Here is a 61,712-nt window from a genome sequence, read left to right as displayed (position 1 = left end):
TCCAGACCTTGCCAGGCTGCCGGGCAGCCTGAGCCCTGGGCTGGGTTTGCGGGCCTGGGAGCCGGTCCCTTGGCTCCGGGCTGGAGAAAGACACACTTAGTCACAGAAAGGAAAATATCTTCTCGCGTTGCCCCTCCCTGGGAAAACAAGTGCTGGTTTATCTGCACTTCTGGCCGGGACGTTTGCCAGGCAGGGGCTGGGCCGTCGCGGGAGGCAGGGAAGGGCCGGCTCAGAGCCAAGGCCGAGCCGCCGACCCCTCCGCACGCGGGGACCCCGTGTGCCGCCGCCCTCTGGCACCCACGGGGGCCGGGGCAGGGCTGCGGCAGCCCCCAAAGACCTGAGCACCCCCAGACCCAAGCAGGCCCAGGTCACGGGCCCTGCAGGACGCTGCGGCCTTCTGCTTCAAGAGGACACTCGGAGCAGGGGGCGGTCAGCGCCCGGCCTGGGGAAGGTGCCGGAACACAGGGAGGGAGGAGGGCGAGAGAGGAGGGTCCCAGGCTCCCCGCTGCGTGGTGAGGCCACACGGATGCTCCCTGTTTGCACTCAGGGCTGGCCCGGCTGCCGTATTTATCCATGAGATTTCCGGGGTTTTGATTAACCCTGATGACGCAGTCCTGGGCGGCACCGCGTGGGTGTGGGGGGTCCCGTGGATCGCAGGGGGCCGACCCGGGTCACCGTGGCCTGGGACGGGGCGGCCACCCGACGCTCAGGAGCGGCAGCTCTGGGTTTGAAAAGGGCCAGAAGCTCAGGGCAGGGTCTTCCTCGAGGGCCCCCCGGACCCCCCGCCGGGGACCTCCAGGTGCTCTGCCCACTCAGGCAGGGCCCCTCGTCCCTCCTCGCAGCCCCTGGGAGGCCCTTCCGGAAACACAGCCTTCCTCTGGCCCCCAGCCCCCGCCCCGCAGCTGGGCGGTCTAGGCTGGGCCCAGGAGGCTGGGCCAGGGTCCCCACCTGCTGACCCCTCCTGGCACAATGCACCCCGACAGGGGGTGTGCCCCAAAGTGTCCCTGAGGGATGGGCCCAAGGAAACTGCTCTGCCCACCGGCCCTGACAACCACCAAGGACGCTGACCCTGTTTCCCAGACATTTATCCGGGTGGGGGTGCCTGGGCCTGGCCACGCAGGCAGGTGGCCCTGGCTTTTGCCACTGACCAGGCTGGATAAATAAGGCCCCGTGACAGCCAAGAGGCTGAGGCCTTTGCCCTCCACGTCCAAGCAGCAGGTGGGCAGCTACGGGAGCCACAGGGGAGAATGGCCCTGTCCCCCGAGGGCGTCACAACACATGCCAGAAATCAGATCTCTCGGGGCCAAAGGAGGGCCCCCCCTGTGGGCAGGGGTGGGGGCGCCTGCCTGGGCCAGGTCTTCCGCTCAGCCACCCACAGGCCCAGCCATGGGGACCCCGCGCCAGGGAGCCGGGCCGAGCACGTTCCAGGACGAGAGCCCTGAAGGGCCCCAAGGCCGGCACCTCGGGCCCTGGGGGACAAGGAGCCCCCAGACCTGCTGGACCGTGGCGCCTGGGAGCGGGGGCTGTGCCCGTGTCTGGCGGGGGCCTCCGCGGTGCCTGTCCTGGCCCTGGGCCCCCACCAAGTGCCAGCGATGGCGAGCCGCTGGCGGTGGGGACAGGGCTGGGGTGCCCACAGCCACTTCGGAAAACTTTGGGGCTACAGGATCCAGCGGTTCCACCCCAGGCTCTCACCGAGCGAGGAGGTTACGTCCAGCAAAAGTGTGAGCACAGGTGTGGGGGACTTCACGCGTAACAGCCGGAACCGGAATTCCGGACGTTGTCATGGCAGCAGGAGGGGCAGCTCGGGACGTGTGCAAAGGGAAGGGGGCGGATCTGGGGCCCTCGGACCCCCTCGGGCTGCTGTTTCCTGCGCTGCGTCCAGCCTTGGGTGTCGGGGTCAGGGGGTCATCCGTCCTCCCCCACTTCCCAACGAGTGAGACGGCCTGGCTGCCCGTCCGCAGGGCAGTGGGGGGCCGGAGACGCCAGGCACCCCGTGGCACCTTAACCATGTGACCCTTGACCTCTGACCTCAGGGGCCAACAGGGAGGGACAGGGAGGGAGCCGCCCTTTCCTAGGCCCGTTGCACCCGCACCTGGTTCCGGCCTTTGTGGCAGCCCCCTGTGAGGGCGGCGGGGGACCAGCAGCCGTGCACACGCCGACCCCACTGCTCCGGCCTCGGCTGCAGGTCCGGGGACGGGCACAGTCGGCCCCACCTGTCCAGCTGCCCCCGCCAGGCGCCCCACACGGGCATGGTTAGGACAGGCCTGGTGCGGCCATATCGCGGAGACGCCCGAGGGCCGGCTGTGCCGTCTGGGTGCTGGGGATGGGCCCTCCACTCCGGCCGTCCAGCTGGCCACGGGGACATGGCTCTGCCTCAACTGTGCTCTGCCCACTGTCAGTGGCCCTGGTGGGCCCGCTGCCCCTCAGCCCCGGAGCCACGGAGGGGCTTTCTCCTCCCGGAGTGCTCCTGCCGCCGCACCCTCCAGAGAGGCTGGGCTGGCTGCCCGGTCAGCTCCCCTGCCCTGGCGCTGCGCCCGCCAGACTGAGGGCCTGGGGAGCCCGGCCTGCGCTGCGGCTCCACCCACCCTGCCCGGTGCCTCCAGGACCCTCCCGAGAAGGGGCGGGATGGGGTCTCTGGGCCGGGGCAGGCGGCCCCCTGTCCAGGAAACCAGGGCTCAGGCAAGACCCAGACCCAACGCAGCTGAACTCAGCCAAACCGCAGATGCCTCGGAGCCTGGTCGGCGGGAGATGGGCCATGCTCCAGGCCACGGAAGTTTACCCGGTGACAGAGAGGACTTTCTGCCTCCTTTCCTGTGGCCAAGCGTTTGCGGAGTTCACTGGTAAGCTGGTGCGAGCCCACGGGGAGGAGCGAGGGAAGTCTGCAGCGTGTGCAGGGCTGCCGAGGGCAGCGAGGTGGGCAGCTGTGGGCCCCCCGGGCGCTGGCCCATCCCAGCCCGTCCTGCTGTCTGTTAAACACAGGCGACACTCAGCCACCCCCAGGCTGTCCTGGACGGCAGCGCCTGGCTGTCACCGGTGTGCACAGGTGCTGTGGCTTTCCGGTCTCCCGCCTGGCAGCAGCTCTGTCTCTGGGCCCTCGCCGGCTCAGCGGGGAGCCCCGTCCTCTCTTGGCTCCTCCCCGGCCTTGATGGTCGTGTTGTCGTTAAGTTGGGATGGGTTTCTCTCTTCCGACCCTTTCCCTTTCTCGGAGCCGTGGCGGAGCCTCCCGAGCCCTGTGGCTGGACAGCGGCGACCGGGGCACCCTCCATGCCCCAACCCCGCGGGGACAGTCCCGGCCGCCAGGGAGCCCACGAGAGCCTCAGGCTGTGGGCAGCCCCTCCTTACCACGCTGGGAATGTTCCCCTCTAGTCGGCGTTCACTTTTTTTAAAAAGTCAAGACAACTGTTTACTTTATCCAGTGTCTGTTCTGCATCTGGGCGCATCCTGCCTTTTTCCTCCTCAAATCTGTCCTTGCGGACACCGAGTGTCACTGCCACCCGCCCTCTGCTCAATGGCAGCTTTGCAGAGCCAGGACCCTCAGGGACTGGGACGCCGGGCAAGACCCTCGGGCTCGCACCAGCCCCGCGACAAATGGTGATCGTGGGTGAACGCGGCGGCCAGGCTGGACGGCCACAGCGCACTGGCGCGGGGACGGCGGCAGCGGCTCTGCAGCACAGGGGCCGCCTCACGGAAGGGCCGACTGGAGCAGCCGGGACCCTCTGGCCGTGCCCGAGGCAGACGCCCCCCCCCACCCGTCTCCCGGCATCCGCTCTAGGAGGGACCACCCAGGGGGTCCCCAGGCCTGGACAGTGTGGGCTCCAGAGGGGACGGGGTGGGTGCTTCTGGGGGCTCTCCCAGGCCCGGGGTGGCACTGATGTGCTGGGGTGTCCCCACAGGCCTGCAGAGCCCACGGCCGCCGCCACTCAACTGCGGCCCCCCGGGGTGGGCCGGGAGCAGGCGGGGGTCTCGGCCCAGTTCCCCCGGGGGCAGCCAGTGGAGAGCAGGGCGTGGGGGCCTGGTGTGAACCCCGCTGTCCCCTCAGGGGCTGCGGAGCCTGGCAGGTGCCCGTCCTCCCGGGCAGTGTCCCCCTGTCGGGTGTAGGCGGCCGCCCCGTGCTGGGGCGTGGCCTCGCGGGCACCACCCCTCCGGCCTCAGAGACGCCCAGGGCCCCGCCCAGGGACGGCCCCGCATCACCCGCTCCGCCCTGGACAGCGGGAGGTCCTGCTCGGGGCCGGCGGCCTCCACAGCCTCTCGCGGAGGCCAGGGCTCAGCTCTCCAAACACGCGTGGGCGCGGACACGCCACGTGCACAGGTGAGCACAGCGCCGACTTCTGCAAGTCGGCTCGAAGGTGCCGGCGGCTCAGCCCAGCAGGCCCAGCAGCTCGTGGACACTTTTGTCACCCTGTCCCCCATCGTGCCGTGTGGAGACCCGGGGTGAGGTGCGCTTCACACAGCACAGCACATGCAAACACGTGTGTACCCACAACCCCTGCGCGTGTGCACACTCTCCCCAGAGCCATCTGGGCCCCTTGGCGGGATGAGGCCTCAGCAACCGTGGAAGGCCCTGGGGACGGCTGAGGCCTGAGGGGCTCCGGGGGCTCCGGGGGCTCCGACTGCATCTGACGCCCGGCGGGAACTTCGCACAGGCTGCGGGAGCCCGAGGGCAGGGGGCCGGGGGGCCGCGTTTCGGACACAGGGTCTGCCAAAGGCGCGAGCGGTGCCCCCGTGTCCTGTGTGCGGCGCCCACGGGGGGCCGAGGGGCCCTCTCCCAGCCTGCCAGGCCTCGACCGTGCACAGCGGCCAGCCCGGACCCCTGCGGCGTCAACGCAAACCACCAGCACAGCGTGTCTGCCGGGTTTATTGCGGGAAGCAAAGGGTTGAGAAAGACTCAGAAATAAATATCCACAGAGAGAAGCCGGTGCAGGAGGTGAGGAAGCTCAGCGTGTCAGCGGGGACGGGGCCGCCCGGCCGCGCTCACTTCCGCCCCGCACGCCGCAGGGAGCGCCGGGCCCGGCTGAGGGTGGTCTGCCGGGCCTCCGGGAGCCCACAGACGGTGTCCTGGCACAGGCAGCTCTCGATGTGCGTGTAGGTGTGCTCCAGCGAGCTGCCGTCGGGGCAGCTCAGGACCACCTCGCGCTGGCTGGTTCTCTCCTCTTTGCAGCAGGTGCACCTGTGGTCCAGGGACTGGGCCTCCTCAGAGTACCTGGGGGGAGGGCCGCAGTGAGGGGCCACCTCCGGGGGACAGCGCCAGCCTCGGCCCCGCCCAGGGCACACTCACAGCCCGGGACTCACATGACGAATGTTCCACAGGACCCAGAGCAATCGTTCATGGTGACCAGCTTGGTGCAGCCGGCGTACGAGATTTCCCTGGTGACAAGGACGGTGGAGCAGAAGGTCCTGGTCTCGTTGCGAGGGATGCCTGGGGGAAGGAGGCGCAGGCTCAGGGGTGGGGCCGCCACACCCTCGAGGGTCCACACTGGCTCTGCTCTCCTGCCCGCCGGCGTCCTCCCTCCCCAGGCAGGGCCAGTCCTCCCCCTCGGCCCTCCCTGCCCTCCCCTGGGCGAGCGCCGTGGGCTCCACCCACGCAGGGACTCGGGCTTCCTGGGCACCCCGGGTGACGCCCTCAAACTCAGCATCCAGACTAGAGCGGGAGGCGCAGAGGAGACTGGGGACCCGCCCGCGCCTCCCTCCCCGCACCCACCCCCAGGCCTGGCCGGGCGAGTGCCCGCCTGCCGCCCTGTACTCACAGGTCCTGCAGCAGCCGTTGGGCATGAGGGTGATGGAGCCCTGAGGGAGAGGAGAGTGAGCCCAGACCCGGGGACACTGCCAGCGGTGACAGCCCCCTTCCTAGCACGGGGCGGGCATTCCTGCCGAAGGGCTCGGGGCAAAGCCTCGGGGCAGCTCAGGCCAGGCTCGAGCCCCCGGGGACTTTGAGGACCCCCCCACTCCCAGCAGAGCACACAGCAGCGCCCCAGACAGCCACACACCGGGACGCAAGTGCTGGGGTCGAAGTCCGGGCAGGTGATGTTGGAGATGGACGAGATGAGCTGGTTGTGGATCTTCATGCAGCTGAAGAAGGTGCAGTTGTTGCTGGGGTCGCTCTGTATGTCGCTGGGCTGTGGGCAGAGGGCGGTGAGGGGCGGGCCGGCCCGGCCCGGGGGTGACCAGGGCACACACTGCAAACACCTGGCGGTGCAGCTGCTCGGACAGGCCCGGCCTGGGGGCCGCGTGACCCCCTGAACCTATGGCTGTGACCTCACTCGGAAGCAGGGTCTTTGAGGGCATCATTCCATGAGGGATCTTAAGATGAGACCACCCTGGATTAGGGTGGGCCCCAAATCCTTACAAGCGTCGGAAGAGGAGAGACACAGACACAAGGGTGCAGTCCCCTGATCACGGAGGCAGAGACTGGAGTGGTGCGGCCACAAGCCAAGGGACGCCCGCAGCCCCCAGGAGCCGGGAGAGGCAGGAGGGACCCTCCCCAGGAGCCCCCGAGGGAGCGTGGCCTGAGCCACTGGCGCTTGGACTCCTGGGCTCCAGAACTGGGAGAGCCCATTTGTGTTGTTTCAAGCCCAGTGGTGGCCGTTGGCACGGCAGCCCCGGGACACCCACACGCAGCTGTGTCGGGGACTGGGCAGGCCCTGCCGCGCCGGGGGCCGGGCGACCCTGTGCGCACCTTCAGGATGTGCTGGCCTTGGGGCAGGTCCATGACGCAGTGCGTCTGCTCGCACTTCTTGCAGCACTGCCCAGGGGCCTCCACGAGGTCGAAGCCCTGGGGACAGACACCGAGGCTGAGCTCCAGGCCCGGCCCCCCGCCCAGGGCCCCCGGGGCTGCAAGACCACCCCCCACTTGCGGGAGGCCCCGGCCTGGGCAGGTGCAGGGCCGGCATGGAACACAGAAGAGAAAGCGTCACAGCAAAGCCCCGTGGAAGTGGACGGGTCTGGGTGCTTTTCTGGGAGGGGGAAGAGGGTAGACCGAGGCAGAGGACGGGGTGGGGCTCGTGTCCACTCACAGGGCCGCAGGAGACGTTGCAGGGCACGTGGGTGCAGGCGATGACGTTGAGGGACGTGCTGTTGTCCACGTCCTCGGTGCAGACGCAGTTCTGGCACTGGGAGGAGTACACTGGAGAACCCGGCTGCAGGTGCAGGGACGGCCAGTGAGCGGGACCCCCGGCCGCCCCAGCCAGCGCAGGAGCCCACCCGGGACCCCCAGCGCAGCCCCGCCCCCCAGCCAGGGCTCACCTGATACTCAGCATTCTCGTGAACACACACACCCTTGGGCTCTGGGAGGAGGGGGAGGAGAAAGGCGTTAGAGGCCGTCCTGCAGCGGCCACTCGGCCCGTCCCTGCGGCTCCTGGTGTGCACCCGGTGGACAGACGGGCGCTGGGGACCGGGGACCGGGGGCCGGGGACCGGGGGTATGTCAGCCGAGCGCGCAGCTGTCTGTGTGGCCCCCCCAGAGGGAGCGGTCCCACCCGCCCCCCTGCCCTGCTCACCACACGAGTACACGGGGCAGCACCTCCCGGACACGGTCTTGCTCTTCACTTCGAACCCCAGCGAGCACACGGGGGGCTTCTCCTGGCACAGGCTGCTATTGCACTCTGGGGGGCGGGCGCACGCAGTGAGGGTGGCGCCTCACAGGCACGGCCCCCTTGCCCGAGCGCAGGGCGGGTGGGGCCCCTGCAGGTCCCCTCCCTGCCCGGCCGGCCCTGCACAGGGACGCCAGGCCTGAGCCCAAAGCCAGCGGCTCCCAGCTCCCCACGCGGGACGGCCCAGCATGCGGGATGTGCCCCCGGCCAGGGGGGACCTTACTGCAGAAGGTGATGTTGCAGCAGGTGTCGGCGGGGTTGACCTCTGTGACGAGGGAGGTGCCGTCCTCCTCGCAGTGGCTGGGGGCGCTCTGGCTGCACTGCTTGGACTGGCAGACGATGCCACTCCCACCCTCCAGGCAGACGCAGCTCTTGCAGTCGAACTCGAAGCTCTCCCCAAACTGCAGGGGGAGGCGAGGGGGAGAAGGGTGGCCTCTCGGTCAGCCCCTCCCCACCGCCAGACACGCAGGGCGGGGCCGGGGCAGGGCCCAGGCCACTACTGGCACAAAACTGTGACTGTGCACCAGCGTCTGCCACCACGGGCCTGGCACGTGGCAGATGCGCCTCTCAGATGTGTCAGCTCTGTACAGAATTGCACTAAGACTCGCACCACGTGGCTGTGACCACACGTAGGAGACCCAGACTGCACTGAGGTGGCCAAGGTGTCACCTTAGGTTTGGACTGAACATCACATGGCCAGTGCGGGGTGGGGGGATGGGGTGGGGATGGGGGTGGAGAGACAGGGTGGGGGGATGGGGCAACTGGGGTAGGGGTGGAAAGATGGGGGGGTGGAGAGACTGGGGTGGGGGATGGGATGGGGATGGGGGTGGAGAGATGGGGTGGGGATGGGGGTGGAGAGACAGGGTGGGGGGATGGGGCAACTGGGGTAGGGGTGGAAAGATGGGGGGGTGGACAGACAGGGTGGGGGGATGGGGTGAGTGGGGTAGGGGTGGAAAGATGGGGGGGTGGAGAGACGGAGTGGGGGGTGGAGAGACAGGGTGCGGGGATGGGGCGAGTGGGGTAGGAGTGGAAAGATGGGGTGGGGGTGGAGAGACTGGGGTGGGGGATGGGGTGGGGATGGGATGGAGAGATGGGTGGGGGATGGGGTGACTGGGCTAGGGGTGGAGAGACTGGGCTGGGGGGTGGAGAGACAGCGTGGGGGATGCAGAGGTGGGGGATGGAGGGTGACTGTCCCTGCTAACTCAGCCCTTCTGGATTTCAATGACTCATATTTGATTTTTGAGGCTCCTGGGTTTTCACTGCCATCCCCCACCCCCAAAACCCAGCATTTGTGGGGACCCCCCGCCAGCACCACAGGGGGGCCTACCTCTCTGGGCACATTGTCAGGCCCCACGCAGCCTAGGAGGAGGGAAAACACAAGTCCTGTTAGTGGGGTCCTCGTGCGGCAGGGCGCTGGGGTCAGCCCCGTGGCCCCAGCCTCCGGGACCCACAGGAGAGGCCCGTACCGCAGGTCTCCACGCAGACGTCGTAGCCGGCGGCGTAGCTGGTGGTGCCCTGGGGACAGAAGCAGCCTTCCACCGTGCTGTTGCTGCTCTCCGAGGACGAGGACGAGGACGAGGACGAGCTGGAGGGCGGGAGGCTCGTCAGACGGGCTGGGAGGGGAGGGGCTGGGAGTGGGCGCCCAGACGCGCTGCCGGAGGTGGGTGCTCCCGCAACATACCTGGACTTGCAGGTGGGCTCTTCCGCGGGGCCGCAGGCCCGGTACTCCCTGTGAGACGGGCACTCCACCGCTGCAGGACACACACGTGGCACCAGGAGGGCCGGTCAGGGAGGAGCCCGTGCCCCCGAGGGCCAGCGTGGCCCAGCGCCCCACGGCACCCCACCCTCCACCCTGGCGCAGCCTTCTCAGCTGGGCTTGGGTGCGGGGCTGTGCTCAGCAGGGCTGGGGGAACTCCCCGCACCCCGGTCCTGTCCCCCCACGTGCCTGGCCCCGGCCCACCAACTTCAGGCTGGGCACAGGGCCCTGCGGGACACAGGGGCGAGGTGGGCACTTACAGCAGGTGCCCTGGGTGTGGTTCCGCCAGTCGATGCAGGCGCCCTGCTGGGCACAGAGGGCCGCGTAGGCCTGCAGACTGGCGCACTCCATGCCCTCGTCGGGCACGAAGCAGCTGTCGAACACGCAGGCCTCGTAGTAGTACTGGGGGTCCACGAGGGTGTGGCAGGGCGCAAACACACTGTGTGGGGAGGGCGGGTCACATTCCGGCTGCCGGGGGAGCGGCACCGCCCCCCACGCTCCCCAGCAAGCACCCCGCCAGGCTGCCCTCCCGGCCGGCTCAGCACCCAGAGGGACAGGTGGCCTTGCAGGGAGGCGGCACTGGGGCCTGGTTCCTGGAGACAGACGCTGTACGTCTAAGTGTCACGGTGCCAGCGTCCCTCCCGAAGCCCTGGCAGGGGCCACCACCCCGGCACGACGCCCACACCTCTAGGGACGGGGCACTCGCTCCCCGTGGCTGCTGGCTTCAGGAGCACCCCACCCCCACTGCCGAGGCCCAAACCTGCCGCCCCCCAGCCCTGTGGGGCCACCTGGTCCACCCCCGGCCGCAAGCTCAGCGGGCCCTGGGCCACCCCGGGCGGGAGAGGCTGAGGAGGGGGAAAGAGGCGGGGGCTGGGGGCTGGGGAGGGGCTGCGCTGAGGCCATGTTCAGCCGGGCAGGTCACCTGTCTTTGATGAGCTGGCAGAGCGGAGACTTGACGCAGTCCCCGGGGAGGGGCAGGCTGCTGCCCCCGGGCACGGTGGTGGCCGGGCGCTTGGTTGTGGAGATGAGGTGGGGACAGTGTGGCTTGGAGGGGTCGTTCACTACCCACTGGTCAGCCGCAATCTCACAGCTGGACACGACCTCCCCGCTGGGCAGAATGCAGTCGTCCGCGGTGGTGTTGGTGCAGGTGCCTGTAGCGCGAGAGGGGCCCTGTGGTGCCGGTGCCAAGTCCAAGTCCCCCACAGACCGGGCGAGCCCTCCCCCGCTTCAGCCTTGGTACCGGCTGGGCCAGGGCCGCGGGCAGGGATGAGGCCAGGCCGACCCCTGCTGGCTCCCCACAGGGACCAGACGCAGGGCGCTGGGGCCCGCACCCGGCCCGGGCTGGGCCAGCTTCTGGCGCAGGTCTCGGGAGCCGGCAGGGGCCGTGCGCTCACCACACTGGCCCTTGGTGTTGTTGCCAAACAGTCGGTAGGGCAGCCGGATGGAGAAGGACAGGCCGTTGTAGGAGACCAGGGCGCCCAGCTCGGGGATGGCCACCACGTAGTTGATGCCCGACTCGTACACCTGCAGCCCGTACTTCTTGTACGGCAGCGCCACCGTCTGCTTGTTGACCTGCACCTGCAGTGACACGGCAGCTGGTGGCCACCCCGGTGCTCTCCAGGACAGGTGCGCCCGACGGGCAGGGTCACCACCCACCTGTTCTCAGCCCTGCACGTGGGAGGGTGTCTCCGCCCCCCCACCCCCTTTCCTGTCACCTTTCTGGCTCCCTTCCACCCACAGGAGCAGCCCCGTGTCCCAGGTGGTCCCAGGGGTCAGCCCGGGAAGGCACTTCCTGGGCCCCCGTGCACGTGCTGGGCTCCCCAGGCCTCTTGGCCATCAGAGTCAACGATGCCACGTGGTAGGGAGGTCTCCGCTGGGCATGTGCAGAGCCCCTGTCCTTAGGGAGGGAGCCGGGCCCGGGGGCCAGGCGTGGGGGCTCTGGGGGGCTGTGAGAAGAGTTGACATGGCCCTGAGCGAGGCCCCACCCTCTTCCACAGGCCAACCAGGGCCCTGCAGCCCAGTCCTCTGCCGCTTGGGGACCGCCACGTCCCGGAGCCCATGACAGCTCCGCTGGGAGGCCAGGGCCGCGCCTAATGTACCTGCACCTCCATGGGCACCATCTGCACGGTCTTCATCAGCACCTCCTGGGTCTCGTGGCGCACAATCAGGGTACGGGGGCAGGACACTTTGTCGTTGACATCACAGTGGTAGTTGTCGATGTAGACCCCGAAGTTGTCCACTGTGGGGGTGATCTCCTCCACCAGCACATAGGTGCAGTTGCCCTGGTAGCTGTAGTAGAGCCCGTCGAAGGTGACGTAGTGCGGGTCCCCCCAGCCCGTGCAGTAGCCTGTGGAGGGAGCTCGGTGAGCCGGGCATAGCCCCAGCCAGGCCAGGACGCGGAGCCTCGAGCAGGTCTGCAGCCCCGGCTCCGGGCGTACAGCACACGTGGAGTCTGAGCTAGAGCTGATCCGACTCAGCCTCCGGCCCCCAAAAGTAGGTTTCACCCAACCCGTGGAGGCCCACTCTGCAGCGTGGGGCTGGAGCTGCCGGGGGAGCGGCACCGCCCCCCACGCTCCCCAGCAAGCACCCCGCCAGGCTGCCCTCCCGGCCCGCTCAGCACCCAGAGGGACAGGTGGCCTTGCAGGGAGGCGGCACTGGGGCCTGGTTCCTGGAGACAGACGCTGTGCGTCTATGTGTCACGGTGCCAGTGTCCCTCCCGCAGCCCTGGCAGAGGCCACCACCCCGGCACGACGCCCACACCTCTAGGGACGGGGCACTCGCTTCCTGTGGCTGCCGGCTTCAGGAGCACCCCACTCCCCACTGCCGAGGCAGTGGCTCAGGCAGAAGGCTCAGGGTTCAAAGCCCACTCTGCCCCCCACGGTGGAAGCATCCTTGTTCCACAGAGGTGACCTCACTCTGCCAGGCATGTCCTCGGTCTGTCTGGCCCACCATGGGGTCCTCCGATCAGCAACGAGGTCAGTCTGCACCCGGAGAGCCTGGCCCTCACACCCCAGGGGACCCGCCAACAGCCACAGAACTCACAGTCGCACTCCCAGTGCCAGCAACAGCCGTCGGGGTCCAGCACAGACACAGGCTTGAGGCCGTTGGAGCAGGTGGGCATGGGTGGGGGCTTGCACTCCACCTCCACAATTTCCACCGTGTTGTCGTGCTTGCAGGTGGCCATGAAGCATTCACACAGCCTCCAGGTCTCGTTCTCCTGTGAGTGGGAGGGTGAGGGGCAGTCAGCCAGACCCCCACGCCCACACAGCCAAGGGGCTGGGCATGCTCTGGAATGCGAGTGCCTACGAGCCCTGCCCGGGAGGCTGGAGGCCAAGGGGGCCTTGTTGCAGCCGGCCATCACGATAGGCACGGTGGGCACAGTTACGGGTGGTGGACTCAGTAGACCCTGCACCTGAGAGACTGCTAGAAGCCTCAGACCTCGGACGGTCAACAGGAAGATGGTGTCTGGACACTTGCTGCCTAGGGAACAAAGCCACCCTTGGCCTGCTGACCTGTCTGGGAGGATCAAAGTCAAGGCACCCAGAGGGCTTGGTGGTGGCCGGCGTGCTGGGCGTTGGAGAGGATGTTGGCTTCAAGAACGTAGTCGTCAGCGTTGGCTTAGAGGGCGTGGGCGTGGGGGAGGGCGTGGCTGGGCACGACCAGTTGTAGAACTCAAGGGTGCAGCTCAGTGAGCAGTTCACATAGTAGCACGTGTCTCCGTGTGTGCCGTTGTACACCAGCTCGCCTGCAAAGGGAGCGAGCCCCAGTCCTCACCCCATCCAGAGGCACACGCTGGCAGGTCCCCACGAGGTCATGAGGGAAGCCCCCATGCCCAGGAGACATGCATCCACAGCCAGCATCCGGCTTCCTGAGCCAACCCCTACTGCATCAGAAAGAGCCAGGACCCAAACCAGCCTCAGCTGTACCAGGCGCTAGGAGTGAACCACGGGTACCTGGCGCGTAGTAGGTATCGTTCAGCACACAGCACTCGACAATGGTGGATGGGATGTGAATGGTTGTCAGCGTGGGGGTGGGCACCCTGGAGGAGGAGGTGCTGGAGGTCGTGGTCGAGGGGAGGGGTGGCCAGGTGGGGGTCCTCACAGGGGTTGTCGACACAGAGGCAGGTGGAGGTAGCCCAGTCGTAGTTCCGGGGGTGGTGGTTCCTGTGAGAGTGCAGGTGGGAGTGAGGGCTGAGCTGTCCCTGTACATCTCGTGGTGACACAGAGGCCCACAGGGGGAGCTGGCACTCCAGGTGGCACCATGGCTTGCTGACCAAATCTGCTAATGGTAAGAGGTGGCAGGACAGGGTTAGGTGCAGGACACTGGTCCATCTGGGAGGTTCCAGGATGGCTGGCTGTGAAGGCCCCAGGGAGGGCGGTGGCAACAGGAAAAGGCAGAATGCCCAGGGCCCTTGCTGGCAACTCCTGCCCTGCACAGCCCTGGTGGGCTCCCATGGGAGAGACTTTGCCCTCGATGCCACCTCGCACAGCAGTGGGCAGAGGAAATTGGGCAATGCAGCTGCACTTGAGGAAAGCCTCTGGGTGTGAAGCACAGTGGCCTCGAGCTCTGCTGCCCACACCAGCAACAGGCAAGCACACCCCGAACACCCAGCGATCAGGCTCGGCGGGCAGGGAGGCACACAGAGCTGGCCTCAACCTTCCTAGGATAGGCTCTTGCTGTGCAGAGCAGGCACTGGCACTGGGCGAGATTCCAGGCAAGAACAGGGTGGTTCCATGTGTCTGTTACCTGGAGGGGCTGCAGTGGTGCTGGGTGTGGAGACCTGAGATCCTGGATGTGAGGAAGTGGTGCCGCCTTCTGTCGTCGTAAGCGTTGGTGTCGTTGACGAGGAGGGCACCGGTGTGCTAGAGGTCTCCGAGGGAGGTGAGGAGATGGTAAAAAGGGTGGTGGACTCCGTGGAAAGGGAAGAGGTGGACTGAGAGGTTGGTGGGGTGGAGGACTCAGGTTGGGATTTGGGGGTGGTTGACTCAGCAGTGGGCACTGTGCCTGGAGGGGTCGGGATGACTGTGCTTGTGGTGGTGGGAGCTGGAGTACGGGTTGGGGTCCCTGTAGTGGTGGTACCAGGTGTTGGGGATGGGGTGACTGTGCTGGTGGTACTAGGTGTTGAGGTTGGGATCCCTGTGGTGGTGGTACGAGGTGGTGGAGATGAGGTCCCTGTGCTGGTGGTACTAGGTGTTGGGGTCGGGATCCCTGAGGTGGTGGGACCAGGAGGTGGGGATGAGGTCCCTGAGGTGGTGGGACCAGGTGTTGGGGTTGGGATCCCTGTGGTGGTGGTACCAGGAGCTGGGGATGAGGTCCCTGTGGTGGTGGTACCAGGTGGTGGAGATGAGGTCCCTGTGGTGGTGGGACCAGGTGTTTGGGTTGGGATCCCTGTGGTGGTGGTACCAGGTGGTGGAGATGAGGTCCCTGTGCTGGTGGTAAGAGATGATGAGGTTGGGATCCCTGAGGTGGTGGGACCAGGAGCTGGGGATGAGGTCCCTGTGGTGGTGGGACCAGGTGTTGGGGTAGGGATCCCTGTGCTGGTGGTACCAGGTGCTGTGAATGGGGTCCCTGTGGTGGTGGTACCAGGTGGTGGAGATGAGGTCCCTGTGCTGGTGGTACTAGGTGTTGGGGTCGGGATCCCTGAGGTGGTGGGACCAGGAGGTGGGGATGAGGTCCCTGTGCTGGTGGTAACAGGTGCTGTGAATGGGGTCCCTGTGGTGGTGGTACCAGGTGGTGGAGATGAGGTCCCTGTGCTGGTGGTACTAGGTGTTGGGGTCAGGATCCCTGAGGTGGTGGGAACAGGAGGTGGGGATGAGGTCCCTGTGCTGGTGGTAACAGGTGCTGTGAATGGGGTCCCTGTGGTGGTGGTACCAGGTGGTGGAGATGAGGTCCCTGTGCTGGTGGTACTAGGTGTTGGGGTCGGGATCCCTGAGGTGGTGGGACCAGGAGGTGGGGATAAGGTCCCTGTGCTGGTGGTAACAGGTGCTGTGAATGGGGTCCCTGTGGTGGTGGTACCAGGTGGTGGAGATGAGGTCCCTGTGCTGGTGGTACTAGGTGTTGGGGTCGGGATCCCTGAGGTGGTGGGACCAGGAGGTGGGGATGAGGTCCCTGTGCTGGTGGTAACAGGTGCTGTGAATGGGGTCCCTGTGGTGGTGGGACCAGGAGCTAGGGTTGAGGTCCCTGTGCTGGTGGGACCAGGTGTTGACGTGGGGATCCCTGTGCTGGTGGTGCCAGGTGTTGGGCTTGGGAATCCTGTGCTGGTGGTACCAGGTGTGGAGGTTGGGATCCCTGTGGTGGTGGTACCAGGTGGTGGAGATGAGGTCCCTGTGCTGGTGGTAAGAGGTGATGAGGTTGGGATCCCTGAGGTGGTGGGACCAGGAGCTGGGGATGAGGTCCCTGTGGTGGTGGGACCAGGTGTTGGGGTTGGGATCCCTGTGCTGGTGGTAACAGGTGCTGTGAATGGGGTCCCTGTGGTGGTGGGACCAGGTGGTGGAGATGAGGTCCCAGTGCTGGTGGTACTAGGTGTTGGGGTCGGGATCCCTGAGGTGGTGGGACCAGGAGCTGGGGATGAGGTCCCTGTGGTGGTGGGACCAGGTGTTGGGGTTGGGATCCCTGTGCTGGTGGTAACAGGTGCTGTGAATGGGGTCCCTGTGGTGGTGGTACCAGGTGGTGGAGATGAGGTCCCTGTGCTGGTGGTACTAGGTGTTGGGGTCGGGATCCCTGAGGTGGTGGGACCAGGAGGTGGGGATGAGGTCCCTGTGCTGGTGGTAACAGGTGCTGTGAATGGGGTCCCTGTGGTGGTGGTACCAGGTGGTGGAGATGAGGTCCCTGTGCTGGTGGTACTAGGTGTTGGGGTCGGGATCCCTGAGGTGGTGGGACCAGGAGGTGGGGATGAGGTCCCTGTGGTGGTGGGACCAGGTGTTGAGGTTGGGATCCCTGTGGTGGTGGTACCAGGTGGTGGAGATGAGGTCCCTGTGCTGGTGGTACTAGGTGTTGGGGTCGGGATCCCTGTGGTGGTGGTACGAGGTGGTGGAGATGAGGTCCCTGTGCTGGTGGTACTAGGTGTTGGGGCCGGGATCCCTGAGGTGGTGGGACCAGGAGGTGGGGATGAGGTCCCTGTGGTGGTGGGACCAGGTGTTGGGGTTGGGATCCCTGTGCTGGTGGTAACAGGTGCTGTGAATGGGGTCCCTGTGGTGGTGGTACCAGGTGGTGGAGATGAGGTCCCTGTGCTGGTGGTACTAGGTGTTGGGGTCGGGATCCCTGAGGTGGTGGGACCAGGAGGTGGGGATGAGGTCCCTGTGCTGGTGGTAACAGGTGCTGTGAATGGGGTCCCTGTGGTGGTGGGACCAGGAGCTAGGGTTGAGGTCCCTGTGCTGGTGGGACCAGGTGTTGACGTGGGGATCCCTGTGCTGGTGGTGCCAGGTGTTGGGCTTGGGAATCCTGTGCTGGTGGTACCAGGTGTGGAGGTTGGGATCCCTGTGGTGGTGGTACCAGGTGGTGGAGATGAGGTCCCTGTGCTGGTGGTAAGAGGTGATGAGGTTGGGATCCCTGAGGTGGTGGGACCAGGAGCTGGGGATGAGGTCCCTGTGGTGGTGGGACCAGGTGTTGGGGTTGGGATCCCTGTGCTGGTGGTAACAGGTGCTGTGAATGGGGTCCCTGTGGTGGTGGGACCAGGTGGTGGAGATGAGGTCCCAGTGCTGGTGGTACTAGGTGTTGGGGTCGGGATCCCTGAGGTGGTGGGACCAGGAGCTGGGGATGAGGTCCCTGTGGTGGTGGGACCAGGTGTTGGGGTTGGGATCCCTGTGCTGGTGGTAACAGGTGCTGTGAATGGGGTCCCTGTGGTGGTGGTACCAGGTGGTGGAGATGAGGTCCCTGTGCTGGTGGTACTAGGTGTTGGGGTCGGGATCCCTGAGGTGGTGGGACCAGGAGGTGGGGATGAGGTCCCTGTGCTGGTGGTAACAGGTGCTGTGAATGGGGTCCCTGTGGTGGTGGTACCAGGTGGTGGAGATGAGGTCCCTGTGCTGGTGGTACTAGGTGTTGGGGTCGGGATCCCTGAGGTGGTGGGACCAGGAGGTGGGGATGAGGTCCCTGTGGTGGTGGGACCAGGTGTTGAGGTTGGGATCCCTGTGGTGGTGGTACCAGGTGGTGGAGATGAGGTCCCTGTGCTGGTGGTACTAGGTGTTGGGGTCGGGATCCCTGTGGTGGTGGTACGAGGTGGTGGAGATGAGGTCCCTGTGCTGGTGGTACTAGGTGTTGGGGCCGGGATCCCTGAGGTGGTGGGACCAGGAGGTGGGGATGAGGTCCCTGTGGTGGTGGGACCAGGTGTTGGGGTTGGGATCCCTGTGCTGGTGGTAACAGGTGCTGTGAATGGGGTCCCTGTGGTGGTGGTACCAGGTGGTGGAGATGAGGTCCCTGTGCTGGTGGTACTAGGTGTTGGGGTCGGGATCCCTGAGGTGGTGGGACCAGGAGGTGGGGATGAGGTCCCTGTGCTGGTGGTAACAGGTGCTGTGAATGGGGTCCCTGTGGTGGTGGTACCAGGTGGTGGAGATGAGGTCCCTGTGCTGGTGGTACTAGGTGTTGGGGTCGGGATCCCTGAGGTGGTGGGACCAGGAGGTGGGGATGAGGTCCCTGTCCCGGTGGTACTAGGTGTTGAGGTTGGGATCCCTGTGGTGGTGGTACGAGGTGGTGGAGATGAGGTCCCTGTGCTGGTGGTACTAGGTGTTGGGGTCGGGATCCCTGAGGTGGTGGGACCAGGAGGTGGGGATGAGGTCCCTGTGGTGGTGGGACCAGGTGTTGGGGTTGGGATCCCTGTGCTGGTGGTAACAGGTGCTGTGAATGGGGTCCCTGTGGTGGTGGGACCAGGAGCTAGGGTTGAGGTCCCTGTGCTGGTGGGACCAGGTGTTGACGTGGGGATCCCTGTGCTGGTGGTGCCAGGTGTTGGGCTTGGGAATCCTGTGCTGGTGGTACCAGATGTGGAGGTTGGGATCTCTGAGGTGGTGGGACCAGGAGCTGGGGATGAGGTCCCTGTGGTGGTGGGACCAGGTGTTGGGGTTGGGATCCCTGTGGTGGTGGTACCAGGTGGTGGAGATGAGGTCCCTGTGCTGGTGGTAAGAGGTGATGCGGTTGGGATCCCTGAGGTGGTGGGACCAGGAGCTGGGGATGAGGTGCCTGTGGTGGTGGGACCAGGTGTTGGGGTAGGGATACCTGTGCTGGTGGTAACAGGTGCTGTGAATGGGGTCCCTGTGGTGGTGGTACCAGGTGGTGGAGATGAGGTCCCTGTGCTGGTGGTACTAGGTGTTGGGGTCGGGATCCCTGAAGTGGTGGGACCCGGAGCTGGGGATGAGGTCCCTGTGGTGGTGGGACCAGGTGTTGGGGTTGGGATCCCTGTGGTGGTGGTACCAGGGGGTGGAGATGAGGTCCCTGTGCTGATGGTACTAGGTGTTGGGGTCGGGATCCCTGAGGTGGTGGGACCAGGAGGTGGGGATGAGGTCCCTGTGCTGGTGGTAACAGGTGCTGTGAATGGGGTCCCTGTGGTGGTGGTACCAGGGGGTGGAGATGAGGTCCCTATGCTGGTGGTACTAGGTGTTGTGCTCTGGATCCCTGAGGTGGTGGGACCAGGAGGTGGGGATGAGGTCCCTGTGGTGGTGGGACCAGGTGTTGACGTCGGGATCCCTGTGCTGGTAGTGCCAGGTGTTGGGCTTGGGAATCCTGTGCTGGTGGTACCAGATGTGGAGGTTGGGATCCCTGTGGTGGTGGTACCAGGTGGTGGAGATGAGGTCCCTGTGCTGGTGGTAAGAGGTGATGCGGTTGGGATCCCTGAGGTGGTGGGACCAGGAGCTGGGGATGAGGTCCCTGTGGTGGTGGGACCAGGTGTTGGGGTTGGGATCCCTGTGGTGGTGGTACCAGGTGGTGGAGATGAGGTCCCTGTGCTGGTGGTAAGAGGTGATGAGGTTGGGATCCCTGAGGTGGTGGGACCAGGCGCTGGGGATGAGATCCCTGTGGTGGTGGGACCAGGTGTTGGGGTTGGGATCCCTGTGCTGGTGGTACCAGGTGCTGTGAATGGGGTCCCTGTGGTGGTGGTACCAGGTGGTGGAGATGAGGTCCCAGTGCTGGTGGTACTAGGTGTTGGGGTCGGGATCCCTGAGGTGGTGGGACCAGGTGTTGGTGTTGGGATCCCTGTGCTGGTGGTAACAGGTGCTGTGAATGGGGTCCCTGTGGTGGTGGTACGAGGTGGTGGAGATGAGGTCCCTGTGCTGGTGGTACTAGGTGTTGGGGTCGGGATCCCTGAGGTGGTGGGACCAGGAGGTGGGGATGAGGTCCCTGTGGTGGTGGGACCAGGTGTTGGGGTTGGGATCCCTGTGCTGGTGGTAACAGGTGCTGTGAATGGGGTCCCTGTGGTGGTGGGACCAGGAGCTAGGGTTGAGGTCCCTGTGCTGGTGGGACCAGGTGTTGACGTGGGGATCCCTGTGCTGGTGGTGCCAGGTGTTGGGCTTGGGAATCCTGTGCTGGTGGTACCAGATGTGGAGGTTGGGATCCCTGAGGTGGTGGGACCAGGAGCTGGGGATGAGGTCCCTGTGGTGGTGGGACCAGGTGTTGGGGTTGGGATCCCTGTGGTGGTGGTACCAGGTGGTGGAGATGAGGTCCCTGTGCTGGTGGTAAGAGGTGATGCGGTTGGGATCCCTGAGGTGGTGGGACCAGGAGCTGGGGATGAGGTGCCTGTGGTGGTGGGACCAGGTGTTGGGGTAGGGATACCTGTGCTGGTGGTAACAGGTGCTGTGAATGGGGTCCCTGTGGTGGTGGTACCAGGTGGTGGAGATGAGGTCCCTGTGCTGGTGGTACTAGGTGTTGGGGTCGGGATCCCTGAAGTGGTGGGACCCGGAGCTGGGGATGAGGTCCCTGTGGTGGTGGGACCAGGTGTTGGGGTTGGGATCCCTGTGGTGGTGGTACCAGGGGGTGGAGATGAGGTCCCTGTGCTGATGGTACTAGGTGTTGGGGTCGGGATCCCTGAGGTGGTGGGACCAGGAGGTGGGGATGAGGTCCCTGTGCTGGTGGTAACAGGTGCTGTGAATGGGGTCCCTGTGGTGGTGGTACCAGGTGGTGGAGATGAGGTCCCTGTGCTGGTGGTACTAGGTGTTGGGGTTGGGATCCCTGAGGTGGTGGTACCAGGTGGTGGAGATGAGGTCCCTATGCTGGTGGTACTAAGTGTTGTGGTCTGGATCCCTGAGGTGGTGGGACCAGGAGGTGGGGATGAGGTCCCTGTGGTGGTGGGACCAGGTGTTGACGTCGGGATCCCTGTGCTGGTAGTGCCAGGTGTTGGGCTTGGGAATCCTGTGCTGGTGGTACCAGATGTGGAGGTTGGGATCCCTGTGGTGGTGGTACCAGGTGGTGGAGATGAGGTCCCTGTGCTGGTGGTAAGAGGTGATGCGGTTGGGATCCCTGAGGTGGTGGGACCAGGAGCTGGGGATGAGGTCCCTGTGGTGGTGGGACCAGGTGTTTGGGTTGGGATCCCTGTGGTGGTGGTACCAGGTGGTGGAGATGAGGTCCCTGTGCTGGTGGTAAGAGGTGATGAGGTTGAGATCCCTGAGGTGGTGGGACCAGGAGCAGGGGATGAGGTCCCTGTGGTGGTGGGACCAGGTGTTGAGGTTGGGATCCCTGTGGTGGTGGTACCAGGTGGTGGAGATGAGGTCCCTGTGCTGGTGGTACTAGGTGTTGGGGTCGGGATCCCTGAGGTGGTGGGACCAGGAGGTGGGGATGAGGTCCCTGTGGTCGTGGGACCAGGTGTTGGGGTTGGCATCCCTGTGCTGGTGGTACCAGGTGCTGTGAATGGGGTCCCTGTGGTGGTGGTACCAGGTGGTGGAGATGAGGTCCCTGTGCTGGTGGGACCAGGTGTTGACGTCGGGATCCCTGTGCTGGTGGTGCCAGGTGTTGGGCTTGGGAATCCTGTGCTGGTGGTACTAGGTGTTGGGGTTGGTATCCCTGTGGTGGTGGTACCAGGTGCTGGGGATGAGGTCCCTGTGGTGGTGGGACCAGGTGTTCGAGTTGGGATCCCTGTGGTTGTGGTACCAGGTGGTGGAGATGAGGTCCCTGTGCTGGTGGTAAGAGGTGATGAGGTTGGGATCCCTGAGGTGGTGGTACCAGGAGCTGGGGATGAGGTCCCTGTGGTGGTGGGACCAGGTGTTGGGGTTGGGATCCCTGTGGTGGTGGTACCAGGTGGTGGAGATGAGGTCCCTGTGCTGGTGGTAAGAGGTGATGACGTTGGGATCCCTGTGGTGGTGGGACCAGGTGTTGGGGTTGGGATCCCTGTGCTGGTCGTACCAGGTGCTGTGAATGGGATCCCTGTTGTGGTGGTACCGGGTGTTGGGGCTCGGGTCTTTGGGGTGGTGGTAGCAGGTGTGGATGGGGTCTGTGTGGTCGTGGTAGCAGGTGTCTTGGTGGAGGTGGCTGTGGTTGTAGTGTAGGCAGTCGTGCTGGCACACTTACAGCAGTACACGTTGATGGCGTAGTTGATGCAGTAGGCCATGGGAATGGTCCCGCCAGGCTTTTGATTTTCGTTTTTGCACTCCAGCCCCACTGACACATTGCACACCACGGTCTGTCCAAGCTGTTCGATCGGAATATTGGGGTACATGGTGGCTCTGCAGGAGATGTTAGTTGCCCAGCCTTGTCCACAGGCATCTTCAATCAATTCTACATCTCCACCTGATGGCGTATAGTCAGGTTTCCCTGAATCCAGCCACCCAGTCCATTCACAGTCAAGGACACATGGAGTGGTTGTTGGCACTGGGGTGGATGGAGTGGTGGACTCAGGAGTAGGTGTAGCTGTGGATGTTGTAGTAGTGGTTGTCACCGAGGTAGTCCTTTCTGTGGTAATGGGCACAGTTTTTGAGGATGGTGAAGTGGTGTGGGTGGTGCTTGATGGAGGGAAGGGAGTGCTGGTTGGAGGGTTGGGGGTGGTGATGGTTGAAAGGATGGGGGTGTTGGTTGGAGGGATGGGGGTAGTGGTTGGTGAAGGGATGGGAGTGGTGGTGGTTGAAAGGATGGAGGTGTTGGTTGGAGGGATAGGGGTGGTGGTTGGTGAAGGGATGGGGGTAGTTGTTGGTGAAGGGATGGGAGTGGTGGTTAGAGTGATGGGGGTAGTGGTTGGTGAAGGGATGGGTGTGGTGGTTGGAGGGATGGGGGTGGTGGTTGGTGAAGGGATGAGAGTGGTGGTTAGAGTGATGGGGGTAGTGGTTGGTGAAGGGATGGGTGTGGTGGTTGGAGGAATGGGGGTGGTGGTTGGTGAAGGGATGGGAGTGGTGGTTAGAGTGATGGGGGTAGTGGTTGGTGAAGGGATGGGTGTGGTGGTTGGAGGGATGGGGGTGGTGGTTGGTGAAGGGATGAGAGTGGTGGTTAGAGTGATGGGGGTAGTGGTTGGTGAAGGGATGGGTGTGGTGGTTGGAGGGATGGGAGTGGTGGTTGGTGAAGGGATGGGAGTGCTGGTTGGAGGGATGGGGGTGGTGGTTGGTGAAGGGATGGGAGTGCTGGTTGGAGGGATGGGGGTGGTGGTTGGTGAAGGGATGGGAGTGCTGGTTGGAGGGATGGGGGTGGTGGTTGGTGAAGGGATGGGAGTGCTGGTTGGAGAGATGTGGGTGGTGGTTGGTGAAGGGATAGGAGTGCTGGTTAGAGAGATGTGGGTGGTGGTTGGTGAAGGGATGGGAGTGCTGGTTGGAGGGATGGGGGTGGTGGTTGGTGAAGGGATGGGAGTGCTGGTTGGAGGGATGTGGGTGGTGGTTGGTGAAGGGATGGGAGTGCTGGTTGGAGGGATGGGGGTGGTGGTTGGTGAAGGGATGGGAGTGCTGGTTGGAGGGATGGGGGTGGTGGTTGGTGAAGGGATGGGAGTGCTGGTTAGAGGGATGTGGGTGGTGGTTGGTGAAGGGATGGGAGTGCTGGTTGGAGGGATGGGGGTGGTGGTTGGTGAAGGGATGGGAGTGCTGGTTGGAGAGATGTGGGTGGTGGTTGGTGAAGGGATGGGAGTGCTGGTTAGAGAGATGTGGGTGGTGGTTGGTGAAGGGATGGGAGTGCTGGTTGGAGGGATGGGGGTGGTGGTTGGTGAAGGGATGGGAGTGCTGGTTGGAGGGATGTGGGTGGTGGTTGGTGAAGGGATGGGAGTGCTGGTTGGAGGGATGGGGGTGGTGGTTGGTGAAGGGATGGGAGTGCTGGTTGGAGGGATGGGGGTGGTGGTTGGTGAAGGGATGGGAGTGCTGGTTGGAGGGATGGGGGTGGTGGTTGGTGAAGGGATGGGAGTGCTGGTTGGAGGGATGGGGGTGGTGGTTGGTGAAGGGATGGGAGTGCTGGTTGGAGGGATGGGGGTGGTGGTTGGTGAAGGGATGGGAGTGCTGGTTGGAGGGATGGGGGTGGTGGTTGGTGAAGGGATGGGAGTGCTGGTTGGAGGGATGGGGGTGGTGGTTGGTGAAGGGATGGGAGTGCTGGTTGGAGGGATGGGGGTGGTGGTTGGTGAAGGGATGGGAGTGCTGGTTGGAGAGATGTGGGTGGTGGTTGGTGAAGGGATGGGAGTGCTGGTTGTAGAGATGTGGGTGGTGGTTGGTGAAGGGATGGGAGTGCTGGTTGGAGGGATGGGGGTGGTGGTTGGTGAAGGGATGGGAGTGCTGGTTGGAGGGATGGGCGTGGGCGTGGTCCTTGGAGTCGTGGTGGCTGGGGTGTACGTAGGACACAACGGCTTCGGCAGACAGCAATAGACACGTATCTCGTAGTCATAACAGATTCCAAATGGTTCATCGTTTCCAAACTGGTCTTCATTGTTGCAAATGAAGCCAAGTGAGACGTCACACTGAACCTTCTGGCCCAGCTCCTCCCAGCTGAGGTGGGGCTCCGTGGCCGACCTGCACTCGATGTCCTCGGGAGCCAGGCAGACACCCTCAAACGTCTCTCGGTCACCGCTGTCACTGCCACTGTCCGGCTGGTGCTCGTTGATCCATTCGGACCAGTAGCAGCACAGAGCTGGGGGAGCAAAGATGGCATTGGTCACCGTGCTTTGAGGCAGGAACCTCTAGGAGGCCACCGTGACTCAGAGGACTCAGTGGCCTCTGTGACCGTCCCCCAGATCCAGCCCCTCCTTTCCCAGTCATTGCTGGGACCAAACTGTAGGGCCAGGGTCCAGGGCTGGACCCCACTGCCAGCCTCATTTTGCAACTGAAAAACGAGCAGAGAGGAGGGGCCATGCCAGGCCATGCCCAGGCGTGTCACGCCCCGTCTCCAAGCTGCGGCCCGGTGCCCCTCCTCAGCTAGTCTCAAATATTTGTGTCAAAAAACTAAGGAACAAAAGGGTCACCCATTTCCCCGACGAAGCCAGAGGGGGCTTTGTCTCTACTCTGACCACCAAGGTGGCCACCACAGCTGCGCAAGTCCCGGCCCATCGGGCCTGCCCTCCGCACACCCTGCGCAGCCCCCGAAATACACCCATCTTTGCTCCGTGGGCAGGTGCGCCCGCCCTCACGTCTGTGTGCCGAGGGAGCCCGGGACCGTGCACCCTTGCTGCTGGGTGTCAGTGTGAGACGCCGCCCACGTCACTTACGGTGAGTCGTTGATGACACTGCAATGAAGAGGGGGGAAAGAGAGGACATTATTGCCTATGTCAAGGTTTCTAAAAGTCTTTTCTGAATTTTTAAAAGTGTCTTTTTTCCTGCGGCTGTCACCCCCCTGGCAGCGTGTGGGATGGGGACTGCGGTTTCAGCCAGAGCCAACGCAGAGGCACTTAAGGAAATGTCTCCGACTTCCCTAACCCTGAGGGATATTTTCCTGCTGGTTGTCAGAAATGTCCCCAAGTCACCTTCCGCCGTGGTCTGGGCTTGGGGATGTGGACGTGCTGTGGCCATCTCAGCTCACGAGGCCAGGGAATCAGGGGCCACGCCCCCCAGGTCAGAGCAATGCCAGTGCCCTCACCTCTCAGCGATTCCCAGGGGCCAGAGCCTGGCGGGCCCCTGTCCCTAGAAGGGCCGTCTGTGCCGGGGGCCGGTGCTGGGTGCAGGGCAGGGCCAGGCCCAGGACGTCAGGGACATGGCCGGGGCTCACCTGTGCTGGGGGTCGGGGTGGCGGTGGTGGTGGTGAAACTGGTGCTGCTGCCGAGGGTGGTCGTGGTGGAGACCGTCGGGGTGGACGGGCGTGTCGTGGACGGGCGTGTCGTGGACGGGCGTGTCGGGGTGGACGGGCGTGTCGTGGTGGACGCGCAGATGTTGAAGTGCTTCTCCACCGTCCCGTTGGGCCCACAGGTCTCCCAGTAGCAGAAGACGCCATCCTGGGTCCAGTTGAAAATCTTCCCTGGGGTGAGAGGGAGCGAGAGGTGGGGACAGCCGGGCACACCCCAGTTCTACCAAGTGGCAGACAAATGCCGTGGCGGGACTCCAGCCCCAGAGCCGCCCCGGAAACAGGGCTCCCATCAGAACAGACGCTGGCCCACAGGGCACCCGCTCCCCATAAGAGGCAGGCGTGTCTCGTGAGCTCCAAGACAGCCGCGTGGCAGGGGTCCCACGGGGCACCGCCTGGGAGGAGAGACCAGCCCCGCCCCAGTCCTGGCTGCCCCGGCCGGGGCCCTGGTCCGCGGCCCCCTTACCTTCCTCGGGCCGGCAGACGATGTGAGAAGAGTCGGTGCACACGCTGCAAGGCAAGGGCCACGGCTGCAGGGGCCTCCCCGCCCCGGCCTCCCCGCCCTGCACAGACAATGCTTCCCCTGCCGCGAGTGCGGCCCAGAGACCCCCACGCTGCCCCGAAAGACAGCTCCTAAGGAGCCCACCCCTGGGTTCCAACCGGGGGCAGGAAGGGAGCAAGGCCAGGCAGGAGACGCCAGCCTGCCAGGACAGGACGCCAGCGGAGGGCTCCCAGGCCCCCGCCACGTGGGCTTAGGTACCAAGACTTGCAGATCTCCTCAGTGGGAACCGACTCTCCCGGTAGGTAGCGAGTGTCTTCCACGTAGCAGCCACACTTGTCCCCGGAGACACACTTCTTCAGGTCCTCGTCATAGATGGGCCTGTCCTTAGGGCATCGGGGGTAGCAGCCTGGGGGGGTGCAGACACAGGGCTGGGACCACCGCAGAGGAACCCCGTCCCGCAGACCCACCCGTCGCCACTGCTCCCAGTGTTCTTCAGCCAGGGGTCTCCCAGTGGGCCTGCTGGGGGGCAGCCCGGCCCTGCCCAGCCCCTGAGCCACGCCCAGCCCACATCCCTCCGCACGGTGGAGCACTCCTTCCCCACCTTGCTCCTTTTCGGCACAAGTTCCCAGCTCAGACGCCCACAGAGGACCCCCAGACCTGTGTCTGCAACACCCCCCCGCCTGGCTGCACACAGCACCCCAACTCCTGACGTCTCAAGAGTTTGCCCGTCAAGCTGCTTCCTCCCTGAATCTGCGACAAGGTGAGCCTGGCCCCCACGGGCCTCGGGGACGTCTCTCCGGGTGTCCCTGTGGGTCTCCAGACCGCACTGCCTTCCGCCCCACACGGGCCGGGCCGGCTGGCCGTCACCCCCCGGAGGCTGTGCCCCACGTGGGCTGCTGGTGCCGCTCACCCTCCAGGTAGGACACAGAGATGTTGGAGTGGATGCCGTTGAGCGTCCTGCAGGTCTCGAAGCTGCGGTTCCCGCACGGCTCGTAGTGCCACTCACACTCGTGCGGAGGGTTGTAGTAGTCGCAGAACACGGCTGGGGACAGACAGGGGCGGGTCAGACTCGGAGGGCGCAGGTGGGCGCCAAGGTGAGAGTGAGGCTGGCTGGGGGCCGGGGGCAGCGGCGCATCAAGCTCTCTCCTGCCAGCCCGGGTCCCTCCGTGGCCCTGGGGAGTGGGGGAGGGGATGGATGACAGGCACCCGACACGCGCTCGCTGGGTGGGCCAGGAGTGCCGCCAGCCCGCCGCGTAGCAGCCCCTCCCCCCATCAGCCCTGAGCCCAGAACAGGTGGGCACTCACGGCACAGGTCCGGCGTCCTCCAGAACACGCAGGCCCCCTCCTTGGTACACTGCTGGGCGTAGGAGGCCACAGCGGAGCAGAAGCACTCACAGTCCCCGCCCGTGTCGCAGGAGCACGAGTCGTGCACGCAGGCCTCGTAGAAGGCCGTGGGGTCCACCTGGGGGAGGACTTCAGTGTGCCCGGGGCCCACGCTGCCTTCACAAGGCCAGAAGTTCAGGACCCTGCGGCTGGCCCTGCTCCTGGGATGGGCACGTCACCCGGTACCAGCCTCCCAGGGCCCCCAGCAGCGACGTCTGGACGACCGTGGCTGTACAGACCTGTCACCCAGCTTCTGGAGCCCCGCGGTCCTCAGCTATAGGACGACAATCCCAAAACCCACCCGCCTCCCACTGCCCTAGCTGAGAGCCGGGGCCTTGGTGGGCAGTGGGTCCTTTCTCCCTCCCAGGTGAGCCTGGGAGCCTAGCAAGGTAGCGGAGGCTAGGGGTCCAGCCAGGGGTCTCAGAGGAAGGGCTGGTCATATGGTCACCTGTCCAACAGACACAGGACAGAGCCAAAGCTGGAAGGCGCTTGCAAGGTACCTTGCCCACAGAGCCCTCGGAGAAGCAGCCCCGAGCCCGACCCCACCCACAGCCGTGCCTATCTCATTAGCATGCCATGGCCCCACCCATAGTCATGTCCTTCTCATTAGCATGCTGCGGCCCCACCCATATCCTTCTCATTAGCATGCCATGGCCCCACCCATAGTCACGCCCTTCTCATTAGCATGTTGCAGCCTCACCCATATCCTTCTCATTAGCATGTGATGGCCCCACCCATAGCCATGTCCTTCTCATTAGCATACCTTGACCCCACCCATAGCCACGCCCTTCTCATTAGCATGCCCTGGCCCCGCCTGTGCCCCACCTTGCTGTGGCAGGCGCTGAACACGCTGCTCTTGAGGATGCTGCACTGCTTCTCGGCCCAGGCCTGGCGGTGCGGGTTCAGGCTGCAGGGCTCGGGGACGCTGCTCACGTCTGGGCAGCTGGAGGCCTCTTTCCAGCTGTTCCCAAAGTCCAGCTCGCTGCTGACCACCATGTGGTCCCGCGTGGTGAAGTCGTTGCTGGAGCGGTAGTCAAAGTTCCCACACAGGCCACACACGGCGCCCTATGAGGGACATGCTCAGCTCGGGGACGGGACTGCGGGGCAGGGAGGGGCGGGCAGGGGGGAGGGCGGGGGCGCCCACCTCGTAGGACGGAGCCAGCTTGACAAAGACAGTGGTCTTCTTGTCCCAGATGACGATGACGCCAATGCTGGCCTCCACCACCAGGTACTGGCCCACCTCTCGCGTGGTGTAGGCCACGTGGTGGCCCACGTCGCGCTGGATCACCACACGCTGCTTGTCTTCCAGCTTCAGCTCTGTCCTCTGCCCAGAGGAGAAGGCCGGTCACTGGCAGGCCCCAGCGTCCCCGAGGGCTCCAGGGTCCCTAGGGGCTGGCAGCACTCACCCCCAAGAAGATCTTGATGGCCTTAGAGCAGGTGACACCCGTGGTGCCACAGGGGACGTTCTCAGTGATGACGCTGAAGGAGCCCAGCGAGGAGTTCTGGCCGCAGTAGTCCTGGGGCCACGGGGCAGCGTCAGCTGCAGGGGCCCGGCACACCCCAGCTGGCAGGGCCGGGCAGCCTCCCGAGGAGACAGACCCTGGCCCGCCCTGCCCGGTCTGGGGGGCTGCGCCCTGACTCGGACCCCACCAAGCCTCAGCCCCTCCTCTCTTGGCTGGGGACCAGGAACTGCGCAGGGGCGTGGGGCTTAGAGCACCGTGTGGGCAGCCGCCTGGCCCCAGCCCTCCTTGACCTGTCGTAACTCCCACCATAGGCCCCTCAGTCCCCACGCTGGTCTGTCAACCCCACCCTCCCCACGCACCCACGGGGGGGGGGGGTCACAGCGCGAGGGGAGGGGCGTCATCGTGCCCTCCCCCACTGCTGGAAGGCCGGATCCCCGAGGGCTTGGGCTGGGGCCCAGGAAGGGCCGGCCCCTCCCACGTCCCAGGGCTCCATCGTGGACTGAGGGCCACACTCAGGGGCGGACTGGGCCGTGTCCGTGGCCTCACCTGGACAGCCACGTAGGAGCAGTGTCCGTCAAAGTCGTAGTGTTTCCCGTCAAAGGTGATGTAGTGGCCACTCCCGTAGATGGCGCAGGAGCCGTGGCACACAGACTGGGTGCACACCCAGCGTCCTCCCTGGCAGGTGCTGAGGACAGGAGAGGAGCCTGAAGGGACCTGGGGGCCAGGCCCCCACCCCTGCTCAAGCGGGGCCTGGACGAGACCCCGGGCACCACCGTGTGGACGGCTTCCCAGGCAGCCCACACAGGACACCTGCAAGCACCCAGCCCAGCCCCGCAAGCGGCACCAAACACACCCACCTTGGCTCCGGGGCCAGCGGCAGACACAGAAGACCACCCTGCCATGGGGGCCACCACGTGATCCCACAGGACCCAGCAGACCCCACAGGACAGGTACCTGCCCCTTGGTGTGTCCTCGGTGGCCGCCAGGCCGGCTTACCAGCTGTTGCAGTCCACCGTGATCTTGTCCCCCGGGGAATACACGTCTCTGTTGTGGACGCAGGGGCACTCCTCCTCCACCACGCAGCCGCCACGGCCGTCGTCCATCAGCCCGTCGGGGCACACGCAGCCGCTGATGCACTCGGTGTGGTACTGAGGACAGAGCGGGCCGGGCTCAGCGGGCGGGTGACGCCACAGCCTCTCCGGGGCCGGGACGAGGGAGAGGTCCTGGCCCCGTGCCCGGCGGGCCCACAGGCCTCCACGTCCCTCCCAGGGGCAGGGGGATGTCCACAGGAGTCGGCACCCAGGCCCCGGGGTGGGGGGCGCAGCATGGGAGCCCCCCTGCACCCTCACGACAGGCCCAGACAGCAGAGACCCCCGCCCGCCCACGGCAGCCCCCCCCACGCACATAGCCGGCGGCCAGCGTCTGGCAGCTGATGGGCCGGGGCTGCGTGACGGCCAGGGCGGTCAGATTGTTGCAGTCGATGTAGATCTTCGGGTCCGCACAGCCTGCAGGACGGAGGGGCTGTCTCAGCTCAAGCGGCAGGTGGGGGGTTCAGGCAGGTGGGGGTGGGGAGCGGGCCTGGGCACGTGGCGGAGCAAGGGGCGGTGTCCACTCACTCTGCCCGAGCAGCTTGACCTGTGCGCAGTGCAGCCTCCCGTTCCGGCAGACGCTGTGGGGGGGTGGGCGGTGAGCGGGCTCAGGCTTCGTCCCCGTCCCCGGGCAGAGCGGCCACAGGAAGTGCCACTGCCCGGGGCGGACGCGAGCCCAGCCTCTCTCAGAACCGCCCCCAGGTGTGGCCTCCCGGGTCTCTGCTCGGGGCAGAGTCGGACGGACGCCCCGGCCCCCACGCCGCGCCCCTTCCCAGGTCCCAGCACCCACCATCGCTCGTCCTGCCTCACGACCACGTCCCCCGCCTCCAGGTAGAGGCCACGGTGGTAGCAGGAGCACTGGGCCAGGGACACACAGTGGCCCTTCTCGTCCAGGAAGGTGTGGTCGGGGCAGCCGCAGCCGTCCACAGGCACAAAGCCCTGCAGGCAGTGGGCGTCGGGGTCGGAGAGGGCACGGCAGGTCTGCTGGCAGGTGGTCAGGTTGTACAGGAAGAGCTGCGAGCTGGCGCAGGAGTCCACGTCGCTGTCTGCGGGCACCACGCGGCTGGCGTGAGGGCAGCAGGGACCTGCCCCCAACTCCCACCCACAGGCTGTCCCTGAGCCCCCACTCTGCCCGGAAGGGCCCAGGGGCCAGGGAAGGCGGTGACCTGGGACCCCCGGCTACGAACTCAGCTGCCACAGCTCGGGGCTCGGGTCCCTGTGGTGTCCCTGCCCCTTTGTCTACTCCTGACCAGTGAAGCTGGAAGCTGGGCCGCCGGCAGCAGGGAGCTGCCCCCGTCCCCGCACCACCCAGAGGCAGGGTCCCCGGGTCTCGGCGAGCAGCCGGCACTCACTGCAGACATCCTCCCTCCAGCCCCACAGCGTGACGCCCTTGGCGGCGCAGGCGTGTGCGTAGGAGGACAGGGCTGCGCACAGGCAGTCTTCGTTGTTCTGACAGTTGCACGTGTCGTATTTGCACCTCTGGGGGCAAAGCAAAGCGGACGGTGACGTGCGGAGGTCAGGTGTGGCCCCAGCACCCCCGAGCGCAGGCAACACTCACACACGTGCCGGCACTCACAGACGTGCACACACACACACACACACACGCACACGCTCAGCTGCTGGCAGGCTCAGCCAGGGCTCCAGGGACGCCCCGATGGCTCTCGGGACCCTGCCCGGCACAGGGCGGGTGTGGCCCCACCCACCTTGTAATACTCGGTGGGGTCCACAGCCGAGTGGCACCTGCCGAAGGCCGTCTCTGTGTTCTTCAGGAGGGAGCACCAGTGCTCGGCGTAGTTGGCTGAGGGCGGGGGGCAGAGCCTCAGCCGGGGCTGGGTCCCCAACGTCCCCTGGGTCTGGCCTCCCGGTGGCCCAGGCTGGCGCGGACGTTGTCCCCTCTGTGGACCCAAGCCCAGGCCCCTCCCTCTGGGCAAATCTCCAGGCAGCTTCAAGCAAGATGGCCCCCCACCTCCGGCTCTGGAGCCTGAGGGGCCTGGCATCCGGGTGACGTGTGACGGGGCAGCAGGGTCACGCTGCTGTGGCACCAGGCCAGCGCCAGGACCAGGGACACCACCCGGCAATTAGCAGCCCTGCTCCTCTGCCGGGTCACCTGGCAGGTGCCACCATGAGTCACCATAAACCAGCCGCCTGGCGGGAAGCAGCAGGAAGGCCCGCGTGGAGGGCACCCCGCCTCCCCACCTCACCGCGCCCTCGTCCACGGGGCAGGCCGGGCCTCACCGCTCTCCACGCTGAGGGTGCAGGGGTCGTCCAGCCAGTCCTCCTTGTCCTCACAGCTCGACTGGGCCTTCCAGGTGTTGGCGAAGCCGGCCCCTGTGGCCTCCACCAGCCCGCCCGGCGTCTGGAAGTCGTCACCTTCCAGGCCGTTGAAGTTCCCGCAGAGGCCTGAGGAGGCAGGACAGGGCTGGGGCGGGGCCGGGGCAGGCGGGGGCCAGGCCCCCCGGGGGGCCCTGCAGGCGGCAGGCGGGGCGGGGCCACTCACCCTGCACCTGGCCCTGCGCGTCCTGGTCCAGCGTCAGGAAGAGCTGCATGACGGGCGCCAGCTGCACCTGCAGCCGGAGGCCGAAGGCCGTGCTCACGGCGATGTGGTTGGAGGACGGGCGGAGCACCGAGAAGCTCGCTGCGGGGAGGCACAGTGAGGGGGGCGCCGCGGCTCTGGGTCCCTCGGCAGGAGGGGCACCCTCCCACTGCCCCCAGCGGAGGCCCAAGGACAGCGGGTCTGCCAGACGCCACTGGCCCCTCCCCGGGCCCACCCGCCAGCCTCCCCGCGGATCCGGGCCGCTCACCAGTCACGTGGGGCGGCTGCATCTCCAGCTCGTTCAGCAGCACGGAGCCGTCGGACCTGAAGGTCACCACCTGCGGGGAAGGCCAGGCTGCGAGGGGCTGTGGGGGCTGCGGGGCCCCCGGGGCGCTGGGGTTGGGGGTAGGGGGGCTCACGTTCTTCTGGTCGTCAGCCAGCAGCAGCAGCGTCTTCAGGCAGGTCTGCTGCTCCGTGGAGCCGCAGGGCGCCAGCTCGCCCAGGAGGGCGTAGGAGCCGTTGTTGTCATCCTGTGGGGAGGGGCGGCGTTGCAGGGGCCAAGGGCCGGGTGGGCAGGCAGCCCCCCAGCCTGGGCCCCAGCGTGGGTTTGGGGGACGCTGCTTCCCAGACTCCAACCCAGAGCCACGTCCAGGGCGGCCCTGGCTGCCGCCAGCCCCACACCCCGGCCCCGGCCAGCCCACCTTGGCCAGGACGTAGTAGCAGTCTCCGTGGAAGGTGTACTTTTTCCCATCGAAGGTGGTGATGTGGGCACCGCCCTCCAGGGCGCAGGTCCCAGGGCACGGCAGCTCTTTGCACTCCCAGCGGCCGGCACTGCAGACACTGTTGGGGGGGACACAGGCTCAGCGCTCGGTGGCGGCTGCCCCGGCCCTCGCGGTCCCCGAGCCCAGGCGCGAGCCTCACCACTGCTCGCAGTCGCTGGAGACCTCCTGGCCCGGCGCGTACTGCTGCCCGTGCAGCCTGCAGTGGCACTGGCTGGCGGGGATGCAGCCGCCGCCCGTGACGTCGTCGTACACGGTGCCTGGGAGAGCCAGGGACGCGGCGTGACCCCAGCCGCCCCCGCCTGCAGGCACCTCTGCCCTGTGGGCAGACACCTGCGGTTCCCACTGCCCTCAGGCCAGGGGCAGGTGGCGACCAGGACGGCCTGGCCCCTCCTCAGCCTCCCTGAAGCCAGCGCTGCGGGAGGGTCTTGCCCTTGGTGCCGTCCGTCGGACCTGCCCCTGGGATGGGGGGGCCCGAGAGGGGGGCAGAGGCACTTCCCGTGCCAGCGCTGCCCCACCGTCCAGCAAAGCCGCCCCGCAGTGAGGTGAGAGCCTCAGGCCCAAGGCAGCAAGGCCACCTGTGCACGGGCCGGGATGGTGGCCTGGGGCAGCGCCCCTCCTCCCGCCCAGCTCCCGAGCGCGCACCTTCTGGGCAGAAGCAGCCGTCCATGCGGTGCTCCTCGCACAGGCTGCTGACCTCCAGGTGTGAGCAGCTGTCCCTGCAGGGCGAGCCGCTCTCCAGGTAAACCATGTTGTAGGGGCAGCTCTTGGCTGGAACGGCAACGGCAGCGGGGTGAGCCGGCCGCGGGGCGCTCGGCATCGGGCTGCCCTGCCCGGGGGCAGAGGCCACCTCGGGGTGCGGGCGGGGAGCTCCCCGGGGTCCCGCCCGCAGGGGCGCGGCGCTTACCGCACAGCGTGTCGTTCCTCCAGTTCCCGGGCTGGCCGCCGGCGTGGGAGCACTGGCGCGAGAACTCGGCCACGGTGCTGCAGATGCAGCTGTCCCCGGCCGCGCACCCGCACTGGTCCTGCACGCAGGCGCTCACGTACGGCTCCCGCGACACCAGGTCCTGGCAGGCCTCGAAGGCCTCGAGGGTCAGCAGCCTCTCGCACTCGTCACGCTGGGGACAGAGGCCGGTGGGCAGGCTGCTCGCGCCCCCCGCTCCGCCCAAGGGGTGGCCGCCAGGGCGGGGGCCGCGGCCGGAAACTCACGTGCTCGGAGCAGGAATCGGTCTCCGTCGCCTCCTCAGGGTCCTCGCACTCCTCCTCCGGCGTGTTGACCTTCTGCATGTTCCCAAACTCCAGGGCGCTGAAGAGCACGCCTGGGGGAGCACAGCCCTTCAGCGGGGGCCGGAGCCGCAGCCGCCCCGCCCCTGCCCGCCCGGCGCCGGCCTCACCGTCGGAGATGAACTCGGAGTAGGACTGCAGCCCGTTGTAGTCGCCGCACAGGCCGCAGGTGCTGTTCCCGAACTTGCTGTCCAGCTCCAGCTGTGCGGGGAGCGGCCGGGTGAGCTGGCTTGGCCAGGCCCAGGGGCCAGGGCCACCAGCGGGACCCCACAGACTTGCCCCTTGTTTGGGCTGCAGCCGGGTGGGGCGGGAGGGCCGGGCTGGGCCACAGAGATGCCTGGCAGGGGTCACGGGGAGGGCCCCGCCCAGGCCCGCGCTAACCGAGTGAGGCCAGGCCTGCTTCCGCTGCTGACCCTCGACCCCGGCTGCGGGGTCCTGCCCCACCCCTGCTCTCCCTGGAGGTCCCCGTCCCCGGCTCCTTGCCGCCGGCGCCCACCGTGAGCGAGTCCTCCTGGTCCCACATGAGGGTGAGCCCGACGCGGGAGTAGACCTTGGTGTAGACCTCGTTCCGCTCGATGAGCAGCCCGGAGCTGTAGTGCGGGGTGCTGACCCTGGGGGCACAGGAGTCTCTCGCACCGCAGGGCCACCCGGCCGCCCTCCCCGCCAGGGTCCCGCTGCCTGGGGGCTCTGGGGCTGCGAATGTCACGCGGGCATCCGGTGCGCACAGCGTGTGCCTCACAAGTGCATCCTGTGTGCCTCACGTGTGCTGCGGGGCACCAGCCCGGCGGGCCAGCTCCCACCCGGGGCTGTAGCCGTGGGGCGAGGTGGGGGGGCCCACGGGCGTGGGCAGGGAGCACCTGTCCACCCCTCTGGGCGGAGCCAGCCCTGCAGAGCTCTCCTGCCCCGGGGCCCTGTGCTGGGCACGGCCATCCCTGGGGCTGAGGGCACCAGGTCTGGGGGAGGAGGGGGCCGGACGGCCCAACCGCATCCAGGCCCCCTGAGCGAGGGCCACCCCCCACGGGTCTCCGACCCCTGCCTGCCCCGTGGCCCCCAGGGCCGACCCTGCAGCTGCCAGGGTGCTCACCCCAGCCCCTGCGCCTCACCCCACGGCCCCTGCTCCCCCCAGGCAGCCTCGGGCAGGACACAGACCCCCCTCCCCGCCCCCCACCGGGGCAGGAAAAGGGCGAGTCCTGCAGGTGGGACAGGAATGTGCTATTGGGCCTCATTGTTGCAGAGACAATCCGGGAACAATAGGTCTGCAGCGTAACTCTAGCCAGGGGAGGTGCACACGGCCAGGACCGCAGGCGGCCCAGCCGGGTGGGCTCCGGGGGCAGGGGCTGCAAAGGACCCCCAGGACCGGTCAGGCCCTCGCCTGCTGGGCCGGGCTCAGCGGTGTTTATTGAATGAATTAGTGACCTGAACCCAGAGCTCGAGGCTCTCCTTAGAGTGCTGGGGCAGAGGGGGTCTCAGGGGCGGCGCGGGGACACGCTTGCCCGCGGGAGCCGTCACGCCCCGGTCCTGGGATCTGGGAGGGCCCCACTCACAAGGCCCCGTTCACCACGGCCAGCTGGCTCGTGAGGTAGACGGCGTCGTCCCTGAGGGTCAGCAGCACAGACTTGATCTGCGGGAGGCCCCCATCCTGGCTCTCGGCCCGCTTCAGGTGCACGGAGAACTCCTTGTAGGAGTCCCTGCAGTCGGACGCGAGGTTGTACTCGCAGAGGCCGGGGAAGCGGAAGATGTCGCCGTCGAAGGTCTTGTAGTGGAAGTCGCCCCAGGTGCTGCAGACGTTGTGGCCGTGGTTCTGGCTCCGGCCGGCTGGCAGAGCAGTGGGAACAGGGCTGAGTGTCCCCTGTCCCCGAAGCTGCCCTCGGAGGCCCCCCCACCTGACGCACCCGACCCGCGGCCTGCCCCGGCCCACCCACCGCGTCCAGCAGGACAGGGCCGGACCCTCAGAGGCTGCCCGCACCTCGTCCATCCCCAGAGCCAGGACCCCCGACGGCCTGTCCCTGGCTTTGCACTCGGCTCCCCCCGACCACCCTGTCCCTGGCTTTGCACTCGGCCCCCTCCCACCACCCTGTCCCTGGCTTTGCATTTGGCCCCTCCCCGACCACCCCGTCCCTGGCTTTGCACTCAGCCCCCCCGACCACCCTGTCCCTGGCTTTGCACTCAGCCCCCCCGACCACCCCGTCCCTGTCTTTGCACTCGGCCCCCCCGACCACCCCGTCCCTGTCTTTGCACTCGGCCCCCCCGACCACCCCGTCCCTGTCTTTGCACTCGGCCCCCCCGACCACCCCGTCCCTGTCTTTGCACTCGGCCCCCCCGACCACCCCGTCCCTGTCTTTGCACTCAGCCCCCCTGACCACCCCGTCCCTGTCTTTGCACTCGGCTCCCCCGACCACCCTGTCCCTGTCTTTGCACTCGGCCCCCCCGACCACCCCGTCCCTGTCTTTGCACTTGGCCCCTCCCCGACCACCCCGTCCCTGGCTTTGCACTCGGCCCCCCCGACCACCCCATTCCTGTCTTTGCACTTGGCCCCCGACCACCCCGTCCTTGTCTTTGCACTCGGCCCCCCCAACCATCCTGTCCCTGTCTTTGCACTTGGCCCCCGACCACCCCGTCCTTGTCTTTGCACTCAGCCCCCCCGACCACCCTGTCCCTGTCTTTGCACTTGGCCCCCGACCACCCCGTCCCTGGCTTTGCACTTGGCCCCCGACCACCCCGTCCCTGGCTTTGCACTCAGCCCCCTCGACCACCCCGTCCCTGGCTTTGCACTTGGCCCCCGACCACCCCCTCCCTGGCTTTGCACTCGGCCCCATGGGACAGGAGTCTCTCCCGCCCCGGGGGCTGGGGGTCTCCCGTCCTCTGTCCACACTCTTTCCCAGCTGAGGTAGGCCTGCACCAGGTGGACAAACAGCCCACTCTCCAGAAGGGGCCGTGTTGGCCTTGGCCGTCCAAGTGTCCCTGGGACTGTGGCCCCCTGAGGGGTCCTGGCCACCCATGTCCCCCACACGCCCGAAGACAGCGGCCTGGCTGCTGTTTCCACCTGGCACTGGGCCCTGGACCCCACTGGGCCCCAAGGGGATGGGGAACCAAAGACCCATCCTCACCCCCCGCCCCGAGAGTCCTCAGGGGTGACCCAGCCGTAGCCCCTCAGGCTGTTTTGGTGCCCTTGGGACCTCCCCAGGGGCTGGGGTTGCCTGCGAACATTCTGCCACCCCTGCCCGGCCCCCTCACCTTGCTGGGACTCCGAGCCGCCGGCCGCAGACAGGGCCAGGCAGACGGCCACCAGGCGGGCCAGCAGCGGGCCCATGGTGGCTGGCACGGGCGGTGCGGGTTGCGACCCAGGGCCGGGGTCCAGGCCTTTTATGCCCCAGTGGGAGGGCGGGGAGGGGCGGGCGTGGGTGGGGCGTTTGCCACATTATCTAGAAAACAGCTGTGGGGAAATATTGACTCAGGTTATCTGAGGTTTATCTCTTTACAGCTTCCCAGGTAAACTCACGGCAGCCCCCTAACCTAACACACGCCCAAGGGGGAGCTCCGGTCTCTCCCAGCTCCTAGCGGGACCAGGCCCCGTGGGGCCAGGGGACCGGCGTCTAGCAGAAAGCATGTCCTGCCAGGCTCTGTAGCCCTCCACGGCCCCCAGACGCCAGCCGGTGCCCCCAGCAGGGCCCGGGCCAAGTGAGGTGCTCCTGGGGGCCCCACCCGGTGTTGGCTGCTGTCTCCTCTTCCGGAACCCCCCTTGCCGAGCAGTGTGGGCTGAGACGGCCACAGGTCCCCCAGGCCTGCTCGGGCTCCTGTCACTCTTGGGGCACGAGCAGGGCAAGAAGCTTCCCGAGGACAGGGAGGACATGGCCCCTGAGGGGTCCCGGAGGCCGCGCTGACCCCGTGGGCGGCTCGCTGAGCTCTGCCAGCGGTCCCGGCCCCTCTAATCCCCTCCCTCCCCGGCTGAGCCAGTTTGTGGAATTACATGTAATTGGAACTCGGGGAGAGCCCGCCTGGCCAGAGCTCGCCCGCCGGAATCCGGGGGAACTGGCTTGCCGCGGGGAGTGCTCGTCGACTGCTCTTCCTGGGGCCGAGGTGGGGCAGCTGCCAGCTCTCACTCGGGGGTCCTGCCGGGACTGCTGCGCCGCCCCCCCGCCACCGAGCGCAGGCCGAAGTCCCCCCCCCCCGCCCCCGGCTGCCTGGAGACGCCTCGCGGACCCGTGTGGCGTCCAAGCTTGTACCAGCCCCAGACGTGCGACCGCGGCCAGCCTGGGGGGCACAGGCAGACACCACCCTGCAGCTGGTGGTCAGCGGAGGTCAGGGACCCCCCCCTCCACACCCTGCGTTCCCGAAACAGACGTGCTCCTGAGCTCAGTTTCCAGCCTTGGCGAGGGCGGCGAGAGAGCCCGGAGCGCGGGGTCTCCGATCCGCCGCAGCACGCGTGCCGGCCGAGTGGGAAAGATTCCTCCCGGGCCGGGGCGCCAGGCCCCTTCCCCGGACCTCCCTGCTGCCGGGACCGGCTCCTGCACACAGTCAGTGACGCTTGCTCCGGCTCCTACACACAGTCAGTGACGCTTGCTCCAGGCCTTTCCTGGTGCTGCTCCGAGCCCTGACGCCACCTCCTGCTCAGGCCCCTGCGTCTCCCAGCCACAGCCAGGGGCCGAGGCCCACAGATGGGCCCCACCCTGCAAAGACATCAGGGACGAAAGTGCCAGGAGCCCTCGTCCCCTTCTGCTGTGCCCACTCACACCAGGCCTGGGGTCTGTCCTGCCGCCAGGACCTGGGCACATTGGGGAGGCCCAGTGTGTGGCTGAGCCAGCGGGAGCGCAGTGGGCGAGACTCTGGTCACCGCGGCCTGATGGGCCCCCACCCGCCATCTTCTCCAGCACGAGGTCCCTGGACCCCATTAGCGAATGCAGTGGGCTCTCTGCGCCCAGCCCCACGCTGGGCTGCCCGCCGTCAAGCTCATACGGGGCCCCTTCTGGGACCCTGCCGTGGGCCAAGAAAGGTGTTAGAGTCAGACCCTGGGCCTGGGCCCCACCACTGACCCCCGCAGAGGATACTTAGGGGTCACCTTAGATCAGGGAGGACCCCCCGTCTCAGAGCCGGGGAGGACCCACATTTCAGAGCCAGGGAGACCCCCCTCTCAGACCTGGGAGGACCCCCCTCTCCGACCCTGGGGTGGGAGGGGCCGTGCTGGGCCCCAAAGTGAAAGCCTCCCTGACCAGCACCCGGGCTCAGCCGCATCATCCGGGCCTCGCTCGGCCAGCTGCGAGGCCGTCCAGGCTGAGAAGGCCTAGATGCTTTGATTCCACCAGCGCAGCATGAGATACCCACACATGAGGCGATGGCTGTCCTCTGTGCGGTGGGAGGGCGGCGGCCACTGTCATCCTGGGGACCCCCCACCATCAGCCTGCACACAGGGGCATGAGGGGCCTCAGATGGAGGAGAATGGGGGTTTCGGCCACTTTGAGGACCTGCTTGGTGGTGCCGCTCTGTGTGGCCAGGCTGAGGTGGCCGAGGCGGGGAGTGACGGCCCGCCAGCCGCAGGCCGGACACCACCGAGCAGGGAGCCGACTGCCCGCCCAGGGCTCAGCTCGGAGCACCCCCACCCGGAGACAGGGTCCCGGCGCCCTTACCGCCCCCAGCCCGGCCCCACGCCCGCTGTGTTTGCCCTGACAAGACACTGTTGCCAAGGGCTGCACGGAATTTACAGCCCAGCCTGCAGGGAGGAGGCAGACGTCACACAGGTGCCTCAAGTGACTGTCCCACCATGGTGTGTCCACAAACCTGACTCATCAGGAGGCCGGGGTGGGGAGGAAGGAGGAGGAGGACGGAAGAGGGAGAGGACAGGGAGGAGGAGGGGAAGAAGGAACGAAGGCTGGGGAGGGAGAGAAGAGGGGCCCACACCTGCCAGGGAGAGCCAGGACGGCTGGTATGTCCCCAGCTGTGGTTCTGTCCCTCACATGGTGGCCAGTGGTGTGTCAGCACGGCTGGGCCGTGGTACCATGCTTTGGCTAAACCTAGTCTAGACGCTGCTGCGAAGGTGGTTTTCAGACGTGAGCAGGTGACGCTTCCTGCTGTGCGGGGGCCTCGCTCGCTCAGTCGACGGCCAAGAGAGAAGCCCGAGGTCCCCCGGGAAACAGGGCACCGGCACCGCGCTCCGACGGCCTTCTGACTCCAGCCGCAGCACCCACCCTCCCTGGTGTGCAGCCTGCGGGTCCGCACTGCGGATCAGACTGGAGCCCCTACGATCACGTGAACCAACGGCGCACACACGCACACACATGTGTGCACACACCCACACGCATGTGCGCATAGGCACATGCATGCACGCACACACACACACACACACACACCCTATTGGTTGTCTCCCTGCAGAACCCTAACACACCCTGCATGGCCCCAACCCCCCCACAGGATGGGCGATAGTCGTGGGCTCGGCTTTGTGGAGAGCCCCCCCCAGCCCACACTGCAGCTCCACAAACGCTGTCCCCACAGCCGCTCTGTCCCCCATGCTGGGCTGGCCCCCACATGGCCCACGTGGCCAGTTACTCAAATGGAGGCTTCCAGTGAATGCAGGCTACCACGTCTCAGCCATACGTGTCATCTCAGGCCATTCCCCATGACCCCAGTGGTTGGTCTGATTATTAACCTGTGTCACAGAAGGGGAACCTGAATCACTGAGCGTCTCATGTCGCAGTCTGTAGGCCAGAGTCTCGGGGAGCAGGAGGTGCAGCTGGCCCAGCACCTGCCCTGCTGACCATGGAGCCCGAGCCAAGCTCGCCAGGAGCAGGCCACACAGCCCCCAGCCAGCTGGACTTAGGGGGTCGGGGCCTGGCTGCCTGATCCCAGTGCCACGGCTCTGGCCCCATGTTGGTGGGCAGATGGAGGTTGTGCCGAGAGAAGCCATGATTCCCAGCCCTGGCCATCCATGGGGGCAGGGTGGCCAGGGCCCAGAACGATTCCCAGGGGTGAGAATCCGGGGATTCGAGGAAGCAAGTCTAACACCAGCCATGCCCACCCCTCCCCAGGCAGACTGACATCAAAAGCATGTCCACTTCCCGGGCTTCAAAGGTTCTGAAAGATGGGGGTGTGGGGTGTGCAGACCCAGGCCACACATCGCCTCCCATGTCCTGTGCAGGTTTAAAATGGGATGTGTGAGGGGGAGCAAGTAAGGCACACAGTGCTATTTGCTCCTGGGTGAGGGGTCAGGAGGGGCCGAGGCAGTAGGCCAGGACCCTCACCCAGGCCAGGGCCCTGCTGCACAGGTGGCCACCAAGGGCCTCCTTGGGGGAAAGGGCAGCCCCCCCCCCAATCAGGTGGGTCACTGTGCTTCGGGAGTCCAGCCAGGCTTGGACACTTACCCTGCTCCTCTCAAGACTTGGTCCAGGTGTCACCCTCACCCTGAACAGCGTCCTCGCCATCCTGGCCACACTATATGACCATTGCTGCCCTTCCTGCTGTGAATACCTCAAGGGCAGCAGCCTGTGTGGACTCCTCCATGGGCCTTCCTTGCAGTAGATGCACTCAGCAACTTTGCTTCTGGATGGACAGGTGGGTGGGTGGATGGATGGATGGATAGGAGGATAGATGGATGGATTGGAAGATGGATGGATGGATGAATGGATGAATAGATGGATGGGTGGATGGATAGATAGATGGATGGGTAGATAGGTGGATGGATGGGTGGATGGATGGATGGATAGTTGGGTGGATGGTTGCTGGGTGTGGGGGAGTGGATGGGTGGATGGACAGATGGATGGTTGCTTGTTGCGGGGGTGCGCGGATGGATGGATAGTCATTGGGTTGGTGGGTGAATGGGTAGATGGATGGACAGACAGATGAACAGATATACAGACAAACGGATAGACAATTGAATGGATGAATGGTAGGATAGATGGATGGGTGAATGGATGGGTGGATGGGTGAGTGGGTGGATGGATGGATGGGTGGGTGGATGGATGGACGGATGGATGGGTGGATGGATGGGTGGGTAGGTGGATGGATGGGTGGGTAGGTGGATGGATGGACAGGCGGATGGGTGGATGGATGGGTGGGTGGATGGGTGGACGGATGGACAGATATACAGACAGGTGGATGGACAAATGGATGGATGAATGGTGGGATAGATGTATGGGTGGGTGGATGGATGGATAGGTGGGTGGACGGATGGTTGGGAGGATGGGTGGGTGTATGGGTGGGTGGGTGGATGGGTGGTTGAATGTGTGGGTGGGTGGATGGGTGGATGGGTGGGTGGATGTGTGGGTGGATGGATGGGTAGATGGGTGGACAGACAGATGGACAGATATACAGACAGGTGGATGACAAATGGACAGATGAGGGTGGGATAGATGTATGGGTGATGGAGGGTAGGGGATGGATGGGTGAATGGAGGAACAGATGAAAGCTCTCAGGTCCAGGGGTGCACCTTCTGTAGCAGGTCCACAGAGCCCCCACCTCACGAGGACTCACCACGTGCAGGTACAGACCAAGTGCTCAATAGCCCCGCCTCACTCTACCGCCCCCCGCGCCCCCCAACCTGGAGGGCAGGACTCACCTTCCTCCATCCCAGAGGCCCGGAGAGGGTGCGAGCCCAGCCAGAGGACGGCAGAGCCGCAGTGTGGCCCCAGAGCCCGCCCAGCCCCGCGCCTACGCTGTCCACCACTTCACAATGGTGTGGCCACTTGTGGCAAGGGGGAGACTGTTGCTTTTTGGAAGGAACTCAATCATGAGTAACAGGCAGATTAGAGGTTCCTGGGTGTCATGGCCCCAGGGCAGGAACCTCAGTGTCCCCGTCCTCCCTGCTGAGGTGCCCCAAGTGCAGAACCCTTCACGTTCCCCCACGCCCTTCCATGAGTTTACCTTATGCCTTTGCAATACGGGTGGATTGTTTTGTCACATTCTGTATTTCCTCCTGGGGATCCCCCAACCTCCTAAATATGTTTTTCTTTGCGAATAAAGTTCTGTATAAAGTTCGCTGGGTTTTGACAAACGCAGACTGTTGAGTATCCACCCTACAGTATCGCACAGAATAGTCCCCCTAAAACGGGCACCACGCTTCACTGAGTCAACTCTCCCCCCAAATCCCTGACGACCGCTGGTCTTTTTCTACCGTCGCTACAATTTTGGGTCTAATATATGTTTTGATTAGTTTTAAATCTCTAGGAGCCAAACAATTCTAGAATATCATGCAGCCGCTATAAATTATAATTATGATGTTACTGCAACAAGGAAAACCCTTACGATTTTCTAGTCTGGAAAATGCATAGACACAGTATTGTCGAAAAGCCCAATTTGAAATATTTTAAAACCGCTTTCCCGTGGTGTGACTGATACGCCATGAACTGCACGTGTTTAAGTGCATGATCTGGTCAGTGTTGAGAAACACGCTCCCTCGAAACCACCGCCACGCTCGGGATGCGGCGCAATCCACGCCCATCACCCACGCGGGTCTCCTCACGTCCCCTTGGAATCTCCCCCTCCCGCCCGTCCCCACTCAAGAGGAACCACGGGCCTCTTTTCGGCCACTGTGGCGTAGTTTGCATTTTCTAGGATTTTATATAAACTGACCACACAGTACGTGCCCTTCGTGGTGGAGTTTGGCTTCTCTCACTCCGCGCAGCGACGCTCAGAGCATGTGTCAGCGGCTCCCGCCTCGGGGGGTGTGTGTGTCGCAGGCGCCGCCCCCTCTCCCGCTAACGGACATCTGGGTTGTTTCCAGTCAAGGCTATTACATGCGTGTGCAGGTCTTTGTGTGGACGTACACCTTCCTTTCTCTCCGGCGAGTGTCTAGGGGCCGCGTGTCTACACTGCGTGGTAGGTGCACGTTCCACTCTTTAAGAAACTGCTGAACTGTTTTCCAAGGTGCCCAACCCGTCTGCGTTCCCGCCAGCGTCCGTGAGAGTCCCAGCTGTCCCCAGCCCTCCCGACACTTGGTAGCGTCCGCCTTTTCAGTTGTAGCCGTTCTAACAAGGGTGCGGTGGTCTCTCACGACGGTGTGAAACTGTATTTTTCTGCTGACTAGTGAGGTTAAGAATCGTTTTCTGTGCTTATCTGCCACCCACGTGTCTTCTTCGGTGAAATGTCTAAAATCTTTTGCCCGTGATCCATTGGATTATATCAGTGAATGTTTTTAGCGAGATCTAGAGGTTATTTACACGCTCTGGACACTGGTCCTGCATCAGAGAGGCCAGTGTTTCTCCCAGCGTGGGGGTCTTTTCATTCTCTCAACGGTGTCTGCGCACGAGATGAGATTTTTTAATTTTGACGAAGCCCAACGTGTCGATCTAGTCTCTCACGGACCGTGCCTTGGGTGCAGTGCGTGAGAACTCTCTGCCTAACCCAGGGTCACTCAGGTGTTTTCTCCCACGTTTCTTTTAGCAGTTTCACAGTTTCACGTGATCTGCTTGGAGCCAAACGTTGTGTGTGGTGTGAGGAGCGGCGGGAAGCCCGTTTCTTGCATGTGGATGTCCAGCTGCTCCGGCACCGTTGGCACACACGGCTGTCCTTGCTCCATGGCGGTGCCTTTGCCCCCTTGCTGGACACGCGTGGTGTATAGGCCTGTGAGTTCATTTCTGGGCTCTGTGTTCTGCTTCACTGGCCTATTTGTCTGTCTTTATGCCGTCTTAACACCACACGGTTCTAGTCACCGTAGCTTTACGACAATTCTTGATATGAGCTTGTGTTATCTGTGAATAAAGACAGTTTCCCTCTTTCCTTTCCAATCTAGATTGTCTAAATTTATTTTTCTTCCTGATCGCACGGGCTGTGATTTCCAGCACAGCGTGGTGAGCACAGACATCCTGGTCTGGTTCCTGGTTTCAGGGGAAATATTCAGTCTTTAGGTATGATGTCACCTGTAGGCTTTTCGTAAATGCCTTTGTCCTGAGGAGGAAGTGCTCTCCGATTTTCAGTTTACTGAGAGTTTTCATCACAAATGGACATCGGATTTTGTCAGCGCTTTCTCTGCGTTTATCGAGATGATCACATGGTTTGTGTTCTCTAGTCTGTTCAAATGGTGAGTTACGTGGATTTGCAATGTCAAGGCAGCCCCAGATTCCTGGATAAACCCCATTCGGTCACAATTTCAATACTTTGGTGGATTCAATTTACCAAAATTTTGTTTAGAATTTTTGCATCCGTGTTCATGAGGGATGTTGGTCCACAGTTTTCTTTCCTTATCTGTCTTTCCATGGTTTGGACATGGAGGGAATACTGGCCTCTGAGAAAGGGTTGAAAGGATTCCATCTTTCCTAATTTTTTGGAAGAGTTTGTGTAGAATCCGCATCATTGCTCCCTTAAGTCTTTGGTAGAATTCCCTAGTGAGCCCATCCGGGCCTGAAGTTTCCTCTGGGGGAAGGTTTAGTTTGGTTTTAATTATTATTCAAATCCTTTAATATAGAGGGCTGTCCAGGTTATGTCTTCCTGAGTGAGTTTTGATAAATTATGTCTCCAAGGCGTTTGTCCATTTCAGTTAAGTTGCTAAATCTATTGGCAGACAGTCGTTCCTAATATTCCCTGTGATCCTCCCGATATCCGTGGAGTCCGCAGCGGGGCCTCCGCCCTTGCTCCTGCGCCGGTGATCTCTCGTTCCCGTCAGTCTGGCCAGGGGCTGATCAGTCGTATTGATCTCCACGAACCAGCCCTTGGGCTCATTAATTTTTCACTGGTGTTTTGTTCTGTCACTTTATCAATGATTTTCCTTTCTCTGCTTATTTGGGTTTAATTGGCTACTCTTTCCCTTCCCTCGTTTCTTAAGGCAAAGGGAAGGTCCTTGATTTGAGACGTCTCTTCTTTTCTGACGTAGGAGTTTAGCGCCACAGGTTTCCCTAAATGCGCTAGCGGCGTCCCACGGAGGGTGAACCGCTCCTCCCCGGGGTCCGGCTCCTCACCGAGCTCCTCTCCACCCGCATCGGCCTCTGCCCCTCGGGCTGAATGTCGGAGTCCACCCTGCAGCCACACTGTCCCGTCGGGAACGGGAAACCACACCAGTGATTCAACAGAGGGGAGTCGATACAGCGACCAGCTTCGCGGGTGCTGGAGGCGGGACGAGAAAAGTGGGTGCCCAGACACCGACGCTGTGGGCAGCAGGAAGCAGCTTCTGGCCCCAGGGCCGGGGACTGGAAGAGGTTGGGCTACCGGGACTCAGGGTCAGAGAGAACGGAGGGGCTCCTGAGGCGGTTTGGGGGCTGGAAGACACGGGGCTGGGGTAGGAACCAGCCCCTGTGGCTAGAGGGCCCCGGCAAGGAGCTGGCAGAGGAAGGGGAATCTCTTCTCCTCACCTCCCAGCTGTGCCCTCCAGGAAGCCACTGCCCAGGAAGTCTGGAAATACAGTTTGCAAAGTTCCAGCCACATGTATCAGTCAGCAATGGCTGCATAACAAACCACCCCAAAATCAAGTGGCTTAAAATAACGAGCATCAGATAAAGATGCGTGAGCGTGTGTGTGGCGTGTGAGTGTGTGCGTGGGTTAGTACACACACCCGCGTTGTCCTCTGAGCAGGCCTACCAGCAATGAGGCCCCAGTAGTAGTAACCACACCTAATGCCCAGATCTTGGTTTCTGAACACCATTCTCCAATCAAAGGAACTAGAACTCCTTACAGAAGTGGCTGAGTTTCTGGGAAAGGAAATTACAAGATAAAGCTGGAGAATTCCGTGGTGCCATAAAACAGGGAAGCACTCGAAAGGCACAGAGCTGTGTCCAAAGGACACAGGAGCTCCCAATGGCCAAAGCCAGAGCAATTTGAGCAACAAAATCAATACAGACAATAACGGATTACAGCCCAAAGAATAAAACAAATATTTATGAATCCATAGTGATATAAACAATTGCATACGTAAGTGCTCATTTTCATGGGAGAATTCCGGTTAACGTAAGAGCGAGGAGGGAAACAGAAACACCACCATAGGTCGGCACGGCACAGCTCCACCGGCCGTGTCTGCAGACAGATCCCAAGCTCAGCAGCTGCACTTGGAAGAGAAACCGGTTATTCGCCTAAGACCAAAGCATCTTCCCCATGAGACTGATTAGCTGCGAAGTGGGAACGGACTCTGCAGTCGAACCTGAGCCCGGTGGTCGAGGTTGACACCCCCAGCAAGGGTCGCAGCACGTCACCCACCCTCTGAGCGGATCCGCTGGGGGGGCGGGGCCAGTCGCCGAGGGGACACTGTGCAGACCCAGCAGCCCTGGCCCATGACCTGTGACCCCGAGCAAGAACAAACACTCACACACTTACTGCTCCTCTCGCGTGTGTCTGTGGGCGCAGCTGATGTCTAAGACACGCACACACCGTGCGATGGCTGCATCACGCTAACCAACACACGTGTGCCTCACACACGTGCCCTTTTCCTGCTGAGAACACTTAAAACCTGCTCTCTTGATATCCAAGGGCACAATCCACTGCTAGTAACCGTCACGGCGTGAGACAGCCCGGCCTACCTGCGACTTCGTCTCCCCGGCCCCCCTGCCCTGGCGGCCCCTTCCCCCTGCTCCCCGAGCTCAGCTCTCAGCTCCCACAGACCCGCGATGGTGCCTGTGACCCCCCGAACATGATGCCCGGGGGCACCCACGCTGGCACAAACGATAACATTTCCTTCTTCTTTGAGGCTGAATAGTATTCCATTGTGTGCACAAACCAAATTCCCTTCCTCCGTCCACTGACCAGCGCTGAGGCTGGCGCCGTGCCGTGGCCGTTCCGGCAGCGCTGCGGTGGGCCTGGGCCTTCAGACGTCTCTGTGGCTCCCGGTTCCGTCCCTGGGATCACCCCCCGCAGTGGGATTGCCGCATCCTAAGGAAGTTCTGTCCGTAACCTTTTTAGGAACCTCATGCTGTTTTCTATGCCTGCTGCACTGACAGACTTTGTCGTGAGGTCATTTGGGCTTAAGAACAGTCAGAGCAGCACCGAGAGCAGGATCGCAGGACACTCCAGGACGCGGCCTGCACGGGCCCCGCCACACGGCCCACGAGAAACCCCACGGAACGTTCATCGCCGCAGAAACTTCTGCCAAGTTGGAGAAACACAAACCATGCCAGGTGTTTCGAACAGAGAGGATTGGACGCTGAGGGTAGAGGGCCACGAGTGCCCAACCCCAGGGGTTAGAAAATGCCGGACGCAGCTGTGGCCCTCGGTCTGGGGGAGCAGAGGAGGACGTGGGGTTCCCGGAACCCAGGCCCTCAGAGGAGGGGCCGAGTGCAGCTGCCGGAAGGAGACGGGGGCCCCTCTGCCCACCGGCGCCCCCGGGAAGCAGCTGTCGGTGGAGCCCTGGGAAGGCCCCACAGGGCAGCGCGGACGGCTTTGCGCAGCTGAGCCTGAGACCGGATCACATGCACGGCGCCGTCTGGGGAGGGGACGCCTGGGACAGAGGGGTGTCTGCTTCGCTGACACCACCCGGACCCCGAAGAAACCAGCCGGGAGGCAGGGCCACCCTGTCCCGACCCCAAACTCTCTCCAGAGATATTCCTGCTACAGATGTGGAAATCGTCCTGCTCTCTAAACTCAAGAAATACAAACCAAAGACGCCGTTTTGCCCCACAGCTCAGCAAAGAACGTTCTCTTAAACGGATTGTTTGGCAAGTGCCCTGGACCGAGTTCGGCCCCCGGATTCGCACCGACCCCCACTGTGACGTGTTTGGAGATGGGGCCTCCGGGAGGCATCAGGGTTAGATGAGGCCGTGGGCGTGTGGCCCCTGGGCTGGCTCCGCCCGTCACGTGGGGACAGGGAGGGGGCCGCTGTCTGTGAGCCGGGAGAGCCTCCCAGAAACCGGATCCTCGGGGACCCTGGCCTCGGGCTTCCGGCCCCCAGAACCACGAGAAACGTCTGTTGCCGAAGCCACCCCCAAACGGTGTTTTGTGACAGCCGCGGAGCCGACCACCACAGAAGGCAACGCGCCCTGACAACAGCCGCCGTCACTCGGGCACGTGGGATGGGAGGAAATAGAGTAGGTGAAGGGGCAACACTAGTGACATGTGACAACAGGACACCCCGGAGCCTGGAGCACCTGATCTCACCTGGATCGGACCAGCGGTGGGAGCCCGAGTGTCACGAGCAGGGAGCGGGGTGAGGCCAGGAGGGGTGGGTGAAGGGGGATCACCGCTGGGCCACCAGATCTCAGCCCCAGGGGACCCTGAATCTGTGAGCCACGCCCAGGGTGGCCCCAACAGGATGGGGCCACGGACCTGCTTGTCCACGGACTCCCAGCCCCCCAAGGGTCCCTGGCTCCGGCCGCGAGCACATGTCGCTGCCCTTCCCTGTGGACGCAGGTGGCTTTCAATCCTGCTTTCTGCTGGATTTAAGAAGACACTGTACACAGATTAAGAGCCACGTAACAAACGCCAGGACTGTGACCATCCGTTCCGACTACGAGCCCACCACGGCCAGGCCACGACCCCGGCAGCCAGCAGCAGGGCTGGGGACCCCGGCCCCTGGCGGTGGGACAGGACAGAGCTTCCTCGGTGCCTACGGGCTGCTCGTGCTCAGAGACGTTAGGTGTCACTGAAGGAAAGACTCGGGTTCCAGAGTCGTTCCCAAGAGCGGGAAGAACGGCGCCAGCAGCCAGAACCGGATGAGACCGGGAGGCGGCGTCCAAGGGAGGGAGTTTTTCTCCCACCTTCCAGCTCTGTTTTCCCTCGTCTGTCTGTCTGTCTGTCTTTTTGCAGACAGATTCTCGCTCTGTCACCGAGCTGGAGTGCAGTGGTGTCATCACAGGTCACCCCAGCCTCCAACTCCTGAGCTCAAGCATCCGCCCGCCTCTGCCTCCTGGGCTCAGGCGTGGCCGCCGTGTCCGGCCGTGTTGTCCAATTCCGGTCACCAGCACCTACAGCTTTCTACGAAGACAATGGGCTTGGGCACCTCCCAGCTGCTGGCCTGTGAGTCAAAGGCTCCCACGTCACCGCGGTGTCACTAACAAAGTAAAGACGGAAAGGACCAGGCTGCCCCGGGTCACCCTGAGGCCATAAATTCCTGCTCCCCACACCAGGCACCATTAATGACATTAAACAGCGCGAGGAGGAAGAGGGTCATAAAGAGGGCAAGCGCCAGCCACGCGGAGTCCCAGGCACAGCCCCACATCCGGTGCCAGCCCCCTAGGGTGGGTCTTGCGCTCCGGGGTCCTGGGGGCCCCAGGCTCTGGCTGAGACCGTAGCCGGACAGGAGGTGGGATGCGGCCACCAGCCCCAGCAGGTCTCCAGGCCACACTCCCGCCTTGGCTCGGGGACATGGGACAGACGGGCGCCCTGGGCCCTGGGGGGAGCTCCAGGTGGGTTCTGGGGGCCCCTCCAGGGGCAGAAGAGCCAGATCCCCCGGCAGCCCCTCAGGGCGGGCAGAGCTCGGACCCCTTCGGCCTCTGACCTGCCAGGAGCCAGGGGCTGCGGCTCCCAGAGGAAGACGAGGGTGACGGTGAGGCCCAGAGGCCCGGGGTGGGTACCTGAGGGGCGGCAAACGGCACCCACCCGCAAACCCACCGCAGGCTCTGGGTCCTGCAAGCCTAGCCTGGGGGCTCCCACAGGTGGACCCCAACCCAGAAGGCCAGCGCGTCACGGCCACTAGGCTGTGCACCTCAAACACAGCGAGACGTGGGGCTGTGAGAAAGGGGAGCCCCGTGGGCTGCAGGTGGGACGGTCAGTGGGGCAGCCCCTGGGGACAGTGGCATTTCCTCCAAACCTGACCACAGAGTGACTGAGTGACGCAGCCGTTCCACCTCCGGGTGTGTCCCCAGAGACCTGGCAACAGTGATTCCACACGCACGTCCACGGCGGGGACAGTGATTCCGCACACGCACGTCCACGGCAGTGACAGTGATTCCACACGCACGTCCACGGCGGGGACAGTGATTCCACACGCACGTCCACGGCAGTGACAGTGATTCCACACACACGTCCACGGCGGGGACAGTGATTCCACACACGCACGTCCACGGCAGTGACAGTGATTCCACACACACGTCCACGGCGGGGACAGTGATTCCACACGCACGTCCACGGCAGTGACAGTGATTCCACACACACGTCCACGGCGGGGACAGTGATTCCGCACACGCACGTCCACGGCGGGGACAGTGATTCCACACGCACGTCCACGGCGGGGACAGTGATTCCACACGCACGTCCACGGCGGGGACAGTGATTCCACACACGCACGTCCACGGCGGGGACAGTGATTCCACACACGCACGTCCACGGCGGGGACAGTGATTCCACACGCACGTCCACGGCAGTGACAGTGATTCCACACACGCACGTCCACGGCGGGGACAGTGATTCCGCACACGCACGTCCACGGCGGGGACAGTGATTCCACACGCACGTCCACGGCGGGGACAGTGATTCCACACGCACGTCCACGGCGGGGACAGTGATTCCACACACGCACGTCCACGGCGGGGACAGCGATTCCACACACGCACGTCCACGGCGGGGACAGCGATTCCACACACGCACGTCCACGGCGGGGACAGTGATTCCACACACGCACGTCCACGGCGGGGACAGTGATTCCACACGCACGTCCACGGCGGGGACAGTGATTCCACACGCACGTCCACGGCGGGGACAGTGATTCCACACGCACGTCCACGGCGGGGACAGTGATTCCACACGCACGTCCACGGCGGGGACAGTGATTCCGCACACGCACGTCCACGGCGGGGACAGTGATTCCACACGCACGTCCACGGCGGGGACAGCGATTCCACACGCACGTCCACGGCGGGGACAGTGATTCCACACACGCACGTCCACGGCGGGGACAGTGATTCCACACACGCACGTCCATGGCGGGGACAGTGATTCCACACACACGTCCACGGCAGCACTGGTCCCGGCAGCCAAAAGGCGCAGAGGCCCCAGCGTCAGGGACGCACGGTGGAGACACGAAACATGGTCTGTCCACGTGGCGGAATGTCACTCAGCCTTCAAAAAGGAGGAGCCTCTGACACGGGCTGCACCGTGGAGGGACCTTGGGGACACGGGGACACACCGGGATTCCACTCGCAGGTGGTCACCAGGGGCTCGGAGGGGACGGGGACTCAGCGTGTGACGGGACAGAGCTCAGTCTGGAGACGAGAACGTTCCGGAGCCGGAGTGCTGACGGCTGCACACGCCGCGGACGGGCTTGATGCCGCCGAACTGTGGAAAACGGGGAAGGGCGTTTTGTTATGTATATTTTCTCACAATAAAAATAAAATAAAATTTGTTTAAAACTCATAGAAAATCATTTCAAATAACAAATAAAGTCAACAGAGGCCGGGCACCTGTCCCCAGCTGGGACGGGAGGCGGCTCTGTGGGGGGCTGTGGGGGGTCAGCACCCTGCGTGGGGGTGACCTCCCTGCACCCCACGTCACCCCCGCGGAGGTGTCAGGAGGCCGGGAACACGTCCCGGCTGGCAGGAGGGGCAGCCCCAGGGCCACCGGCAGGGACATGTCCGTGGCTCTCAGCTCCGCAGAAGACCCTCACGTCCCAGCGTCCGGAGGCCCCGAGGGCTGCGGCTTTGCGGGGATCCGCCCACACTTGCCACGTCAGGCACCAAAACAGATTCTTAAAATGTGTCGTCTCATTTAGAATGATGACAGCCACCTTCTATGCCACCACAAACAACACTTTTATAAGACGAAACTGTGATTTCCAAAACCAAAAGCTCAGGTTCACAGCCGGGGGAGGGCGGGGCTCCCACGGCCTTTGTGGGTCCTTGTGGACTCTGTGGGCGGCGCTTTGGCCACGGGTGACGTCGTGACGTCGCATCGGCCCTGGGAGGGGCGCGTTGAAGGGTCGCAGCTGTCCCCAGTGAGCCGGACCCGCCTGAGGCCATATGGAGCAGTCCCTGACCCGGCCAGGGAAGCCGCCTGGCAACGGTGGCGGGTTCCCTGATCCTCCCTGGGAAGCGCAGGTTTATCGCGGCAACGAAGGCCGGCACGTGCTTTCACTTCGTTCATTCTGGAAAACTTCTGCCGAGTGGCGTCGCGGGTCTGGCAAGACACTCACTCGAGCAACCCGGCGACAGCGGCCACGCAGCCCGGCTGGAGCGGGGCTCGGGGCTCCTCCCGGGACGGCGGGAGCCGCGGGGCTGCAGGGCTCTGGGACAGGGCGCTCACGCTCCAGGGCCGAGGGGAGGTTGCCTGAAGTTGGTGACGTCCACGGATCCACGTGGGACGTCGTGGGTGACCCGGGCCCTCCTGTCCCTGTGGGTGTTCGAGGTGGAAGGAGAGGGAACGCCCAGCGGGCCCGCGGGATCCGAGTGCAGGGGAGCCGCGTGAACAGCAAGTCACTTCTCAGTCTTGTTGTGAAAATAGTTTAGCCAGTGCGGTGGCTCACGCCGTAGTCCCAGCACTCTGGGAGGCCGAGGCGGGAGGATCGCTTGAGGTCAGGAGTTCCTCACCAGCCTGGGCGACAGAGAAAACCCTGTCTCAAAATTTAAAAAAAGAAGAAAAGAAAATAGCTCAGCACTTACGGCCTCGCCTGTAAGAGTCTCAGGAAGCCCCAGGGACCCACAGTCCCTGTCAGAGACTGGGCCGATGCATCGGGATGGCCGCTGGCACCCCCAGGGGAGCATCCGTGCCCACTGGGCACCTCGCCCAGCTGCAGCCAGACCCTGGCCCCGTGCGGAGCTGCAGCCACCAGAGACGGCCACCCTGCCCGTCCTGGCCATCCCAGGACGAGGCCAGGCCATGGGAGACACTTGCCGGAGACGACCGCCCAGCGCCGGGTCCCAGCCCAGCTCTAGCCGTTGGGCAAGCTGCTTCCCTGTACCCTGCCTTTTCCCGGCCTCAGTTTCCCAGCCTGGTCACTGATGGCCCCTCCAGGCTTGTGCCCCACTGCTAGGTGGAGTCGGTGCGGGTGGGAGGGCCCCGGGCGGGCTGTGCCACCAGCTCCTTCAAGGAACAAACAAAGGTGCCAGCTCCCAGGAAGGGCCGACAGCTGTGGGCCAGGGTGGCCGGGCCGGCTGTCCACACTGCGGCCTCTCCCCACCCGCTGTCCACACCGCGGCCTCTCCCCGCCCGGCTTTATGGCCAGGTCCTGTTGTGGGCGCAGGTCCAGCACCAACACCCTTCCTCCCGCCGGCTTCTTCCCGGAATTGGCGAGGCAGCAGGGACCCTGGGCGCTGGGAGCGAGGAGCCCACTGGGAGTGGCACCTGCTCTCATTCCACAGGGACGGAGGGGATGGCGTAGCTCAGGGCAGCGCCACGGAGCGTGGAGGAGCGTGAAGTCCCCCCGCCCCAGCGTGGCCATCCTCTGGCCCAGAGCGGACGAGCCTGGGGAAGACGGACGTGGCCGAGGGGCTGGGACCCAGGGCCTGCGTGTCTGTCCCTCAGGTCCTGGGGGTGCAGTCGCAGAGGGAGCCCACCCTTCCCTGAGCTCCTGGTGCACCCCGACCGCTGGGGCCGGGGGAGCAGCAGGCGGGCATGGGGGGGGGGCGTGTCTGGGGGAGGTTGGTGAGAGGCTGAGACTGGGGGATGGGGCTGGGTCTGAGGGTAGAGTGCTGGGGCCCAGGGGTCTAGTGGGGTCTCGGGTGGGAACTGGGGCAGGGGCAGGCGGGGGTGAGGCCAGCACTGGGTCTGGACCACGTGAGGGCACCGCACCAGCCATCAAATGGCACAAGACACGGCAGCCGGGAGCCAGCACAGCCTGGCACCTGCGCCCACTCTCCTGCCCACAGGGCCCTGGCCAGCTGGGAGGGCTCCGCCAGCTGCCTCCCACCCCTGAGTGGACGCAGTCCCCGGACCCTGCCCTGGGCAGCCATGACAGTGGCCGCCCCTCCCGGTGGGCCCAGGCTTCCCCAGGGGGCCCAGCCGCCCTCACACCTAGCAACACAGGCCCCGGCAGCCTCTCCTGGCTCTGCCCCAGCTGGGCCGGGGCGCAGGGGTCGAGAGGGCGGCTGGGCTGCCCCTGCCCAGCCCAGCTCTCCGCGCAGGTGTCCTGGGGAAGTGACATCCCCAGGCCAGCGCTTGCTCGGCTGCGAGAGGGGTGCGGGGTCCTGCAACACGCCCAGCAGGCTGCAGGGCGGGGGCTCCTGGGAGCTGGGGGAGGAAGAGGAAGGAAGGGGAGGAGCTGACAGGGTCCCCAGGGCGGGTGCGTCCTCCTGGCCCTTCAGAGCCGGCCCACCCCTTGCTCTGCATACAGCTGGCGCTCAGCAAACCTCGCCACTGCTGAGGGAGGCGGGCGGTTCCACCGCACGTCCGCGGGGCGTGGGCTTTGCCAGGGAGGTGCCAGTTTCCAGGACGTCAGCTGGGCTTGGCCGGTGCAAGCACAGGGAGGGGGCAGCCCAGACCCCGGGTGGGGTCAGCTCCACCACAGCACGGGCCCCCAGGGAGCCGTGGGGGGCTGTGCCTGCAGGAGGGGCCCTGCTGGCCTCGCCCCCGGGACCACCCACCCCGGTCTCCCAAGGAGGCGGCATGGGGTGTCTGGCCTGAGGGGCACTGTGGGGAAGGAACCCTTCATGGGGCCCCAGGGTCACGGGAAGCTGTCGGGGACCCGGGTATGTGTGGGGTGGGGGCCCGCAACCTTGTGGCCGGAGGACCACCCAGGGCAGGGGTGGGGCCAACCTGCAGGAGCCTCACCGCCTCCTGGACACCCCTAGACTCACCTGGGTGCTGGGTAAACACGCGGAGTCCTAGGCCCAGGGCCCTGAATGGTGGGCCTGGGACCTGCGTGTCTGGCTGGAACCCCGGCCTCGCTGTGCAGAAATCCAGATGTCTGGGTTGCGGCCAGGCCTGGGGGCCTCGCTGGGGCAGGCGGCAGCCCATGTGCCCCCCTCGTGGGGCGCAGGGCCTGTGGGCACAGCAGCGTAGTCAGGACTCCAAGGCCATGGCCGGGTCTGGATGGGGACAAGACCAGGGAGCCCCAAGGGAGCAGCCAACTCGGGCTGGAATGGTGCGGGGTTCCCAGGGGTGGGGGCCTCCAGCGTCCCGGCCAGGCCTGGCGGCCGTGGGGGGGCCTGGCACAGCTGCTGCTGGAGGCGCCGTGGTCTGGGGTCCAGGGCGCGCCCTTTTCTCAAAGCAGCAGGACAGGGGGGGGGGCGGGGGGCCGGCACAGCCACTAGAGCTTGAGGACTCAGGTCAAGGTGCCGAGCGCCCCTCCCTGGCGCCCTTGGGACCCGCCAGCCCAGAGGTCTCGGGGGGCCGTCCTGTCCAGTTCCCACGAGGCAGACGGGGACCAGCCCGGGCACCAGCCCGGAGCCCCGTTCCTCCTCCCCTCTGCCCAGCCTGGTTTCTCTGCGGGCAGCCGGGGGCTCCTCCAGCCAGGACACTGGGGACCTGGCCCCCCCTGCCCCTGGGCACGCGGAAGCTCTGCATGGCTTCCCTGCCCAACCCGGGCATGTGTGACCCCATGGAAGGTTCCAGAAGGGGTGACACCCGAGATGCCAAGGCCAGCCAGCAGGTGGCACCTGGCACCCACTCTGTCCCAGGGGAGGGCTGGGTGAGGGCTCTGGAGCATGTGCCCATGCGTTGCCAGGTGCCGGCTGGAGGAAGCCAGGCCAGTGCGCTCTGGCTCCATCTGCGGGACGTTCCGGAACAGGCAGAACTGGTTTCCGACGGCGGAAACCCGAGCAGTGGTGCTGGCGCGGGTGTGCGGTGAGCTGGGACTCGCGGAGCCGCACACGTGAGACGTGCAGTGTGAGCACGCAACTCCTGATAAGAGTGTGTGCAGCAGGGCACGGGCCCACGTGAGCCGCGTGTGGCCTGAGCTGCAGGCGTGTGTGGCAGGAGCGTGGGTGGCTGCCCGCGTGACCACTGGGCCACTCTGCGCCCCTGCATGGAGACAGGCGCAGCCCCGCGGCCCTGGGCCCTCCTGTCATGGCCCCGCCCCACCCTTGTCTGCCCTCGACACCCCGAACCACGTTGGTCAGATGACGTCCCTGTTACTGACCCCGCGTGTCCTTCCGCAGCCCAGGCCCGCGGTGGACGCCGTCTGTGGGCGCTGGGACACCAGGGTCCGCGTCTGGGGCCAAGCGCACCGGTTCCTCCACTTCCGTCCAGCAGGACCTGGGCAGGTCACTCCCGCCCCTGTGCCTCGGTTTCCTACTCTGCATGGGGACGGGAGCCACAGAGAAACCACAGTAACTCTGCATGGTGGCAGGAAGCTCCGGCCCCCCTCATGCACATTGGGGCCCTTTGGCTCCAAGGACGGCTCTGGGGCAGGGACTTTGTCCCCAGCTGTGAGCTCGCCCTGGCTCTGTCACCACCCAGACCCTCATGACCTGGCCCTCCTGTGACCGCCCCAGCAGCCCAGCGGCCCGTCTGGCTGCGGCTCCTGTGCTTCCGGGCACCTTTCCACCCGCTGCCCCCGAGCTCTGTCCTGGAAGGCCCATGGCCTCCTCCTCCCGGGCCCTGGGGTGGGTCAGGGCTCTGATGCCCGCCCTCAGCCAGGCCACCTGGGTCCCCCAGGCCAAGAGGACGGTGGAGAGGCCACACCGATGGCGGCTCTGGGACAGGGACCTGAGCACCAGGCTTGTGAATCACCACCCACAGCTCTGGGGGAAGAGGTGGGGGCCCGCCCATCCCCCCATCCCCCTGCCCATCCCTCAACATACGGCCCCGCCCATCCCCCCCTCATGGCCTTGCGGACCCCAACTTGTGGCCTGTGGAAGTTGCTTCTCACTGTGTGAGGGGAGCCTGAGCTGTCCCATGTCCCTGCGGAAGGGTCCTCACTGGGGAGCTGGTCGCTGCAGCCACAGTGGTGACTGCCCAGGAGGTCCCAGGCCGCACAAAGCCGGAGTCCCAGAGCTGGGGCATCCTCCTGTGGCCACGTGCACGGGCTTGGAGGAAGCCGTGTGGCCTTTGCACCAACAGGTCCACACGCTGGCCACGCGGGAGAGTCCACAGAAACTTCCAAGGAGCCGCCGGTGCCGCAGGGGACAGGGCTCCCGGTCCTGGGCCCGGCGGTGTCTCACACAGGCAGCCGGACACGCACGGGCCAGCGCCGGGGCGCGGCGGCAAGGGGGCCCCTGCTGCAAAACGGCCGCCGTCCCGGGGCGATGTGGACACGGCCACGCGTGGAGAGCAGTGTGTGAGTGCGCAGGGGGAGGTCGGCGGGACAGGTTCACGAGCCAAGGAGCAGCCAGGATTCTCCGGAAGCTGGAGGGGGGCCTGGGAGAGACCCCCCAACACAGCCTCGGGGGAAACCGCCTGCCGGCCCCGACCTCAGACTTCCAGGCCTCCGAGGGAATCGTCCCTGTTGCCGAAGCCGCCCAGGCTGTGGCGAGCAGAGGTCCCCAAGAGGCGTGGCTCCGTCCACTCGGGCTGCCGTAGCAAATGCCACAAACCGCGCGGCTCATAAACAACAGAAATTTGTTTCTCACGGTCCTGGAGGCGGGAAGCCCAAGACCATGGTGCCAGCGGACTCAGCGTCTGGCGAGGACCCGCTTCCTGGTGCCCAGATGGCACCGTCTCTCCAGGTCCTCACGCGGCGGGAGGGGCCAGGGAGCCTCTGGGCCCTAATCCCATCTGGGAGGGCTCCAGCCCATGACCTAATCACCTCCCAAAGCCCCATCTCGGAAGACCACCATCCTGGGGGCCAGCATTTCAACACAGGCATTCGGCGAGACAGACGCTCAGTCCCTAGGGGACAGGAAGCATGTGACAAGGAGCCCTGCAGTTGTCCAGGTCACCACCTTGAACAGTTTCCAGAACACGGTGCCAACGAGGGGAGCCCAGGAGGAGGTCGGCTGAGCGTCCAGGGAGGCCAGGGTGGCTGGTGCACACAGGACACTGGAGGGCACAGAGCCGCAGGAGCAAAGCTAGAGACCTGCGGACAGTCCCCTGGAGCGTTCGGCACAGAACGGCCCGGCATGTGCCCGGGAGCAGCTACCCAGGGCTGGGAAGGAACCACCCGGGGGGACGGGAGGGAACAGCAGCCGCAGCACTCACAGGCTGGGAGGGCCTGTCCCACCAGCCACACTGAGAAACCTCCTGATTCACGGTGCGATGGGCGGGGTGCTCCACAGGGTCTCGCCGAAATAGCAGGGGATAACTTGCCCTGGACTGAGCGCCACTCCGATCCCACCCAACAAATCACAGAAGTAAGGCCCCAAAGGATCACACTGTTTCTAGAACCTTAATTGTGTTCCAGAACAAAGCTTCAGGCCGGGCGTGGAGGCTCATGCCTGTAATCCCAGCACTCTGGGAGGCCCAGGCAGGCGTATCGTTTGAGCTCAAGAGTTTGAGACCAGCCTAAGCAAAAGAGAGACCCTGTCTCTACTAAAAATAGAAAAATTAGCTAGATGTGGTGGCACACACCTGTAGTCCCAGCTACTCGGGAGGCTGAGGCAGTAGGATCGCTTGAGCCCAGGAGTCTGAGGTTGCTGTGAGCTAGGCTGACTCCACGGCACTCTAGCCCGGGCAACAAAGCGAGACACTGACTCCAAAAAAAACAAGCAAAAAACAAACAAAGCTTCAGAATATTTACAGAAACACAAACATATCCAGCACCCAACAAGGTAAAATTAATAATGTCTGGCATCCACTCAAAGAGTACCAGGCAGGCAAAGAAAAAGGATAATTCAAACCATAATTAGGGAAAAATCAATTAATTGAAACCAATACAAAACCAACACAGATGCCAGAATTAACAGACAAGGATATTAAAGCAGTTATTGTAACTGTATTCCATGTGATGAAAAGCTATCAGAAAGGTTGAACGTCCTAAGTAGAGATAGAGAAGACGTAAAAAGACCCAAATTAAACTTCTAGACATAAAAAGCAATCAAGTCAGGCACGGCAGCTCACACCTGCAATCCCAGCACTCTGGGAGGCCGAGGTAGGAGGATCGCTTGAGGCCAGGAGTTAGAGACCAGCCTGAGCAAGAGTGAGACCCCATCTCTACAAAAAATAGAAAAACTAGCTGGACGTCATGGCGTGCGCCTGTAGTCCCAGCTACCCGGGAGGCTGAGGCAGGAGGATCGCTTGAGCCCAGGAGTTTGAGGTTGCTGTGAGCTATGATGATGCCACGGCCCTCCAGCCTGGGAGACAAAGCAAGACCCTGTCTCAAAAAAAGAAAAAGAGACAGAGATAAAAATCGATCATGTATGAGATGAAAAATGCACCGGACAGGATGCAGATTAGACACTGCAGAAGAAAAGAGTAGAGAACTTGCAAACAGCCATAGAAACTGTCCAAAATGAAACACGGAGAGACAAGAGAACCCTAAAAATAAGTAGTTCATCAGTGAAAGGTGGTCTTACTCGTAACCTACCTAACAGAGAAAATAAACTGCCAGACAGAAAGTAATAGAAATAAACTCACAGCACATATTTGCCCCCTGAGGAAAAAAAAACCTCACAACTACGCCCTTTGTTCTGTTCAATTAAAACACGTGTGGTCCAACTCGGTCTCTCTGCGAGTTCAACTTCGTTTTCGCAGCCTTGAAGAGGCCCAAGCAGACGGCAGGGTGCGAACTCCCTGCTCCAGCTCTGCCTCGTTCCTGCAAGGAGCACGTTTCAAGGACTCAGATAAGCTGGCTTCACAGAGAAAAGGGAAAAAAATACAAGCAGCGAACACGGCCGCCCCGCGGCTGCTCCTGTGACCAGCCGCTAAAGCAGAGGGAAAAGCCATCTTTGCCCTGTAAAACAGGGGTCCCCAACCGACGGTGAGTTGCATAATTATCTCATCATACACTACGATGTGATACTAATAGCAATAAAGTGCACAATAAATGTAATGCGCTTGGATCATCCCGAAACCATCCCCCCACCCCCTGGTCTGTGGAAAAATTGTCATCCATGAAAACAGCCCCTGGTGCCACAGAGGTTGGGGACGGTGGCTTTAAAATACCAGCCACTCTTCCTCAACTGCCCGGCATTTTCTCTCCTTTCTCTGTGTGCCGTGGCCACTCTCTCCTCTCTCTCTCTCTCATCCTTTCCTTCCTCCCTTCCTTCCTTCCTTCCGAAAATAAATAACCTTGTACTTCTTTCTGTCCTAAACGCTGTGTGCTGATTCCTTCTCCAACCCGCCCGTGAACACCTAGCGGGTTTCCGCCCTGCTCCGGCAGACGGAGCACACGGAGGAGCGGAGGGCGGGAGGAATGGCGGAAATAGTGGCCAGAGTGTGTTTGAATTTGATGGGAACCGGGAACCCACAGGTGCAAGAAGCTCAGTGAACCCCAAGCACAGGAAACATGAAGAAAACAACACCAAGACGAATCAAAACCAGGTCGCCCAAAATCAGTGATAAGAAGAAACTCTTACGACGGTCAGGAGGTGGCAGTGTGCTTCGCAAGAGGAACACG

General features: G+C 64.4%; 1 protein-coding gene across 1 annotated transcript; it reads right to left on the bottom strand.

Moving 5' to 3' along the window:
* Positions 1-4,971: 4,971 nt before the first annotated feature.
* On the bottom strand, positions 4,972-37,823 carry MUC2 (mucin 2, oligomeric mucus/gel-forming). Its single transcript, XM_069470675.1, has 56 exons — positions 37,748-37,823; positions 36,058-36,328; positions 35,010-35,124; positions 34,624-34,714; positions 34,439-34,548; positions 34,137-34,347; positions 33,875-34,000; positions 33,372-33,489; positions 33,152-33,290; positions 32,870-32,980; positions 32,719-32,788; positions 32,415-32,552; positions 32,156-32,317; positions 31,621-31,715; positions 31,270-31,396; positions 30,708-30,963; positions 30,446-30,498; positions 30,234-30,334; positions 29,826-29,977; positions 29,376-29,514; positions 28,773-28,883; positions 28,511-28,690; positions 28,192-28,431; positions 27,289-27,445; positions 26,894-27,025; positions 26,242-26,389; positions 25,948-25,991; positions 25,410-25,655; positions 23,777-24,338; positions 21,822-22,198; positions 21,333-21,768; positions 21,081-21,245; positions 20,577-20,993; positions 19,605-20,129; positions 18,921-19,394; positions 18,057-18,566; positions 14,088-17,911; positions 13,295-13,504; positions 12,854-13,086; positions 12,384-12,558; positions 11,441-11,688; positions 10,736-10,919; positions 10,264-10,492; positions 9,602-9,780; positions 9,267-9,336; positions 9,052-9,170; positions 8,913-8,944; positions 7,809-7,986; positions 7,493-7,597; positions 7,240-7,280; positions 7,011-7,133; positions 6,674-6,769; positions 5,985-6,113; positions 5,745-5,784; positions 5,290-5,416; positions 4,972-5,200 (listed from the first exon to the last, which is right to left on the bottom strand). Exons 1-56 carry the CDS (start codon positions 37,821-37,823, stop codon positions 4,972-4,974), a joined length of 13,956 nt encoding a protein of 4,651 aa, XP_069326776.1.
* Positions 37,824-61,712: the final 23,889 nt, after the last annotated feature.

The sequence above is a fragment of the Eulemur rufifrons genome, chromosome 6, assembly GCF_041146395.1.
Source record: "Eulemur rufifrons isolate Redbay chromosome 6, OSU_ERuf_1, whole genome shotgun sequence".
In the NCBI taxonomy this organism is placed as follows: Eukaryota; Metazoa; Chordata; class Mammalia; order Primates; family Lemuridae; genus Eulemur; species Eulemur rufifrons.
The sequence above is the reverse complement of the archived record's forward strand: the minus strand, read 5'-3'. Positions and strand labels throughout refer to the sequence as shown.

Bases quoted from the DNA above. Each gene is read 5' to 3' on its own strand.
- MUC2 (XM_069470675.1), bottom strand. From the start codon at position 37,823: ATGGGCCCGCTGCTGGCCCGCCTGGTGGCCGTCTGCCTGGCCCTGTCT. The intron at 22,199-23,776 runs CATCCCTCCAAC...TACCACAGAAAG, and splicing joins CCTTCACCAACCACCACCCC to GACTACCTCGGTGACAACCA. The intron at 7,281-7,492 runs GTGAGCAGGGCA...CCCTCCTCCCAG, and splicing joins CTGCCCCGTGTACTCGTGTG to AGCCCAAGGGTGTGTGTGTT.